Source organism: Salvelinus namaycush, chromosome 25, assembly GCF_016432855.1.
Source record: "Salvelinus namaycush isolate Seneca chromosome 25, SaNama_1.0, whole genome shotgun sequence".
Lineage (NCBI taxonomy): Eukaryota > Metazoa > Chordata > Actinopteri > Salmoniformes > Salmonidae > Salvelinus > Salvelinus namaycush.
This window is the reverse complement of record NC_052331.1, coordinates 35322145-35394233: the sequence shown is the minus strand read 5'-3', so window position 1 is coordinate 35394233 and position 72089 is coordinate 35322145. Positions and strand designations below refer to the sequence as shown.

Sequence of the window (72089 nt, the reverse complement as noted above, 5' to 3'; positions counted from 1 at the left end):
CTCTCTCTAATTCTCTCCTTCTCTCTTTCTTTCTCTCTCTCGGAGGAAACTGAGCCCTAGGACCATACGTCGGGACTACGGGCATGATGACTCCTTGCTGTCCCCAGTCACATGGCGTTGCTGCTATCCAGTTTCAACTGTTCTGCCTGCGGTTAGGAACCCCTACCTGTCCCAGACCTGCGTTTTCAACTCTTAATGATCGGGCTATGAAAAGCCAACTGACATTTATTCCTGATTATTATTTGACCATGCTTGTCATTTATGAACATTTTGAACATCTTGGCCATGTTCTGTTATAATCTCCACCCGGCACAGCCAGAAGAGGACTGGCCACCCCTCATAGCCTGGTCCTCTCTAGGTTTCTTCCTAGATTTTGGCCTTTCTAGGGAGTTTTTCCGAGCCACCGTGCTCCTACACCTGCATTGCTTGCTGTTTGGGGTTTTAGGCTGGGTTTCTGTACAGCACTTCGAGATATTAGCTGATGTACGAAGGGCTATATAAAATACACTTGATTGATTGATATTGAACAGTGGAGGGTGCTAGAGTATTGAAACCAGTGGAGGGTGCTAGATTATCGAAAACAGGGGAGGGTGCTAGAGTATTGAAAACTGGGGAGGGTGCAGGAGAATTGAAACCAGTGGAGGGTGCTAGATTATTGAAAACAGGGGAGGGTGCTAGAGTATTGAAAACTGGGGAGGGTGCTAGAGTATTGAACAGTGGAGGGTGCTGGAGTATTGAACAGGGGAGGGTGCTGGAGTATTGAAAACAGGGGAGGGTGCTAGATTATTGAAAACAGGGGAGGGTGCTAGAGTATTGAAAACTGGGGAGGGTGCTAGAGTATTGAACAGTGGAGGGTGCTGGAGTATTGAAAACAGGGGAGGGTGCTAGAGTATTGAACAGTGGAGGGTGCTGGAGTATTGAAAACAGGGGAGGGTGCTAGAGTATTGAACAGTGGAGGGTGCTGGAGTATTGAACAGTGGAGGGTGCTGGAGTATTGAACAGTGGAGGGTGCTGGAGTATTGAAAACAGGGGAGGGTGCTAGAGTTTTGAAAACTGGGGAGGGTGCAGGAGAATTGAAACCAGTGGAGGGTGCAGGAGTATTGAAACCAGTGGAGGGTGCTGGAGTATTGAAAACAGGGGAGGGTGCTAGAGTATTGAAAACAGTGGAGGGTGCTGGAGTATTGAAAACAGGGGAGGGTGCTAGAGTATTGAACAGTGGAGGGTGCTGGAGTATTGAAAACTGGGGAGGGTGCTAGAGTATTGAAAACAGTGGAGGGTGCTGGAGTATTGAAAACAGTGGAGGGTGCTGGAGTATTGAAAACAGGGGAGGGTGCTAGAGTATTGAAACAGTGGAGGGTGCTGGAGTATTGAAAACTGGAGAGGCGGTGCTAGAGTATTGAAACAGGGTGAGGGTGCTGGAGTATTGAAAACAGGGGAGGGTGCTAGAGTATTGAACAGTGGAGGGTGCTGGAGTCTGAAAAATGGGCGAGGGTGCTGAGTATTGCAAACATGTGGAGGTGCTGGGAGTATTTGAAACAGTGGAGGGTGCTGAGTATTGAAAACAGGGGAGGGTGCTAGAGTATTGAACAGTGGAGGGTGCGAGTATTGAAAACTGGGAGGGTGCTAGAGTATTGAAACATGGAGGTGCTGGCGTATGAAAACAGTGAGGGTGCTAGAGTATTGAAACAGGAGGGTGCTAGAGTATTGAAAACTGAGTAGGGGGTGTCTATTGAGTATTTGAAACTGTAGGGTGCTATATTAACACAGTGGGTTGCGGATTATTGTAAAACAGGGGAGGGGTGCTAGAGTATTGAAACAGTGGGAGGGTGCTGAGAGTAGTGAAAACTGGGGGGGTGCTAGATATGAAACAGTGGAGGGTGCTGGAGTATTGAACAGTGGAGGTGCGAGTAGTGAAACAGGGAGGGTGCTGAGTATTGAACAGTGGAGGGTGCTGAGTATTGAAAACGGGGAGGGTGCTATAGTATTTGAAAACAGGGAGGGTGCTGGAGTATTGAAAACAGGGGAGGGTGCTGAGCTAGAGTATTGAACAGGGAGGGTGCTAGGTATTGAAAACTGGGAGGGTGCGGTATGCAGTGGAGTATTGAACAGTGGAGGGTGCTGGAGTATTGAACAGTGGAGGGTGCTGGAGTATTGAAAACAGGGGAGGGTGCTAGAGTATTGAACAGTGGAGGGTGCTGGAGTATTGAACAGTGGAGGGTGCTGGAGTATTGAAAACAGGGGAGGGTGCTAGAGTATTGAACAGTGGAGGGTGCTGGAGCATTGAAAACAGTGGAGGGTGCTAGAGTATTGAACAGTGGAGGGTGCTGGAGTATTGAAACAGGGGAGGGTGCTAGAGTATTGAACAGTGGAAGGTGCTGGAGTATTGAAAACAGTGGAGGGTGCTGGAGTATTGAAATCGGGAGGGTGCTGGGGTATTGAACAGTGGAGGGTGCTAGAGTATTGAACAGTGGAGGGTGCTGGAGTATTGAACAGTGGAAGGTGCTGGAGTATTGAAAACAGGAGAGCGCTAGAGTATTGAACAGTGGAGGGTGCTGGAGTATTGAAAACATTAGAGGGTGCTAGAGTTTTGAACAGTGGAGGGTGCTGGAGTATTAAATACAGTGGAGGGTGCTAGAGTTTTGAACAGTGGAGGGTGCTGGAGTATTAAATACAGGGGAGAGTGCTGGAGTATTGAAAACAGGGGAGAGTGCTGGAGTATTGAAAACAGGGGAGAGTGCTGGAGTATTGAAAACAGGGGAGGGTGCTGGAGTATTGAAAACAGGGGAGGGTGCTGGAGTATTGAAAACAGGGTGGCCATCATTTTAACCCCATCTTAATGAGATATTTTTTATGTTTATATAATTTGTTTTGAGAATACAATATAGCTATTTGAATGATTTATTTTATACAGGGGTTTTTGCTTATCTTTATCAGGGTTAGGGTCAGGGTTCGGGTTTATCAGGGGTGCCAATAATTATGGATCTGACTGTACCTGTGACATCACCAGGTTGTTGACAGCGTGTATGATGGCGCTGCCCAGAGAGGAGGCGGAGTCCATGTAGCTCATCCCTGCCAGCGAATCAGCGATCACCGTCAGATTGTGCGTGAGCGAAAACTCCACCCTCTGTTCTGACTGGCCGCCGTACTGCAGCAGGGCGATGCGGGCGTTCCTGTTGTCTGATTCGCCGTTGGCCAGGGTGAGGCGGCGCGCCACGTTCTCAATGAACTCCTTGGCACGGCGGTGGTTCTCCACTCCCATCCTCTCTGACCCGTCCAGCATGAACACAAGGTCCACAGGGCGCTGGATACAGCTGGCCACCGCTGGCTCTGAAACACACACACACACACACACGTTGAAGGGACACACACACGTTGAATTTAAGAACACACCCGAAGTCGTAAAATGTCTAGCTAGTAATTTGTTATACTAAAAAGCTAGCAAGAGGTTGCATAGCAACAGCATCAAGTTTCGGTAGATAGGTGAAGAGCTATTACGCTCAACTGAAAGGATACCGCTCATTTACAGTAAAATGAACTAATAGTATATAGTATGTAGTGTACAGGGATTCAGGAAGTGTTTTAAGAGTTTCAATTGACAGAAACGGTTCAACATCACAGCCATTATGCAAAATGTTGCATTGATGTGTCTAAAACTGCAGTTCCCAGCCAACTTAACAGGATTTAAAAAAAAACAAGATCCAGAATAGTAGCTATTCACTAACCTTAGGGACAAGCTTAGCGATATGATTAGTGGCTTAATTTACAACTTACAGGAAAGCTTATCTACTCTAGCAGTTGTAATACTTAACAATGTTAGCTTCCTCCCAGAGCTATGTATGCTAATGCAAAGTCCATAAAGCTAATATATTTGAAATATTCCGAGCGATAGGCCACTGTCAGGTACGCCCCCCCCCCACCCCCCAATGTACGAATCCACATACCCACGGGCACTTAACCTGACTAACCGGTGTCTGTATGTAGCCTCGCTACTTTTATACCCTCGCTACTGTATATAGCCTGTCTTTTTAGTGTTGTTTTATTTCTTTACTTACCTTTTGTTCACCTAACACCTTTTTTGCACTATTGGTTACAGCCTGTATGTTAGCATTTCACTGTAAGGTCTGCTCCTGTTGTATCCGGCGCACGTGACAAATAAACTGCGATTTGATTTGATTTGAGAGTCGTCTAGAATGTAATTGTATTGCTGTAGTGTTAAGATTTCCCTTCACTGGAACTAAGGGGCCTTTGTCTATGGAGATTGCATGTCCGTGTGCTACATTTTATACACCTGTCAGCAATGGGTGTGACTGAACTAGCCGAATCCACTAATTTGAAGGGGTGTCCTCATACTTTCGTATATTTAGTGTATACTGAAGTAACCCTTGCAATTCTGTGTCGGTGCTAGTACTTAGAAAAAGGTTCCAAAAGGGTTCTTTGTAAAGCAAATGGTTCAACCTGAAACTTTCTCATCCTAAGAACCGTTTTTGGAATAATCTGAAGAAGCTGTTTTAGAGATGTTTTATTTTATTTATTTTAAATATTGCCTGAGCATTAGTGTTTACCTCAGTGTTTTAACTTTGATCCTATAGAGTTTAAAATGATAGGTGTGAGAATGATTTAAACTGTACCTATATAGGAATATTTGTACACATCAAATTAGCCAGTGTTACCTAGTCGCCTAGATCTTTCAGTGTAACGTTTCTAGAGTTGATTCAGGAATGAAATTAACTCTGTAAAGAGGTCAATAAACACTTAGTGGTGTAAAATAACCCAAGTGTTGCTGTTAATATCCAAAGGTGAGTGTGATTGTGTAATTTTTACTCTGCCCACACCAAACATTGTAAAATATTTAAAAAATGCCACATAACATATTTCCATATTTATTCCAAATACATTTACAAATGTATGTCACACATTAAAATACATTTAAAAATGCATAGAAAATACATTATTTGGCCAATGTATCCGGAAAATATAAATATATAAATATATTTTTCCAAATGGGTCGGTAGAGTAAAACACTCAATCACACCCATCATTATCATATTTCCCAGCACGCTCTATAGCAGGTTGGTTTTTAGAATTGTTTGTTTCAATATCTGTGTTTTTGCATATACATTGATTGATTGATCTTATCCTACACAAAGATAAAAAACACACAATCAAATCTGTTTGTAGTTCCAGTTAAGATGGTAGTCTCAATTGTCTTCCCTACCTTGGCAGTCATTCTGAATGTTTAAAAGTTCCAATTGTTGGATAGCCTCACTCTGGCTGGATTCATATAGGAATTACACGTCACTTCACAAATCCACATTTGTTATATTTATTTATTTATTTAGGCAAGTCAGTTAAAACAAATTCAGATTTACAATGACGGCCAACGCTGGGCCAACTGTCCTATAGGACTCTCAATCACTACCGGATGTGATACAGCCTGGATTTGAACCAGGGACTGTAGCAACACCTCTTAGTACAGATGCAGTGTCTTAGACCGCTGCGCCAATCGGGAGCCCAACATAATTTGACTTGCAGGCCTGAAAACAAGCAGTTCACTAACTCTGTATAATTCTTTCTTTTACCAGGAAAGTCAGATAAGAACAAATTCTTCTTTACAATGACGGCCTAACGGGGAACAGTGGGTTAACTGCCTTGTTCAGGGGCAGAACGACAGATTTTTACCTTGTCAGCTCGGGGATTCAATCCAGTAACCTTTTGGTTACTGGCCCAACGCTCTAACCACTAGGCTACCTGCCACCCACGAAAGTGTGTTTAGTGCTAGAGTATAACTAGTCTCTCAAAGAAAGGCCTTGTATGTAATGTATTGTCATAAAGAGGCTAATAAGGCTGGTGGAACCATGTATAGAGGGTTCTAGGTAGAACCCTTTACAGTGGGTTATATGAAAAACCCTACAGAGAGGGTTATAGTGTTCTCCTATGGGGTCAAACTGAAGAACCCTATATGGTCCTACTTAGCACCTTTTAAAAAACGTTTATAGGCCTAAATATACAGATGCTATATACACATCTCTCATTTTCTCTCTCTTTGTCCCTCTTCCACGCATCAACATATACACACATGAGAGTACACACAAGCACGCTTGACGCACATGCACACGCATACACACACACAAACGCACACACTCCCACTCCACTCCCAACACACACAGAAGTAATGATCTGTTGCTCTCTCTATATGGTAGTAAATTAATAATAGCTTTGGTAATGTGAGCTGAAATGTTGTAATCAGGCCCAGGGGAGTAGCGAGTGACCCAGCTAAATAAGATACAGATAGATGATCCTCTCTGAGGGAAAATAATTTGATTTCCTTCCATCTTTATCCCTCTTTCCTTCTCCACCACCTTCTTCCTCTGTCTTCTCCCTCTCTCCCTCTATAACTTGATTACTGCTTGGCGATTGCAAACGACTCGCTCACAGACGAAAAACAATGCATGTCTCTGTTAGAGGCTCTGCATCGGTGAGTTCATATTACACGCTTTAAGATCTGTAACCGATTACTGGTGTACCACACCCCCCCGCAGCCCACGCAAGGCAGGTGGGCCCATGGCTCTGGGGCCTTCACCCCCCCCCCCAAAAAAAAACACACATATATATATATATACACTGCTCAAAAAAATAAAGGGAACACTTAACAACACAAGTAACTCCAAGTCAATCACACTTCTGTGAAATCAACTGTCCACTTAGGAAGCAACACTGATTGGACAATACATTTCACATGCTGTTGTGCAAATGGAATAGACAACAGGTGGAAATTATAGGCAATTAGCAAGACACACCCCAATAAAGGAGTGGTTCTGTAGGTGGTGACCACAGACACACTTCTACAGTTCCTATGCTTCCTGGCTGATGTTTTGGTCACTTTTGAATGCTGGCGGTGCTTTCACTCTAGTGGTAGCATGATACGGGAGGTCTACAACACCACACAAGTGGCTCAGGTAGTGCAGCTCATCCAGGATGGCACATCAATGCGAGCTGTGGCAAGAAGGTTTGCTGTGTCTGTCAGCGTAGTGTCCAGAGCATGGAGGCGCTACCAGGAGACAGGCCAGTACATCAGGAGACGTGGAGGAGGCCGTAGGAGGGCAACAACCCAGCAGCAGGACCGCTACCATCCGCCTTGTGCAAGGAGTGAGCACTGCCAGAGAGCCCTGCAAAATGACCTCCAGCAGCAGCATGTGAAATGTATTGTCAATCAGTGTTGCTTCCTAAGTGGACAGTTTGATTTCACAGAAGTGTGATTGGACTTGGAGTTTACATTGTGTTGTTTAAGTGTTCCCGTTATTTTTTGTTAGCAGTGTAATACTTAACTGAGTATACAAAACATTAAGAAACACCTGCCTCTTTCCCATGACATAGACATGACCAGGTGAATCCAGGTGAAAGCTATGATCTGTTATTTATGTCACTGGGTAATATCCACTTCAATCAGTGGATGATGAGGGGAGGAGTCAGGTTTAAAGAATGAGAAGCTCACTATTAAAGGCACTTAAAGAAAGTCCTTGAGGACAATTGAGACATGGAGTGTGTATGTGTGCCATTCAGAGTGTGAATGGGCAAGAAAAAAGATTTAAGTGCCTTTGAACGGGGTATGGTAGTAGGTGCCAGGCCCACTGGTTTGAGTCAAGAACTGCAAAGCTGCTGAGTTTTTCCACACTCAGTTTCCTGTTTGGTCCATCCCCCCAAAGGACATTCAGCCAACTTGACACAACTGTGGGAAGCATTGGAGTCAACATGGGCCAGCATCCATGTGGAACACTTTCAACACCTTGTAGAGTCCATGCCCGAATGAAATTGAGGCTGTTCTGCGGGCAAAATATTCCTAACTCAATATTAGGAAGGTGTTCCTAATGTTTGGTAAACTCAGTGTATATATATTATATTGGTTTCGCACAATTTAACAATGGTGATAGGAATGAGTCTTGTGCTGCACCGAGGAGGGCACAGCACAGCAGCAGGGGAACCGTGATGGGAACGTGGGGCTGCAAGCAGAGACAGGGTGCTAAAGTATAACTTTACCCAGTGGTCTCAAACAGGTTACAGGGTGGGGGGTCAGACACAATGAAACACACACACACACACACACACAAGACATGGGTGCTTAGAGCATTCCCTCTATTGTGCCCTTTCCTCTCTGAGATGGGTCCCTGGATCTCACTCAGCCCCAAACCCAAAAACAAACTCAGAGGTAAAGAAAAATAGCCTTTCCAGTTTCATGCTATTATTTTAAGTGTATTCACACTTTGGGGGAGGGTGGGTAATTTGACTCTCAAAGTGGTAAGTTGAGCCACCCTTGTTTCTAGAAAACCATACACAAAGTTAATAATTATTTAAGAAGAGGGTCATCGGTGGTAATCAAGCGGTAATCAGCTTAGCCCAAAAAATGCTTGTATCTAAATCAAAGCAGATTATTTTAAAATTGTTCTATACATCAGGTGGGATCTCTATAAACTTCAATATGAGGTCCTAATCCTAGCATAAAAGTGTATCCTTGTAGCTGTGTGGGGCTAATTTGGTCAAAAGGTTTGCCCTGTGGTTGAGACTAATGGGCCATAGGGTAAATTGAGCCAATGTTTTCATGAGAGTTCATCTTTACATAGAGGGTCATATTAGTGTGTAGCCACACTGTTCGGATGCTACAGACAAAAGATTGGATGTACTGACCTCAGAACAGTCCCAATATGCTTGTGGGGGTTGTAGAGCAAAACAGAGACACAATCGTGTTTGTGAGTCATCTTTCCTGAGAGGGGTAATAGTTTGTAGGCCAAAACTGTTCTGATGCTACAGATGAATTTTGTCAGTAAGACCGATTTTCGGGATGGTCTGACAAACATTGCTCTAGCTCTGTACCTTTCACCGCAAATGCGGATGTGTTACATAGGCGGATGCGGTGATTTGAAAAACAGATATCTCTATTAGAACTGACAGATTTTATAGGGATTTTTTTATCATGCTAATTGTATTGAGCTGGTTGTCATAGCGAACATACCAAACTTTTTTTCAGTTGACTGGCTAAATCGATACTTTGTTGCGAAAACTAAAATGGATAGAGTGGAACATTTCTTTGATATTTTCGGCAGCAATTGACTATGGATGAATGGGAAAAGAGATGGGCAATAATACCTATGCACTGCAGATTTGGGGGATACTGCATTCAAAGACTAGAGAAAAAAACACAGTTAAGAATACCCAACTGGGCTGTGCGTTGCTTCGAGGGCTGGCTAGCAGAGAAGAAAAAAAGTTGTTGACTTCAAAACTCACTAAGGAAGAGTTTAACATCCTTCTCCAACAGTTTTATGGAAAATGTACGAAATGGGAGCAGTGCAGCATAAGTAGCTACTGGCACTCCATAGTGAGCTTCACACCGGTGGTTAAATGACCCACCATCGGTCACATCTGGTGCCTTATGAAGGACAATAAACTTACTCTCTCGAATCATGTATTTCTGGGCAATATCAAACAGCTAAGAAGGCAAGGAAAATATATCACAAACAGCCACCCTCCCATCACCGATAAGGACATGGCCCAGCTCCAAATCTCCCAGGCTCTGAAACCCGGTATACCATTTTCTGGTCCAGAAAGTGTGTTTCGACCTCCAGTTACATCTGGGTCGAAGAGGAAAAGAGGGGAAATGACAACTACAGCCCAGCTCATTCCTCGTAAAAACAGACGAGAACGGTCTAAGGTATGTTGTTCATAGCCTGTTTGTAGACCCAAGGGGGAGGGGCAGGGAGTCCAAGAGGGGATTCATGTTCGAGCAGCTAGGGAACCCACTGTGCCCGGTGACATCACTGGAGAAATATCTATCGAAATCTTGGGAGAACGCCCTTGCATTTTATCTCCTCCAAGAGAGGAGAGTGTATCGGGGACTCGATCTGGTACACATCAGAGCCGATGGGTGTGAACTATCTGGCAGCACTTCTACCCAAGATCTGCAGCGCAGCAGGAACAACTACATACACAAATCACAGCATCAGGACCACGACAGTCCAGAAACTGTCCAATGCTGGTTTAGAAGAGCGGGAGATTATGTCAGTGAGTGGGCATCAGTGCGAAGGTTCACTCCATAGCTACTGGCATCTGTCACAGACAGAAAACGGCTGGAGCAACATCTGGCTGAAACAAAGACTCTGGACTGATATTTCAACCAATGCACAATCCAGGGGAATGTACAGATAAAAGTGACAATACAATAAGTAGCTATAGCTATGTCAGCTGGTGGTGGATACACAAAAGATGTATGGTTTAATTTACTAAAATCAGCTCAAATGAATGTCATGGATGGTCTTTCTTTTGTCTGAACAGTGACCTTACAAGAGAGCACATTTTTTCTGCCGGCAAAGTCACGCATCATAAGCTCATTGTTATGGGTGTATCCAAATAAATCTTAACTAGAAACAGCTTAACTTCTTGAGCCTATGGGGGCGCCATTTCGACTTTGTAAAAATGAGTTCCCAAATTAAACTGCCTCGTACTCAATTCTTGCTCGTACAATATGCATATTATTATTACTATTGGATAGAAAACACTCTCTAGTTTCTAACAACCGTTTGAATTATTTCTCTGAGTGAACAGAACTCATTCTGCAGCACATTTCCTGTCAGGGAGTGAGATTTCAGAAATCGAGGTCCCTGTTCTGAGGTCAGTTTATAAGTCCCATGTAAGCCCATCGGGCTACATGCACTGCATACGTCTTCCTCTAGATGTCAGTAAGCGGGGAGAATTTGAATGGAGTGGATTGCGCAATCTGGGACCTTATATAAGACCGTGGAACGGAAGTACCGTCCTTTTCAACGGTGCGCCTGGCGCAAGAAGACATCACAATGGCGTCCTGCAAACGCTTTCGTTTTAGTAGTTCTATATCTCCGGTCATGTTTTTATTCGTTATAGGTGTTAAAGACATCATAAAGTAGTTAATTTAAACCGACTTATAGCAGTTTATTGCGATTTTCTGGGATTTCTTTGTCATGCGCTTTCACGAGTTGGACACGTCTCCAGTGGGTGGCTATCGTTAGCTGCTATTTCGACAGGAGAAGAGGACATCTTTCAACCCAAAGACGATTGTTCTGGAGAAAGGACACCTTGCCCAAGATTCTGATGGAAGCTCAGCTAATAGTAAGCAGTCTTTATGCTGTTAATTCGTACTTATGTTGACAAATGTCAAATAATAATTCCGCCATGAATTTCGGTGCGTCTCGCTTTAGCGCACGCTGTATGCTTGAAGTAACGTTCATTTTAAAAATGTAACCCAGCGATTGCATTAAGAACTAATTTGTCTTTCAATTGCTGTCCAACCTGTATTTTTTTAGTCAAGTTTTGGAATAGTTACTGATTAGAATAGGTGCCTCTTCAAAGATTTCTCCTGACATTTTCTGGGCAGCTTTGCTACTTTTCTCATTGTATAACCACGATTTGTGCCGCTAAATATGCACATTTTCGAACAAACTCTATATGCATTGTGTAATATGATGTTATAGGACTGTCATCTGAAGAATTCTGAGAAGGTTAGTGAAAAAATTAATATATTTTGGTGGTTTATACGTTATCGCTATTTTTGCCTTGAATCAATGCTGTTGTGATGTTTGCTATTGTGGTAAGCTAATATAACGCTATATTGTGTTTTCGCTGTAAAACACTTAGAAAATCTGAAATATTGGCTGGATTCACAAGATCTGTGTCTTTCATCTGCTGTACGCTGTGTATTTTAAAGAAATGTTTTATGATGAGTAATTAGCTAATTCACGTTGCTCTCTGTAGTTATTCTAGTCGCTTTGGTGAGAGTTGTGATGGTGGCTGCAATGGTAAACTATGATTTATACCTGAAATATGCACATTTTTCTAACAAAACATATGCTATACAATAAATATGTTATCAGACTGTCATCTGATGAAGTTGTTTCTTGGTTAGTGGCTATTTATATCTTTATTTGGTCGAATTTGTGATAGCTACTGATGGAGTAAAAAAATGGTGGAGTAAAAAAGTGGTGTCTTTTGCTAACGTGGTTAGCTAATAGATTTACATATTGTGTCTTCCCTGTAAAACATTTTAAAAATCAGAAATGATGGCTGGATTCACAAGATGTGTATCTTTCATTTGGTGTCTTGGACTTGTGATTTCATGAACATTTTATTATATGATATCCCTGTGGCTTTAGGCTAGGCTATGCTAGTCAGCTTTTTTGATGGGGGGGATCCCGGATCCGGGTTTGGGAGGTGTTAGAGGTTAAACAAACGCAAATGCAGCTAGTTTGCTGTTATTCTGGCTGCACTTTTTGACGTGACTGTAAATTAGCCGTAGTTGTCTAGCTAGAAAACAAGGGATAAGAACGTTACCAGCCAGTATGGCAATGGAACGACTTGGTCGCGTATATACAGTAGATACAGAACAAAAAGAACGAACGACTGGGTCGCGTCCATAGATACAGAACTAAAAGAACAAACGACTGGGTAGCATCTCTAGCAAACCTAGATTTGTGTCGGGACTATATGTTGTGGAAGGATGAAATAGAACGAATAAATTCATAAAAATAAAGTTTTATTTGAATATGTTGGTAACCCGTTGTATAAAAGTGATTATGCCCTCGAAGCCAGTGTTTGTTGAATATATTAGCACGGTTTGCAGGCCTTCGACTTCCGATATATCCAACAAACATCATCTTCTTGGACATTACCACTTAAATATCTGTTCAGTATTAAACTCACCTTTTGTAGCTGTTTCCTGACTCCCGGTGTATACGTTACAGAATAACACCTCAACAATATGGAAGCAGCAGCAGATTCAACCCTCTTCCAGACGGTTAACGAACAAGGTCATCTACTCCATCAACACCACGACCAGCTGACGAAACTGCGTACGGCCATGGAGGAGGTCCTCTGCGTTCTCCACCGCCTCGACACAACCAGCGAGGTTCTTCATACTCCTATCAGAGGGCCTCCTACCACAGGTTGTCAAGAGCAAAACAGGCTTGTGGGCATCCTAGAGCAAAACAACTGGTCGGATGTTAAGCAGTTGTCATACCAAGCGGTGATGCAGCCAGTCAAGATGCTCTCAATGGTGCTGCTGTAGAACTTTTTGAGGATCTGAGGACCCGTGACAAATCTTATTAGCCTGTTGATGGGGATGAGGCGTTGTCATGCCCCCTTCATGGGTGTGTTGGTGTGTGTGAGCCATTATAGATCCAAGTGGTGTAAAGTACTTAAGTAGTACTTGTTGGGGTATATATACTTTACTATTTAGATTTTTACTTTTACTTCACTACATTCCTAAAGAAAAATAATCTAACATTAACCTGACACCCAAAAGTACTCGTTACATTTTGAATGCTTAGCAGGACAGGAACATTGTCCAATTCACACACATATCAAGAGAACATTCCTGGTCATCCCTAGAGCCTCTGACGTGGCGGACTCATTAAATAAAAATGCTTCTTTTGTAAATTATGTCAAAGTTTTGGAGCGTGCCCCTGGCTATCCATAAATAAATAAAAACCTTCTGCCGTCTGGTTTGCTTAATATAAGGAATTTGAAATGATTTATACTTTTACTTTTGAAACTTAAGTATATTTTAACTATTACATTTACTTTTGATAACTAAAGCTGTAATATCTAACTTTTTGGGTGACCCGAACACATTCACGTTTTTATAGATCTGTTATTATCATTAAAAGCAAGTCTAATAAGTGCTAGATCTGTTCTATGTGTGCTATTTCTATGCTTCCCATTCTTATGTTTTGCTTTTGCTTCTTTTACTTTCGGTTTTGTACACCAGCTTCAAACATCTGAAAATACAATATTTTGGGTATTGTAAAATATTTTTCATAGTGGTTTAGATGGTATAATGATCCTCTACACTATACTTGTTTGTTTTGTCACATTAACGGAAATTAAGTGAACTATTAGAATTTTAGCAACCAGGAAATGGTGATAGTTCATCTTTAAGTATATTTAAAACCAAATACTTTTGGACTTTTACTCAAATAGTATTATACTGGGTGACTTTCACTTTTACTTGAGTCATCTTTTAAGGTATTATTTTTTACTCAAATATGTCAATTGCATACATTTTCCAGCACTGATAGCTCTTTCGTGTTGTGGACACCGAGGAACTTGAAGCTCTCGACCCGCTCCACTACATCCCCATCGATGTGAATGGGGGCATGCTCAGCCCTCTGTTTCCTGTAACCCACTATCAGCTCCTTTGTCTTGCTGATGTTGAGGGAGAGGTTGTTGTCCTGGCACCACACTGTCAAGTCTCCAACCTCCTCCCTATAGCATAGCTGCGGTAAGTAGGGGTGCTGAAGTTGCTTTTGGTTTAATGAATTTATTGCCACAGAGGCCCACCGGTGTTACTGCGAAACAGCACTCCCTGATAAATTGAAATCATGTTTCCAAAATTATATAATTACTTGTTTCTTAACACTGACGGAATTTGGGCAGCACACACACCAAATATTGAACAGCTTATTGCGTTGCGGCCATACATATAATCCAGTGGAGGCTCCTCAGAGGAGGACCAACCTCCTCACTGAATTTCATAAAAATACAATTTGTGAAACATTTAAAAAGTTATCCTTTTTAGATAAAACTATTCTAAATACATTCACGTCACCAAATAATTGATTAAAACACACTGTTTTGCAATTAAGGTCTAAAGTAGCCTCAACAGCACTCTGTAGGGTAGCACCAGAGGACAGCTAGTTTCCGTCCTCCTCTGGGTACATTGACTTCAATACAAAACCTAGGAGGCTCGTGGTTCTCACCCCCTTTCATAGACTTACACAGTAAGTATTACAATTTCCAGAGGACGTCCTCCAACCTATCAAAGCTCTTGCAGCATGAACTGACATGTTGTCCACACAATCAAAGGATCAGAAAATGTATCTAGTACTGGAAGCATAAGCTACAGCTAGCTAGCACTGCATTGCATAAAATGTGGGGAGTAATTGACTCAAAGAGAGAGAAAGACAATAGTTGAACAGTTTTAAACAAATTAATTACTTCAAAAATGAAGAAGGAGCAAGAGAGCCATATATATTTTTTATTCACTTTCACTTACTTAGTTAAGGCTAGTTTAGCCTACTCAAACACCTGGCTCAAACAGAGAGGGATGCTATGTTAGCTAGCTGGCTATGGCTATGGCTACTATCCAACACTGGAACTCTTCCAAGTCAAGGTAAGCTTTTGGTTTAATTAATTTATTGCCACAGAGGCCCACCGGTGTAACTGCTAAACTGTTTGCTGACTGTACACTGTACTGCATGATTGTAGCGGGTTTACTAAGGCATTAGTTCTATTAGCTATGTTGATTGACATTAGCTAATATGGTGACAACAATATAGGCTTTGTGTAGCAGTTAGCGGTTATGATATGAAGGTTTGGCTTGGAAAGGTTTTTTCACCTGGTCACAGACAGCTGATGTGTTGTGCACTGAAGTCCACAAGCAAAGGGAAAAGTATCAAGGCACAATGCGAGACCCAAATGCAGACACAGGAGGCAGATGGTTGGAGTCTTACAATATTTATTAATCCAAAGGGGTAGGTAAGAGAATGGTCATGGACAGGCAAAAAGGTCAAAACCAGATCAGAGTCCAGGAGGTACAAAGTGACAGACAGGCTCGTGGTCAAGGCAGGTTAGAGTAGTCAGGCAGGCGGGTACAAAGTCCAAAAACAGACAAGGGTCAAAACCGGGAGGACTAGAAAAAGGAGAATGGAAAAAGCAGGAGAACGGGAAAAACGCTGGTTGACTTGGAAACATACAAGACAAACTGGCACAGAGAGACAGGAAACACAGGGATAAATACACTGGGGAAAATGAGCGACACCTGGAGGGGGTGGAGACAATAACAGGAACAGGTGAAACAGATCAGGGTGTGACAGAAAAGGTGAGAGGAGGAGAGCGTGTAGAAGCGAGAAGGAATGACACAACGATCAAATGGATCATGCTGTTTGTATGTGGCTGCTATGCAAGTGAGCTGTGTATTCATTCCGCCGATTCTGTTGGAAAACGTTTCTTAAACAGAAGCAAAAGGAACAAAACGTGTTTCTTGTTTGTGTATGACCTTGTACAGCTCATTAGGTGTGGTCTTAGTGCCAACATCGATTTGTGGTGGTAAATAGACAGATATGAAAAATATAGATGAAAACTATCTTGGCAAATAGTATGGTCTACGGCTTTTTATGAGGTATTATAACTTGGGCGAGCAGAACCTCAAGACTTCCCTAATATTAGAGATCACTCAACAGCTGTTGTTAACAAAGAGACACACACCTCCCTCCTTTAGCATACCCGAAGCTGCCATTCTGTCCTACCGATGCATAGAAAACCCAGCTAAATGTATATTATCCATGTCCTTGTAAAGCCACGACTCAGAGAATCATGAGATATTACAGTTCTTCAGGTCCCGTTGATAGGATAGTCTTGAACGGAGCTCATCCAGCTTGTTCTCGTAGATTTGTCAGGGTGCCTGCACGTCGGCCTCTCTTGCTCCTGTCTCTTTCTCTTCCGAGTCTCGGGGATAAAAAAAATGCCCATCCCGGCTTGGTCCGATGTGAGCAGTATGTCCTGCGCTGCCGAATCGTTGAAGTAGACATCTTCATCCAAAGGTCAGTGATTGCTGTTCTGATGTCCAAAAGCTCTTTTCGGCCATTGCGGAAACATTATTTACCAAAAGAAGTTAAGATCAGAGCAAAAAAACACACAAAATATCAGAATCCTGTAAAACGGCAGCTATACATTCCAGTGCCATTCTGTGTGTGTGTGTACATCCATCTGTGCATGTGTGTGTCTTACATACATACATGTGTGTGTGTGCATCCGACCGTGCACCAATGTGTGTGTGTTCTGGAGTGATGGTAACTCCTAGGCCAGCCCCAGCCCTCCCCTGCTCCCAGTGACAGGGCCAGGGGCCACGGTGGTAATAAGACCCCTGGGAGAGGCTCTTAGGCAGCACTTTCTGCTATCGATACTTGGGCATTCTCCACATACAAGGGCACAGAAAGGTTCAGCACAGTCTGATGGTCTTCCTCTCACCTCTCCTCGCCTCGCCATCGACTAAAATGGATGAAATACAATGTTTTCCTCATCCATCTACACACAATACCCCATAATGACAATGTGAAAAGAGGTTTTTAGAAATGTTTGCAAATGTATTCAAAATTCAAAACAGAAATACCTTATTTACATAAGTATTCAGACCCTTTACTATGAGACTCAAAATTGAGCTCAGGTGCATCCTGAAAAACCAAGCCATGAGGTCGAAGGAATTGTCCGTAGAGCTCCGAGACAGGATTGTGTCGAGGCACAGATCTGGGGAAATGTACCAAAAAATCTCTGCATCATTGAAGAACCCCAAGAACACAGTGGCCTTCACTGTTCTTTATTTGTTATTTATGTTTTATTGGACATAAAGAAATACAAATAAAAAATTTAACAGATACATCATTTTATCCCCCTTGTTGAAACACCTCCCTCCCCTTTACAAAAGCAGCATAAATACAGAAAAAAATTAATTTAAACATACAATTGGAAATAATCATAAATAAATATACATATCGATATGCAGATATGTACACATACACTAAAATAAAAATATCACAACATATTATCCCTTCCCTCCCACACCCTCTCATATCCCCTATTGGCCAACATTCTTGCTCCTGATCAATAGAGGCAACTGTTTAAAAAAGGAAATTAAAGGCTGCCATCTCAAGAAAAAGTTATCAGTACAACCTCTCAAAGTGAATTTAATGTTTTCTAAGTGTAGAAAAGTCATTAGATCTTTCAACCAGGCTGATACAGTGAGAGATTTGGAGGATTTCCAATTAAGCAAGATCTGCCGGCGAGCTATGAGGAAAGCAAACTCTACAACGTCTGCTTTACTTTTAGTGAGACTAGGCAACAAAGATGGAACTCCATGGAATATAGCTATCAATGGAATATAGCTATTCTATGGAATATAGCTATCAATGGAATATAGCTATTCTATGGAATATAGCTATCAATGGAATATAGCTATTCTATGGAATATAGTTATCAAAGGACAAGGCTGCAGGTCAATGTCTAGACTTTTAGAGAGAGTATTAAAAAAGGATGACCAATACACAGACAGCTTATAACATGAATAAAACATATACATGTGGTTTGCCATAGTGATTGAACATCTATCACATGTGTAATTTGTGTCTGAGGAATTTACAAAGTTTTTCTTTGGTGTAGTGAGTTTTGTGCAAGACCTTGACCGAATTAAACTTAATCGAGCACATGAGGATGTGGAGTTAACCCTAAGAAGGGCTTGCTCCCACCAGTCATCTGCAAGGTCAAATTCAAGTTCACTACCCCAGTCTGTCTTGATTTTGTTTATTGAAGGGGGTTCAGGGGAAAGCAGGATGTCCTATAATCTAGAAATCAGACAAAATCTCTTCTAGCAACGTCTTGGGCGGTAGTTGAGGAAAGGTGGGAAAATGAGAGCGAACAAAGTTACGGTCCTGAAAACAGCGGAAAATATTAGAATGAGACAGATTACATGTAGCTATGAGATCATTACTATGAGATCATTGGGTCGGTAAGCAAATTGGAGTGGGTCTAGGGTGTCAGGTAGGGGTGGAGGTGATATGGTCCTTGACTAGTCTCATTAAATGCTTTGAGATACTAGTCAAGGACCATATCACCTCCACCCTACCTGACACCCTAGACCCACTCCAATTTGCTTACCGACCCATAGGTCCACAGACGACGCAATCGCAACCACACTGCTCACTGCCCTAACCCATTTGGACAAGAGGAATACCTATGTGAGAATGCTGTTCATCGACTACAGCTCAGCATTTAACACCATAGTACCCTCCAAACTCGTCATCAAGCTCGAGACCCTGGGTCTCGACCCCCGCCCTGTGCAACTGGGTACTGGACTTCCTGACGGGCCGCCCCCAGGTGGTGAGGGTAGGTAACAACATCTCCACCCCGCTGATCCTCAACACTGGGGCCCCACAAGGGTGCGTTCTGAGCCCTCTCCTGTACTGCCTGTTCACCCTCGACGGCGTGGCCATGCACGCCTCCAACTCAATCATCAAGTTTGCGGACGACACTACAGTGGTAGGGCTTGATTACCTTATTGATTACTTTATTCAAAGCCATGCTTTGTTGCTGTGTCATGCATTGTTTAGTGTAAAATAATGCATGTTTATTCTCTGTTTAAGGTTATCAACCTATTGCTATTCCTATTCCTATTCCCTATTCCTCTGTCATTCAACTACTCTATTCAACAAATCAACTGTTTCAACATATTCAACAAATGGCATCAAAACCGTAATAAAACACTGGAAAGGAATTGAGTTGTCCCTTTGCATCCTTCACGTGTTGAGCAAGCCGTTTTCAAGTTTGGGCAGAGCTGAAATAATTATAACACCTAGACAACTTGACAGTTGATAACCATCGTGGCAGTGAAGCCAAAAGGATTAACGGCCTGAAGTCAGGAAAGCTGTCGTCGCAGAGAGGAAATTGGCTTACATCTCAAAATGGCGGAGGAAACTCTTGGGAAAACAGTGAAGGAGCTGAAGCAAGAAATAACTTTGGCTAAAAGTGCTTTTACCAAGCAAGCAAACTTCCTTAGCAGAGGTGCAAAACACATGACTAAGAGCGAACTGCGAGAGGAGTTCAAGAAGCTCACGTCGGAGGCAAGGAAGGTCAGTGAGACAAATGATGAATACAGGGCTGGACTTCTGGCAGACATTGAAGCTGAAACCGATGAGGGTGAAGAAGCTGACCTGAGCAAGCAGCAGCAGACTGAACTTGAGAAGACATTCCAAGAATGCGAAGTACGATTGGATGAGGTCAGGGGGATGATCCAGTCCAACCTATGGCCTAGATACGGGGAGGACGAGGTGAAGTCTGCAATCAAAGAAGCTGAGACCGCCTGTGATGGAGTTGCTCAAATACCTGTTATTGCTGTAAATAGAGATGGCTTCGAGCTACGGTGGGATGGTGCGAAGGCACAAGTCCAAGATGCAATCACAAGCCTAGCAGAGTGGGAGATGTGGATTCCAGTACCAGAAAAAGAACGGCTGGAAGCCAGAGTAAAGGATCTGAAAGCATTCAGAAACAACCTTGAAGCAAGGAGGGCAGGATTTCTCACAGCGCAAAGAATTGCAGAAGAGGATAAAGACAGAGGGAGAGTGCCGCAGATGCCCGTGCCAGCTCCACAGCCGACACTGAGAATAAAACCAACCTGTTTACCCAGGTTCAGTGGGTATAAAAGGAATTTCCATCGATGGAGGAGAGACTGGGAGAGTCTACAGAAGCAGGGGGAACCAACAGGCTCAGTCGAAGTAAAGAAGATCCAACTCCTTGACAGTGTAGATGAGAGAATGTGCAGAGACCTCCGTTTGTCTACTTACAATACTGCTGAGGACATGTTCAGGGTGCTTGAGAACAGATATGGAAACAAGTCTACAATTGCCTTGGAGATAATTGAGGATCTGGAGAAAATTCCTGCTTTAAGAGCAAATCAGCCAAGGAAAGTTATCGACATGATCCAAACTATAGAGAAGGCACTGGATGATCTCACAGAGCTTGGAGGCACAGGAGCCATCAACAACCCTCTAGTGATCAAATCCATAGAAAGCAAGTTACCTGACAACATCAAGCGAGATTGGCTTGTCTTCATGGTTAACCCGAGGAATAATGTCACGCCGGACAATCACTTTGAAAACCTTCTTAAATTCCTGAAAACACAGGAGGAAATTCTTGAAAAATTAGAGCAGCTGGGAGTGAGTGAAAAGCCAGAAAAGAAATATGCTTGTGTGGAGAGAAAATATGCGTCCACACGTTCCACAAGGAAAGGCGGCTGTGTTGTCTGTAGAGAAAAGATCTTCTTTTGCAAGCGTTTCAAAGAACTGAAGCCGGTGGAAAAGTTGGATGCTGTAGAAAAGCTGGGGGCCTGCAAGAGGTGCTTGGTCTGTCATGGAGAAGATGATGAATGCAAAGACACTTACCTGTGCAGGAAAAGAGACTGTAAGATAGACCATCATTTCTTTCTTTGTCTGAAGGGAGATTTCAAGAGGAGTGACTCAGACAGAAGACAATCCAATGTGAGAAGGTATACGCTTACAGAGGAGCAGGAGGAATTTGTATCTAAGCTCTCCCCAGAGATGGCAGAGAAATTCAAGAAAGCATTCACCAACATCACTGCGAAAACAAACTGTGTCGAAAAGAATCAGCTGGGAGTGACTGAGTCAAGTGCAGTAGAAGAATTGCCAGTTATTCTAATGCTGCTCAAGGTAACTGCCAATGCAGGACAAAAAATTGGAACCCTGATCGACTTGGCATCGGACACAAACTACATCACTCACAGAGCTGCCAGAAGATTAAATCTTCGAAGTGAAAACATCACTTTAGTCGTTCATGGAGTCGGAGGAATGGCCATGAAGGTTAGAACCAGAAGATATCTCCTCAGAGTGAGGGTCAAAACGCCCATAGGCACGGAAAGAGCTCATGAGCTTATCTGCTATGGTTTGAATGAAATTGCCAACATCCACAGAGTCATCAAACCTGAGCAACTCAAGAAGTTCTTCCCAGAAGTCAATCTAGGAGATCTGAGTAGACCGGAGAGTATTGAGCTACTGATAAGCCACCGCGAAGGAAGACTTGCTCCGCAAAGAGTGAAGGTGATTGGAGACCTTGTCTTGTGGGAAGGCCCGCTAGGAAAGACTGTTGGTGGAGCACATCCAGATCTGTTTGAAGAAGTGGATATAGCCGCACACAGGTCTGAAACACACTTTGCTCGATCCATGAGAGCAACCGCTGTCAAGTATCAAGAGATAGCTAAGCTGTTCACAGCTGAAACCAAAGGCACAGTTGCTCACAGAGAGTTCTTGGATTGGTGGAAATGGGACAGCATTGGAGCAGCTTGCGACCCAAAGTGTGGAGGATGCCGGTGCGGCAACTGTCAACCAGGAGGCAAAGAAATGACTGAGTGAGGAAAGAGAGCTGGAGATCATAAGGAAAGGCCTCACCTACATCAAAGCAGATGCTCACAGTGATGAACCCCACTGGGACACAAAATACCCCTGGATTCAAGATCCAAGTTCCCTTCCTGACAACAGGAGTGGGGTGGAAGCCACCTTCTTGAGAACAGAAAAGCAACTCAAAAAAGAGCCAGAGTGGAGAATAGCATACACAGCTCAAGTCCATGAAATGGTGGAGAGAAGAGCAGCGAAGAAACTCACCAAAGAGCTCATTGCCAGCTGGAAGGGGCCAGTATGGTATGTCAGCCACTTGGTGGCAGCAAACCCGCACTCTCTCACAACACCTGTGCGACTGGTATGGAACAGCAGCCAGAAGTTTAGAGGGATCAGCATGAATGACCTTCTGCTGAAAGGGCCTGATGTCCTCAATCCCATCCGAACAGTACTACTCAGGTTCAGGAGAGGTGTCCATGCTGTCCTCGGCGACATTAAGAAAATGTACAATTCTGTGTGGTTGGAAGACCTGGAGATGCACCTCCACAGATTTCTCTGGAGAGACACTGAGGAGGAAGAGATTGAAGAGTATGCGATCACCAGAGTCAACATTGGCGATCGATTAGCAGGGTGCATTGCGCAATTGGCTATGAGAGAGACAAGCAAACTGCCCATGTTTGCTCACCTGGAGGAGGAACGTAGGATCCTTGAAGAGGATACCTATGTCGATGACATCCTGACTTCCCATAATGACTTGCAAAAGCTGAACCAGAACACCAAAAGTGTTGAAGAGATCCTGAAGGCAGGCGGCTTCGTCCTCAAGCCCTGGGTCCGGTCAGATCAAAGTGGGAGGCAGGAGATCGTACCAGGAGAACAAGGAGCGCAGTCAAGCACAGCACTCATTCTCCCAAACCAAATGAGGGAAGGAGACAATAAAGCCCTTGGAGTTGGATACCTTGTTGAGGAGGATAAACTGTACCTCATGACTTCAATCATTTTCTCAAAGAGGAAAGGGAAAATGAGAGTCGGCCAAAATCTCCTTGATGAAGAGGTGAGAGGGAAAACTCCAAACCCACTGACGAGAAGAGAACTGCTGAGCCAGGTAGCTAGCCTGTATGACCCAATAGGCCTCATCACACCTGCCAAACAAAAGGGTGCCATTCTTGTCAGAAAGGCGTTTCAGGAAGCTGGAGGCAAAACTCTGACCCGAGACACTTGGGACAAACCTTTGTCTGAAAATTTGAGGGAAGAAGCCATCCAATTCTTTGAGGAATACACACGTCTTGGCCAAATCACCTTTCACAGAAGCCTCACACCAGTCAACTGGATTGGAAAACCTTGGGGAATAACATTCTCTGATGGAAGTGACAAGAGATATGGAGCCGTAGTGTACTTAAGATGGGAGACCCAGCAAGGCATCAAAGTCAGACTGGTTGAATCCAAAGCAAAGCTCACACCATTGGACCAAAAGGGAGAACCAGTAAAAGCTGAAATCTGCAGTGCTGTCTATGCAGCACGACTTCGAAAGTACGTTGAAAAGCACAGTCGAATAGAAATTGAACGATGGCTCCATCTACTGGACAGTCAAACTGTGTTGGGAGCAATCCAGAGAGACAGCTATGGATATCAAACTTTCTTTGCGAATAGAGTTGGAGAGATCCAGAAATCCACATCCGTAGAAGACTGGTGGTGGATTCCAGGAGGCCTGAACAGTGCTGACATCATAACAAGAGGGGCAGCCCCAGAAGACCTCCAGGAAGATTCCATGTGGCAGGATGGACCAGCATTCCTGAGGCAACCTGTGAAAGAGTGGCCACATAAGTCAGCCAAAGAAATTGCTGCGCATGCCAAGGAAGGCATAAACAAACTTCGAAGGAAAGCTTTCTCGGCAGCACTGACCAGAGCGCAGGTCAAGAGAAACCAGAGTGATGCACAGCAAAATAACCCAGATGAACCCAAGACTCGGATCCGAAGATCACCAGCCGGCTCTGCGGTAACAAAACTGATTGACATCAGGAAATTCAGCAATCTGACCAGGTTGATCCGAGTCATTGCCTGGGTTTGGAGAGCCGCAATGAGGTGGAAAGAAATGTTGACCAAGAATTCAGCCTCAGATAAACTAAAGTGGGAGGACGCTCTTTCAACAAACTGGAGGTACAGAGCCAAACAAGCTGTACTCACTGTCGGGGAGTGTGAAGATGCACTAAGAGACTTGTTCCTTGCAGCTCAAGAAGGTATAACCTTTCAAGACACCACTCTCAACAGACTCGCTGTTTACAGAGATAAAGAGACTGGGCTCTTAGTTTGTGGAGGAAGGTTCCAGATCTTTGATGAGGACAAAACTGCCGTACCAATTCTACCATATGAGGCATGGATATCCACTCTCCTAGCTCAAGAGGCCCATGGTGCAAATCATGAAGAAATAGCAGGCACACTCCTCCGGATGAGGAAGAAAGCCTGGGTGATAAAAGGCCGGAAGCTGGCTAAAAAGAGAGTTGACAACTGTGTGGTGTGCAGAAAGGCCAGGGCCAGAAAGTGCCAACAGGTCATGAGTGACCTTCCATCTGAGCGGATAACACCAGCCAGACCATTTGAGTACACAACAGTGGACTTATTTGGACCGTTTGAAGTCAAGGACGAGGTGAAAAAGAAAACCAAGCTCAAGGTGTGGGGTATTGTCTTCTGTTGCATGGTATCCAGGGCTATACACACAGATGTTGTCAGTGACCAGTCGACTGAAGGCTTCCTACTGGCTTACCAAAGATTCACGGCACTGAGAGGGCACCCAACACATAGGAATGTGGCTGTTGGAGATGTTGTCTGGCTGGCTGACCAAAATGCCTGGAGGGGTCACTACAAACTAGCCAGAGTCATCAGTGTCAACATTGACAAGAAGGGCATCGTCAGAGATGTGCATGTCAGAACTTTTCCCAGGTTCCCAGTCCCAACTGTGAAGCCTGCTCAAGAGAAGTCAAAATAAACTCTCAACTAAAATACCTGCTACAGTTCTTCATAGGGATGTCAGACGCATCATTGTTTTACTTCCTGTTGAAGAAGGAAGAGCCTGATAGCTGAAATCGAACCTGCCCCAACACCGAGGTTCGTGTGACCTCCTTGGGTTCAAGAACCAGGAGGTCAAGTGGGAGGTGTTGCGTCAAAAAACAGAACACTCAAAACATGAGCACAATGGCAGCTCTTCCTTTAAAGAACTCCAGGCCTCAAGAGGGCAGATAACCCAAAAACACGGGTGGAACTAAAAAATTGAGCCAGGATTTCTGGAGGGACTACTTTTACATGCGCACCTGGCAGATAAGCATGGGTATAAAATGTTTGGTCCTCAACATACACACAGCTCATTGTTCAACCCTAAAGACGCAACTGGTATGTAATGTTTGGAATTATTTATTATGTTGCATCCAGTGCTTAGCACAATTTACATGTTTAACTCTGGTAGGAGTGGTGACTTTTGTTGTGGATATTTTCTGACTGCAGAAGTAATTGCTAGAAGTGCTAGATTAAATTGTTTAAACGTTTACTTTATTCAAAGCCATGCTTTGTTGCTGTGTCATGCATTGTTTAGTGTAAAATAATGCATGTTTATTCTCTGTTTAAGGTTATCAACCTATTGCTATTCCTATTCCCTATTCCTCTGTCATTCAACTACTCTATTCAACAAATCAACTGTTTCAACATATTCAACAAATGGCATCAAAACCGTAATAAAACACTGGAAAGGAATTGAGTTGTCCCTTTGCATCCTTCACGTGTTGAGCAAGCCGTTTTCAAGTTTGGGCAGAGCTGAAATAATTATAACACCTAGACAACTTGACACTCATTAATAGGGTCCAGGTTAGTTATGAGGACATGTCTTTACTCATTAATACGGTCCAGGTTAGTTATGAGGACATGTCTAATCGTTAATACGGTCCAGGTTAGTTATGAGGACATGTCTTTCATTGTTAATACGGTCCAGGTTAGTTATGAGGACATGTCTTTCATTGTTAATACGGTCCAGGTTAGTTATGAGGACATGTCTTTACTCATTAATACGGTCCAGGTTAGTTATGAGGGCGTCTTACTCATTAATACGGTCCAGGTTAGTTATGAGGACATGTCTTTACTCATTAATACGGTCCAGGTTAGTTATGAGGACATGTCTTTACTCATTAATACGGTCCAGGTTAGTTATGAGGACATGTCTTTACTCATTAATACGGTCCAGGTTAGTTATGAGGACATATCTAATCGTTAATACGGTCCAGGTTAGTTATGAGGACATGTCTAATCGTTAATACAGTCCAGGTTAGTTATGAGGACATGTCTTTACTCATTAATACGGTCCAGGTTAGTTATGAGGACATGTCTTTACTCATTAATACGGTCCAGGTTAGTTATGAGGACATGTCTTTACTCATTAATACGGTCCAGGTTAGTTATCAGGACATATCTTTACTCATTAATGATATAAAAGTAGGATTAGTTATGTCTTACTCGTCGATGCGGTCTGGGAATCCCCAGCAGCGGTGTGGGTCGGAGTCTCCATGGCCAGTGTGGATGAAGCTGTGTTGAAGGGGTCTGCTGATGTCGTGGGCCGACAGGCCCGCAACGGAGGTCACCACGTTCCTGGGGAACTGGCCCACCTTCAGCGTGCGTTTGTTCTGGCCCTGCCACCAGTAGTTCTCCGCTCTGACAAAGAGGGTTGTAAAATAGACGTACAGGTGAATGTGAGAAAACACACAGACACAGTGCAGACAGACAGACAGAGCAGATACACAAGCACACATATGCAACACATACAGGTATATAAAGACCTAACACATACAGGTATATACAGACCTAACACATACAGGTATATACAGACCTAACACATACAGGTATATACAGACCTAACACATACAGGTATATATAAAGACCTAACACATACAGGTATATATAAAGACCTAACACATACAGGTATATATACAGACCTAACACATACAGGTATATACAGACCTAACACATACAGGTATATAAAGACCTAACACATACAGGTATATACAGACCTAACACATACAGGTATATATAAAGACCTAACACATACAGGTATATATAAAGACCTAACACATACAGGTATATATAAAGACCTAACACATACAGGTATATATAAAGACCTAACACATACAGGTATATATAAAGACCTAACACATACAGGTATATATAAAGACCTAACACATACAGGTATATATAAAGACCTAACACATACAGGTATATATAAAGACCTAACACATACAGGTATATATAAAGACCTAACACATACAGGTATATATAAAGACCTAACACATACAGGTATATATAAAGACCTAACACATACAGGTATATATAAAGACCTAACACATACAGGTATATATAAAGACCTAACACATACAGGTATATATAAAGACCTAACACATACAGGTATATATAAAGACCTAACACATACAGGTATATATAAAGACCTAACACATACAGGTATATACAGACCTAACACATACAGGTATATATACAGACCTAACACATACAGGTATATATACAGACCTAACACATACAGGTATATATACAGACCTAACACATACAGGTATATATACAGACCTAACACATACAGGTATATATACAGACCTAACACATACAGGTATATATACAGACCTAACACATACAGGTATATATACAGACCTAACACATACAGGTATATATACAGACCTAACACATACAGGTATATATACAGACCTAACACATACAGGTATATATACAGACCTAACACATACAGGTATATATACAGACCTAACACATACAGGTATATATACAGACCTAACACATACAGGTATATATACAGACCTAACACATACAGGTATATATACAGACCTAACACATACAGGTATATATACAGACCTAACACATACAGGTATATATACAGACCTAACACATACAGGTATATATACAGACCTAACACATACAGGTATATAAAGACCTAACACATACAGGTATATAAAGACCTAACACATACAGGTATATAAAGACCTAACACATCTGAAGGTACCACGTTCATCTGTACAAACAATAGTACTCAAGTATAAACACCATGGGACCACGCAGCTGTCATACCGCTCAGGAAGGAGACTCGTTCTGTCTCCTAGAGATGAACGTACTTTGGTGAGAAAAGTGCAAATCAATCCCAGAACAGAAAAGGACCTTGTGAAGATGCTGGAGGAAACAGGTACAAAATTATCTATATCCACAGTAAAAACGAGTACTATATCGACATAATCTGAAAGGCCGCTCAACAAGGAAGAAGCCACTGCTACAAAACCGCCATAAAAAAGATAGTACTTTTTGGAGAAATGTCCTCTGGTCTGATGAAACAAAAATAGAACTGTTTGGCCTTAATGACCATCGTTATTGTTTGCAGGAAAAAGGGTGAGGCTTGCAATCCGAAGAACACCGTCCCAACCGTGAAGCATGGGGGGGGCAGCATCATGTTGTGGGGGTGCTTTGCTGCAGGAGGGACTGGTGCACTTCACGAAATAGATGGTATCATGTCGAAGGAAAATTATGTGGATCTATTGAAGCAATGTCTCAAGACATCAGTCAGGAAGTTAAAGCTTGGTCGCAAATGGGTCTTCCAAATGGACAATGACCCCAAGCATACTTCCAAAGTTGTGGCAAAATGGCTTAAGAACAACAAAGTCAAGGTATTGGAGTGGCCATCACAAAGCCCTGACCTCAATCCTATAGAAAATTTGTGGGCAGAACTGAAAAAGCGTGTGCGAGCAAGGAGGCCTACAAACCTGACTCAGTTACACCAGCTCTGTCAGGAGGAATGGGCCAAAATTCACCCAACTTATTGTGGGAAGCTTGTGGAAGGCTACCCGAAACGTTTGACCCAAGTTAAACAATTTCAAGGCAATTCTACCAAACACTAATTGAGTGTATGTAAACTTCTGACCCACTGGGAATGTGCTGAAAGATATAAAAGCTGAAATCAATCATTCTCTCTACTATTATTCTGACATTTCACATTCTTAAAATAAAGTGGTGATCCTAACTGACCTAAGACAGGGAATTTTTACTAGGATTAAATGTCAGGAATTGTGAAAAACTGAGTTTAAATGTATTTGGCTAAGGTGTATGTAAACTGCATATAAAGACAACACATACAGGTATATAAAGGCATAACACACACAGACAGGTACACACACATACACAGGTGGGTGCAGATGCACATGCACATGCATTGCATACACACACACACACACTCTGACAGACACAAAACATACATAGAAAACCCAATGACGACAGAATATTGATTTACAGTTCATTAGTTGATCACACACACCTGCCCTCGATGATGGTGATGACGTCGTCGACCTGAATCTGAAGCTTGTCAGCCTCTTCAAAGTCCTGCAGCGCGCACATGTCTGTTGGCATGGTCTGGAACGGAGACACACACACACATAAAAACCAAGTGTGATTACCTTAAAACACACACTGCATCCCAACGTAGTCATTTGGGCCCAAAACCTAAAAATTAAATCAGAGGGTGAGTTCTTCCTCCACAAATCTCAGTTAAGTCAAGTTAGGATTCCTCAGTTGGTGAGGCCATAATGTGCCCCTGACCCATACACTGCGCCCCTGACCCATACAGTGTGCCCCTGACCCACACAGTGTGCCCCTGACAGTGTGCCCCTGACCCATACACTGTGCCCCTGACCCATACACTGTGCCCCTGACCCATACACTGTGCCCCTGACCCATACAGTGTGCCCCTGACACTGTGCCCCTGACCCATACACTGTGCCCCTGACCCATACACTGCGCCCCTGACCCATACACTGTGCCCCTGACCCTTAGTGTGCCCCTGACCCACACAGTGTGCCCCTGACAGTGTGCCCCTGACCCATACACTGTGCCCCTGACCCATACAGTGTGCCCCTGACCCATACACTGTGCCCCTGACCCATACACTGTGCCCCTGACCCATACACTGTGCCCCTGACCCATACACTGTGCCCCTGACACTGCGCCCCTGACCCATACACTGTGCCCCTGACCCATACAGTGTGCCCCTGACCCATACAGTGTGCCCCTGACCCATACAGTGTGCCCCTGACCCATACAGTGTGCCCCTGACCCATACACTGTGCCCCTGACCCATACAGTGTGCCCCTGACCCATACACTGTGCCCCTGACACTGTGCCCCTGACCCATACACTGTGCCCCTGACCCATACACTGTGCCCCTGACCCATACACTGTGCCCCTGACCCATACAGTGTGCCCCTGACCCATACAGTGTGCCCCTGACCCATACACTGTGCCCCTGACCCTTACAGTGTGCCCCTGACCCTTACAGTGTGCCCCTGACCCATACAGTGTGCCCCTGACACTGCGCCCCTGACACTGCGCCCCTGACCCATACAGTGTGCCCCTGACCCATACAGTGTGCCCCTGACCCATACAGTGTGCCCCTGACCCATACAGTGTGCCCCTGACCCATACAGTGTGCCCCTGACACTGTGCCCCTGACCCATACACTGTGCCCCTGACCCATACAGTGTGCCCCTGACACTGTGCCCCTGACCCATGCAGTACCGTAGTAGATTCACTAGGTGGAGCTATAGGTCCAGTTAACATATTAAGAGCTCCCAACGTCAAGACTTCATCTTGTCATTCAATAATGCAAGTAAATAATTAAAATGAAATGACATTTTACACAAATTGTGTATACAAGTTAAGTATTTAGTACTGACATCTCAGGTTGTAAGCAAATTGATCCACTAAACTTGACGTCAGAATATACAATTGTCGCTCATGAAGGTCATGTATACAACCTTGAAGGTACACATTCAGAATATACTCAGCCATTCAGAATATACTCAACCATTCAGAATATACTCAACCATTCAGAATATACTCAGACATTCAGAATATACTCAGACATTCAGAATATACTCTGACATTCAGAATATACTCAGCCATTCAGAATATACTCACCCATTCAGAATATACTCAACCATTCAGAATATACTCAACCATTCAGAATATACTCAACCATTCAGAATATACTCAGCCATTCAGAATATACTCAGCCATTCAGAATATACTCAGCCATTCAGAATATACTCAGACATGCAAATAGAAACACACACACACACGTAATGCAAATACTGATGTAAACACACATCCAACCCCCCACCCCACCCCCCTACACACACATTCAACCCCCTCCCATAAGCACATCCAACCCCCACTCCACCCCCCACACACACATCCAATCCCCCCACAAAATCTCCCTAGTTGGTCAAATTTTTGTTCGTTTACTATACTTGTGTGTGTGTACCTCGAGCAGGAACTCCCTGAGGGCGAGGAATGTGGGCCTGTCGTCAGGTTTCTGGGCCCAGCACTGCAACATGACGTTGTAGAGGTCCTGAGGACAGTCCTCTGGCTTGGGCAGACGCTCACCCTCCTTGTCTATCTTGTGTAAGATCTGAAACACAGATTGAAATACTGAAATTAAACCCACAATGAAATCTTGATGTACAAACGGGACAAATACTTTTTCACACGTCTGCTCATGTTTGGTGTGTGTGTGTGTGTGTATGCGTGTATGTATGTATATATACCTGGCTGCCGTTGAGGCCCAGCCAGGGCTCCTGTCCGTGGGTACACATCTCCCAAAGCGTCACCCCAAACATCCAGGTGTCTGTAGCGTGGGAGAACGTCCGTGTCTTCAGGCTCTCAGGGGCACACCTGGAGGGAGAGAACACACACACAGAGCAAATTCACATACAGCAAATGTACGGACACACACACACAGAAAATGTACGGGGACACGCACATACACAGCAAATTCACATACAGCAAATGTACGGACACACACACACACAGAAAATGTACGGGGACACGCACATACACAGCAAATTCCCATACAGCAAATGTACGGACACACACACACAGAAAATGTACGGGGACACGCACATACACAGCAAATTCACATACAGCAAATGTACGGACACACACACGTTAGACAACTGGATTAAAAAGGTGATGAGAACAGGGAAAAAACAAACACTACGGCATGCACAGCCACATCAGGAGCACAATGTTGTGGAATATCCATATACAATTATGTCATGTTCAACAAACATGCCTTTAGACCCGTAGAATAAACAGATCTGATGAGGAATTACTCATGATCATGTCTGATCTATTCATGACATTTCTATCTGCAACGTCAGACGTCTGCTTACTGAATGTGGCCCCTGATCACAACAAGACACACAGAAACACAACCCCCTGTCCCCCCCTCACCAGGCGAACGGCACCTTGCGGTGCTCCTGCATCACGTAGTGCTCGTGGTTGTTGGGCAACGCTCGCATCAGGCCGAAGTCGCCGATCTTCACCGTCTCGGCCGACGCCAGCAGGATGTTGCGGGCGGCCAGGTCGCGGTGGATGAAGCGCCGCTGCTCCAGGTAGGCCATGCCGCACGACACCTGCACGGCGTACTGGCACAGCGTGTGGATGAGGACGGGGCCCTGCGTCGGAACGCAGCGCAGATGGTCCAGCAGGGAGCCCAGTGGGGCTAGTTCAGTCACCTGGGGGGGGGGGGGATATGACGCAGATGAATAGAACACGGAGGAAAGGTCAGCCTTCATTTTAGTCCTCTGTCTCAATCAATCACTTCTCTCCTCCTGCCTTGAGGTTTCTGACACTGACATGATTTAAATGGGGACAGGAAGCAGTCTGACAGGAAGCAGTCTCAGCAGTGTGTTTATGTGTGTTTGGTATGTGTGTCCGGTGTGTGTGTTTATGTGTGTGTGTGTTTATGATAGTCTGGTATGTGTGTCCACTGTGTGTGTGTTTGTGTGTCCGGTATGTGTGTGTTTATGTGTGTCCGGTGTGTGTGTTTATGTGTGTGTGTGTTTATGATAGTCTGGTATGTGTGTCCAGTGTGTGTGTGTGTGTTTATGTGTGTCCGGTGTGTGTGTGGGTTTATGTGTGTCCGGTGTGTGTGTGGGTTTATGTGTGTCCGGTGTGTGTGTGGGTTTATGTGTGTCCGGTGTGTGTGTGGGTTTATGTGTGTCCGGTGTGTGTGTGGGTTTATGTGTGTCCGGTGTGTGTGTGGGTTTATGTGTGTCCGGTGTGTGTGTGGGTTTATGTGTGTCCGGTGTGTGTGTGGGTTTATGTGTGTCCAGTGTGTGTGTGTGTTTATGTGTGTCCGGTGTGTGTGTGTGTTTATGTGTGTCCGGTGTGTGTGTGGGTTTATGTGTGTCCGGTGTGTGTGTGGGTTTATGTGTGTCCGGTGTGTGTGTGTGTTTATGTGTGTCCAGTGTGTGTGTGGGTTTATGTGTGTCCAGTGTGTGTGTGTGTTTATGTGTGTCCGGTGTGTGTGTGTGTTTATGTGTGTCCAGTGTGTGTGTGTGTTTATGTGTGTCCGGTGTGTGTGTGGGTTTATGTGTGTCCGGTGTGTGTGTGGGTTTATGTGTGTCCGGTGTGTGTGTGTGTTTATGTGTGTCCGGTGTGTGTGTGGGTTTATGTGTGTCCAGTGTGTGTGTGTGTTTATGTGTGTCCGGTGTGTGTGTGGGTTTATGTGTGTCCGGTGTGTGTGTGTGTTTATGTGTGTCCAGTGTATGTGTGCATGCATGTACCACAGGATGTTGGTGGCACCTTAACTGGGGAGGATGGGCTCATTGTAATGGCTGGAGCTGAATAGGTAGAATGGTATCAAATACATCAAACAAATGGTTTCCATGTTCTTGATGTCATTCCATTCGCGCCGTTCCAGCCATTATTATGAGCCGTCCTCCCCTCAGCAGCCTCCTGTGCCATGATGTGTGTGTCCGTACCATCTTCATGGGACGTGTGAGCACCACCCCGTACAGCCTGATGAGGTTCTGGTGATCCAGGGAGTGCATGGCGTTCACCTCGCAGATGAAGTCGTCCAGTGCGTCCGGCTGACTCAGAACGTCTGTCTTTAAACACTTCACTGCTACCTCCAACTGGAGAAGAGAAGGGGGTAGGGAGAGATGGGGGGTTAGCCTAATGCTAAATCCATAGTGAAAATGATTGATGATTAGCTAGCAGATGTTTACTTTGAGTGACTACAGTTGTGCTTACTAACAGTGTGGTGGACTTGGAACAATCTAAAACTAGGAGACAATAGAGCACCAGGGGTGTATTCATGCAACCGTTAGCTTCCGTTTGGTTCTGTTAGCTTCCGTTTGGTTCTGTTAGCTTCCGTTTGGTTCCATTTGGTTCTGTTAGCTTCTGTTAGCTTCCGTTTGGTTCTGTTAGCTTCCGTTTGGTTCTGTTTGGTTCCATTTGTTTCGTAGGGTAATACTTGAACAGCCCTGTTTTATGGGCTCTGTAAACCTTGTGTCACATGTTCTGTAAACTATTCCTTTGTTCTGTTGGGACTCTGCACCTGGCTTTACTGGTCCCATCTGGCCATGTTGGGGTCACTGTGTGTGTGTACTGTGTCTTTGTGTGTGTGTGTGTGTGGTCACTCGGTCACTTCTGGAGAGTGTTTGGACAAGATTCTCTCTTTCTCCATTACTCCCTCGCTCCCTCGAGGTCAAGTCTATAGGGGCTAGTGGTCAAGGCTTTGACCAAAACAGATGTTGGAGAGAGAGTGTTTTTGGTCATTTTTCCATGTTGTCATGGTTTCAACTTTGAAGCCACTGATACTGTTCCCCAGGGTGATCACGAGGAACTCCCTCCTCCTCCTCCCTCTGTTCCTCTTTCTATTCTGACACCTTATTGTGAAACTTTACCACAAACGTTCCATAAGCATGTGTGAAACAACTGAAGCGTAAAAACAGGTGCTGCCTGTGCGAGCGGAGTAACACTTCTCATTGATTAGGCCTACAGTGGCTCTGTTTCACCCACGGTCCAAAAACACAAGACGTAAAAAACAAAATGGGGGAGGGGCGAGGGTATTCTCTCTTCCCTGATAACGATTATTGATCATCTGAATTAGATGTGTTGTCTAGATGGGACCCTGTTTTCTAAACGGGAACCTATAGGGGGTAAGATTTAGACCAAAACCCATCCCATCACCCGCCACACACACAGACAGAGACAGTATCCCCCCCCCACACACACACAGACAGACAGAGACAGTATCCCCCCCACACACACACACACACACACAGAGACAGTATCCCCCCCCCCCCCACACACACACACACAGACAGAGACAGTATCCCCCCCCCCCACACACACACACACACACAGACAGAGACAGTATCCCCCCCACACACCCAGACAGACAGTACCCCCCCCCCCACACACACACACACAGACAGAGACAGTATCCCCCCCACACACACACAGACAGACACAGTACCCCCCCCCACACACACCCAGACAGACACAGTACCCCCCCCCCCCCACACACACACAGAGACAGTATCCCCCCCACACACATAGACAGACACAGTACCCCCCCCCCCCCCCCACACACACACACAAACAGACAGTATCCCCCCCACACACCCAGACACCCAGACAGACACAGTACCCCCCCCCCCCCCCCCCCACACAGACAGAGACAGTATCCCCCCCACACACCCAGACAGACAGACACAGTACCCCCCCCCCCCCACACACACACACACAGACAGACAGAGATACAGACACAATACCCCCCCACACACCCAGACAGACAGACACAGTACCCCGCCAGCACACATAGAGACAGAGATACACAGTACCCCCCCCCCCCACACACACACAGAGAGACAGACAGACACAGTACCCCCCCATACACAGACAGAACCCACCCCGTCTCACCACTTTCCCAGCGGGCGTGAACCACTCGCCCCTTTTGACCACGCCGAAGGAGCCTTCGCCCAGCTTCTGGAAGAGGACCAGGTCCTTCTCACTGATCAGACAGCTGAGTGCCTGCTGCTGGGGGGGCGGCGTAGGGGACAGCTTGCGGAAGGAGGAGGTGGGGGCCGCCTGCTGGAAGTCCCCGCCGTCCGGCCGCTTCCCGCTGAACACCTGGAGAAAGACGAGAGAAGAGATACGTCATTAATAGAAGATGAATGAAAAGACCCAACTCTCACTACATTATGTAAATGAGTCTCTGGGTGCTGTAGTGCAGGAGGTATCTGACCTGTATGAAACAGACAACAGTACTTAGCTGTGAGAATATAATGTTCACCATTAAGATATATATATATACACTCAGCGGCCAGTTTATGAAGTACATCACCCCGTTCACGCAAATGGTTTGCTCCTACAGACAGTGAGTCACGTGGCCGTGGCTTGCTGTATAAATCAGGCAGACAGGCAACCAGTTACTGTTTCGACTGAACGTTACAATGGGCGGAAAGAGTGACCTAAGTGACTTTGAGCGTGGTAGGATCGTCAGGGACCAGGGGCGCCGGTTACAGTAGCTCAGAAACGGACGTCCTCCTGGGCTTTTCACGTACAACAGTGTCTAGGGTTTACAGAGAATGGTGCAACAAACTAAAACCATGCAGTCAGCGGCAGTCCTATGGTGAAAACAGCTCGTTGATGAGAGAGGTCGAGGGAGAATGGCAAGAATCGTGCAAGCTAACAGGTGGGCCACAAACAGGCAAATAATGTCCCAGTACAACAGTGGTGTGCAGAATGGCATCTTGGAACGCACAACTCGTCGGTCCTTGTCACAAATTGGTTATTGCAGCAGACGACCACACCAGGTTCCACTCCTATCAGCTAAAAACAAGAAGCAGCTCCAGTGGGCACGCCATCACCAACACTGGACACGCCATCACCAACACTGGACACGCCATCACCAACACTGGACACGCCATCACCAACACTGGGCACGCCATCACCAACACTGGACAACTGAGGAGTGGAAAAACATTGGCTGGTCCAAAAAAATCCCGGTTCCTGTTGCCTCATGCTGACGGCAGAGTCAGGATTTGGTGTAAGCAGCATTAGTCCATGGCTCCATCCTGCCTGGCGCCGACGGTACAGGATATTGGCGATGGTGTAATGGTGTGGGGAATGATTTCCTGGCACACGTTAGGTCCCTTGATACCAACTGAGCAACGTTTGAATGCCACACCTTATAGAATCCATGCCCTGAAGAATTCAGACTGTTCTGGAGGCAAAGGGGGTTCCGACCCGGTACTAGATAGGTGGACCGAATAAACCTATTGTATGACTTTGACCTTAGTTGTACATTCAAAATAGCGTGAGAGACATACAAAAGGCAGGGTGTATGTTTCTGCAGTGTGGTGTGTATCAATGTCCCTGTTCTTCAGTCTGTGGTGTGTATCAATGAGTCTGTTCTTCAGTCTGTGGTGTGGTGTGTATCAATGAGTCTGTTCTTCAGTCTGTGTAGGTCTCTGTATTGAGTCTGAGTTGTAAATAAAGGTATGGGAGGTTCACACAACCCTGAACTGTACACCTAACTGTCTGGGGAATTTTGGAATAATTTTGAATAATTTTGTCCATTCCATTTTGAAGTTAAAAATCAAAATTTCTGCCACATTTTTTGGGTCCTGTGCAGTTGTAATTCAAACAAATACACGGGTTAACACCAAATATTTTATTTTAAAGGTTTTTAAAGTTATTTTAGAAGAGATAGTGAATCATGCAACGGTTCCAATACATCAGTATGCATGGTACGGATATGTATGAGTTTGTGTAATGTACCTTGCTCATCCAGGACTTGCGCTTGCACATGGCTTTCCTCCTCTTGACTGCCTCCCACAGCCGTCTCTGCCCTGCAGCGACACCATCGAGAGACCGAGAGAGAGAGAGACAGAGAGAGAGAGACAGAGAGAGAGAGACAGAGAGAGAGACAGAGAGAGAGAGAGAGAGACAGAAAGAGAGAAAGAGAGAGAAAGACAGAGAGAGAGAGAAAGACAGAGAGAGAGAGACACAAAGAGAGCACACGAGAGGGAGAGAATGTCACTGACTATGCAGACCAAGAATGAGAAACCTTAAGGCATGTGATAAGTCATCCGATTCAACTACCAAGGTCCTGGCAACTCCTCCGATTCAGCTACCAAGGTCCTGGCAACTCCTCCGATTCAGCTACCAAGGTCCTGGCAACTCCTCCAATTCAGCTACCACGGTACTGGCAACCCCTCCGATTCAACTACCAATGTCCTGGCAACCAATCCGATTCAACTACCAATGTCCTGGCAACCCCTCCGATTCAGCTACCAAGGTCCTGGCAACTCCTCCGATTCAGCTACCAAGGTACTGGCAACCCCTCCGATTCAACTACCAAGGTCCTGGCAACCCCTCCGATTCAACTACCAATGTCCTGGCAACCCCTCCGATTCAACTACCAAGGTACTGGCAACCCCTCCGATTCAACTACCAATGTCCTGGCAACTCCTCCGATTCAACTACCAAGGTCCTGGCAACCCCTCCGATTCAGCTACCAAGGTCCTGGCAACCCCTCCGATTCAACTACCAAGGTCCTGGCAACTCCTCCGATTCAGCTGCCAAGGTACTGGCAACTCCTCCGATTCAGCGAATCAAGGTCCTGGCAACTCCTCCGATTCAACTACCAAGGTCCTGGCAACCCCTCCGATTCAGCTACCAAGGTCCTGGCAACTCCTCCGATTCAGCTACCAAGGTCCTGGCAACCCCTCCGATTCAACTACCAATGTCCTGGCAACCCCTCCGATTCAACTACCAAGGTACTGGCAACCCCTCCGATTCAACTACCAATGTCCTGGCAACTCCTCCGATTCAACTACCAAGGTCCTGGCAACCCCTCCGATTCAGCTACCAAGGTCCTGGCAACTCCTCCGATTCAGCTACCAAGGACCTGGCAACCCCTCCGATTCAGCGAATCAAGAGCCTGGCAACTCCTCCGATTCAGCGAATCAAGAGCCTGGCAACTCCTCCGATTCAGCGAATCAAGGTCCTGGCAACTCCTCCGATTCAGCGAATCAAGGCCCTGGCAACGCCTCCGATTCAGCGAATCAAGGACCTGGCAACCCCTCCGATTCAGCGAATCAAGAGCCTGGCAACTCCTCCGATTCAGCGAATCAAGAGCCTGGCAACTCCTCCGATTCAGCGAATCAAGGTCCTGGCAACTCCTCCGATTCAGCGAATCAAGGCCCTGGCAACGCATCCGATTCAGCTAACCAAGGGTAGCCCTGTGGGAGGAGAGTTGGGCACCGCTGCCCACCAGGAGGGTAGCCCTGTGGGAGGAGAGTTGGGCACCGCTGCCCACCAGGAGGGTAGCCCTGTGGGAGGAGAGTTGGGCACCGCTGCCCACCAGGGGGGTAGCCCTGTGGGAGGAGAGTTGGGCACCGCTGCCCACCAGGAGGGTAGCCCTGTGGGAGGAGAGTTGGGCACCGCTGCCCACCAGGGGGGTAGCCCTGTGGGAGGAGAGTTGGGCACCGCTGCCCACCAGGGGGGTAACCCTGTGGGAGGAGAGTTGGGCACCGCTGCCCACCAGGGGGGTAGCCCTGTGGGAGGAGAGTTGGGCACCGCTGCCCACCAGGAGGGTAGCCCTGTGGGAGGAGAGTTGGGCACCGCTGCCCACCAGGGGGGTAGCCCTGTGGGAGGAGAGTTGGGCACCGCTGCCCACCAGGGGGGTAGCCCTGTGGGAGGAGAGTTGGGCACCGCTGCCCACCAGGAGGGTAGCCCTGTGGGAGGAGAGTTGGGCACCGCTGCCCACCAGGAGGGTAGCCCTGTGGGAGGAGAGTTGGGCACCGCTGCCCACCAGGGGGGTAGCCCTGTGGGAGGAGAGTTGGGCACCGCTGCCCACCAGGAGGGTAGCCCTGTGGGAGGAGAGTTGGGCACCGCTGCCCACCAGGGGGGTAGCCCTGTGGGAGGAGAGTTGGGCACCGCTGCCCACCAGGGGGGTAACCCTGTGGGAGGAGAGTTGGGCACCGCTGCCCACCAGGGGGGTAGCCCTGTGGGAGGAGAGTTGGGCACCGCTGCCCACCAGGAGGGTAGCCCTGTGGGAGGAGAGTTGGGCACCGCTGCCCACCAGGGGGGTAGCCCTGTGGGAGGAGAGTTGGGCACCGCTGCCCACCAGGGGGGTAGCCCTGTGGGAGGAGAGTTGGGCACCGCTGCCCACCAGGGGGGTAGCCCTCTGGGAGGAGAGTTGGGCACCGCTGCCCACCAGGAGGGTAGCCCTGTGGGAGGAGAGTTGGGCACCGCTGCCCACCAGGGGGGTAGCCCTCTGGGAGGAGAGTTGGGCACCGCTGCCCACCAGGAGGGTAGCCCTCTGGGAGGAGAGTTGGGCACCGCTGCCCACCAGGAGGGTAGCCCTCTGGGAGGAGAGTTGGGCACCGCTGCCCACCAGGAGGGTAGCCCTGTGGGAGGAGAGTTGGGCACCGCTGCCCACCAGGAGGGTAGCCCTCTGGGAGGAGAGTTGGTGGACTTGAAACATCAGAAAAGCGTTTACATTTACACATTTGATTAATTTAGCTTAATTAATTTACACATATCCAGAGTGACTTACAGTTAGTGCATTCTTCTTAAAGGAATACTTTGGGATTTTAGCAATGATGCCATTTATCTACTTCCCCAGAGTCAGATGAACTTGTGGATAAAATGTTTATGTCTCGGTGTCCAGTATGAAGGAAGTTAGAGGTAGTTTTGCGAGCCAATGCTAACTAACATTAGCAAAATGACTAGAAGTGCTAGCAGATACCCATAGACTTCCATTCATTGCGCTAACGCTAGTTAGCTATTGCGCTAACGCTAGTTAGCAACTTCCTTCAGACGGCACACAGAGACATAAAAATGGTATCCACGAGTTTATCTGACTCTGGAGAAGTAGACAAAATCCCGAAGTATCCCTTTTAAGATATCTAGGTGGGACAACCACATCTCTCAGTCATAGTAAGGTGAGACAACCACATCTCTCAGTCATAGTGAGGTGGGACAACCACATATCTCAGTCATAGTGAGGTGGGACAACCACATATCTCAGTCATAGTGAGGTGGGACAACCACATATCTCAGTCATAGTGAGGTGGGACAACCACATATCTCAGTCATAGTGAGGTGGGACAACCACATCTCTCAGTCATAGTGAGGTGGGACAACCACATCTCTCAGTCATAGCCAGGTGGGACAACCACATATCTCAGTCATAGTGAGGTGGGACAACCACATCTCTCAGTCATAGTGAGGTGGGACAACCACATCTCTCAGTCATAGCCAGGTGGGACAACCACATATCTCAGTCATAGTGAGGTGGGACAACCACATCTCTCAGTCATAGTGAGGTGGGACAACCACATCTCTCAGTCATAGTGAGGTGGGACAACCACATCTCTCAGTCATAGTGAGGTGGGACAACCACATATCTCAGTCATAGCCAGGTGGGACAACCACATATCTCAGTCATAGCCAGGTGAGACAACCACATCTCAGTCATAGCCAGGTGGGACAACCACATATCTCAGTCATAGCCAGGTGAGACAACCACATCTCAGTCATAGCCAGGTGGGACAACCACATCTCTCAGTCATAGCCAGGTGGGACAACCACATATCTCAGTCATAGCCAGGTGAGACAACCACATCTCAGTCATAGCCAGGTGGGACAACCACATATCTCAGTCATAGCCAGGTGAGACATCCACATCTCAGTCATAGCCAGGTGGGACAACCACATATCTCAGTCATAGCCAGGTGAGACAACCACATCTCAGTCATAGCCAGGTGGGACAACCACATCTCTCAGTCATAGTGAGGTGGGACAACCACATCTCTCAGTCATAGCCAGGTGGGACAACCACATATCTCAGTCATAGTGAGGTGGGACAACCACATCTCTCAGTCATGGTGAGGTGGGACAACCACATATCTCAGTCACAGTGAGGTGGGACAACCACATCTCTCAGTCATAGCCAGGTGGGACAACCACATCTCTCAGTCATAGCCAGGTGGGACAACCACATCTCTCAGTCATGGTGAGGTGGGACAACCACATATCTCAGTCACAGTGAGGTGGGACAACCACATCTCTCAGTCATGGTGAGGTGGGACAACCACATCTCTGTCATAGCCAGGTGGGACAACCACATCTCTCAGTCATGGTGAGGTGGGACAACCACATCTCTCAGTCATGGTGAGGTGGGACAACCACATCTCTCAGTCATAGTGAGGTGAGACAACCACATCTCTCAGTCATAGTGAGGTGAGACAACCACATCTCAGTCACGGTGAGGTGGGACAACCACATCTCTCAGTCATGGTGAGGTGGGACAACCACATATCTCAGTCATAGTGAGGTGAGACAACCACATCTCTCAGTCATAGCCAGGTGGGACAACCACATCTCTCAGTCATGGTGAGGTGGGACAACCACATATCTCAGTCATAGTGAGGTGAGACAACCACATCTCAGTCACAGTGAGGTGAGACAACCACATATCTCAGTCATAGTGAGGTGAGACAACCACATCTCAGTCAGTGAGGTGGGACAACCACATCTCTCAGTCATGGTGAGGTGGGACAACCACATCCCTCAGTCATAGTGAGGTGGGACAACCACATCTCAGTCATAGTGAGGTGGGACAACCACATATCTCAGTCATAGTGAGGTGGGACAACCACATCTCTCAGTCATAGTGAGGTGGGACAACCACATATCTCAGTCATAGTGAGGTGGGACAACCACATCTCTCAGTCATAGCCAGGTGGGACAATCACATCTCTCAGTCATAGTGAGGTGGGACAACCACATCTCTCAGTCACATTGAGGTGGGACAACCACATCTCTCAGTCATAGCCAGGTGGGACAACCACATCTCTCAGTCATAGCCAGGTGGGACAACCACATCTCTCAGTCACATTGAGGTGGGACAACCACATCTCTCAGTCATAGTGAGGTGGGACAACCACATCTCTCAGTCACATTGAGGTGGGACAACCACATCTCTCAGTCATAGTGAGGTGGGACAACCACATCTCTCAGTCATAGCCAGGTGGGACAACCACATATCTCAGTCATAGCCAGGTGAGACAACCACATCTCAGTCATAGCCAGGTGGGACAACCACATCTCTCAGTCATAGCCAGGTGGGACAACCACATATCTCAGTCATAGCCAGGTGAGACAACCACATCTCAGTCATAGCCAGGTGAGACAACCACATCTCAGTCATAGCCAGGTGAGACAACCACATCTCAGTCATAGCCAGGTGGGACAACCACATATCTCAGTCATAGCCAGGTGGGACAACCACATCTCAGTCATAGCCAGGTGGGACAACCACATCTCAGTCATAGCCAGGTGGGACAACCACATCTCAGTCATAGCCAGGTGGGACAACCACATCTCTCAGTCATAGTGAGGTGGGACAACCACATATCTCAGTCATAGTGAGGTGGGACAACCACATCTCTCAGTCATAGTGAGGTGGGACAACCACATATCTCAGTCATAGTGAGGTGGGACAACCACATCTCTCAGTCATAGCCAGGTGGGACAACCACATCTCTCAGTCATAGTGAGGTGGGACAACCACATCTCTCAGTCATAGTGAGGTGGGACAACCACATCTCTCAGTCATAGCCAGGTGGGACAACCACATCTCTCAGTCATGGTGAGGTGGGACAACCACATCTCTCAGTCATAGCCAGGTGGGACAACCACATCTCTCAGTCATAGCCAGGTGGGACAACCACATCTCTCAGTCATAGCCAGGTGGGACAACCACATCTCTCAGTCATAGCCAGGTGGGACAACCACATCTCTCAGTCATAGCCAGGTGGGACAACCACATCTCTCAGTCATGGTGAGGTGGGACAACCACATATCTCAGTCACAGTGAGGTGGGACAACCACATCTCTCAGTCATAGCCAGGTGGGACAACCACATCTCTCAGTCATAGCCAGGTGGGACAACCGCATATCTCAGTCATAGTGAGGTGGGACAACCACATCTCTCAGTCATGGTGAGGTGGGACAACCACATCTCTCAGTCATGGTGAGGTGGGACAACCACATATCTCAGTCATAGTGAGGTGAGACAACCACATCTCAGTCACAGTGAGGTGGGACAACCACATATCTCAGTCATAGTGAGGTGAGACAACCACATCTCAGTCACAGTGAGGTGGGACAACCACATCTCTCAGTCACAGTGAGGTGGGACAACCACATCTCTCAGTCATAGTGAGGTGGGACAACCACATATCTCAGTCATAGTGAGGTGGGACAACCACATATCTCAGTCATAGTGAGGTGGGACAACCACATATCTCAGTCATAGTGAGGTGGGACAACCACATATCTCAGTCATAGTGAGGTGGGACAACCACATATCTCAGTCATAGTGAGGTGGGACAACCACATCTCTCAGTCATAGTGAGGTGGGACAACCACATATCTCAGTCATAGTGAGGTGGGACAACCACATCTCTCAGTCATAGCCAGGTGGGACAATCACATCTCTCAGTCATAGTGAGGTGGGACAACCACATCTCTCAGTCACATTGAGGTGGGACAACCACATCTCTCAGTCATAGTGAGGTGGGACAACCACATCTCTCAGTCATAGCCAGGTGGGACAACCACATCTCTCAGTCATGGTGAGGTGGGACAACCACATCTCTCAGTCATAGCCAGGTGGGACAACCACATCTCTCAGTCATAGCCAGGTGGGACAACCACATCTCTCAGTCATGGTGAGGTGGGACAACCACATCTCTCAGTCATAGTGAGGTGGGACAACCACATCTCTCAGTCATAGCCAGGTGGGACAACCACATCTCTCAGTCATGGTGAGGTGGGACAACCACATCTCTCAGGCATAGCCAGGTGGGACAACCACATCTCTCAGTCATAGCCAGGTGGGACAACCACATCTCTCAGTCATGGTGAGGTGGGACAACCACCTCTCAGTCATAGTGAGGTGGGACAACCACATCTCTCAGTCATGGTGAGGTGGGACAACCACATCTCTCAGTCATGGTGAGGTGGGACAACCACATCTCTCAGTCATAGCCAGGTGGGACAACCACATCTCTCAGTCATAGCCAGGTGGGACAACCACATCTCTCAGTCATAGCCAGGTGGGACAACCACATCTCTCAGTCATGGTGAGGTGGGACAACCACATATCTCAGTCACAGTGAGGTGGGACAACCACATATCTCAGTCACAGTGAGGTGGGACAACCACATCTCTCAGTCATAGCCAGGTGGGACAACCACATCTCTCAGTCATAGCCAGGTGGGACAACCACATCTCTCAGTCATAGCGAGGTGGGACAACCACATCTCTCAGTCATAGTGAGGTGGGACAACCACATCTCTCAGTCATAGTGAGGTGGGACAACCACATCTCTCAGTCATAGTGAGGTGGGACAACCACATCTCAGTCATGGTGAGTAAAATGTTCTTCAATAAAGTTAGCTGCTAGTAGTTTCAAGAGAAATAAAGAAAAAAGGAGTGTGCTCGAGGAAGAGGAGAAAGAGAGAAAGGAGAGGAGAGAGAGCGAGAAAGGGAGAGAGGAGAGGAGAGAGAGCGAGCGAGAAAGGGAGAGAGGAGAGGAGAGAGAGCGAGCGAGAAAGGGAGAGAGGAGAGGAGAGAGAGCGAGCGAGAAAGGGAGAGGAGAGGAGAGAGAGCAAGCGAGAAAGGGAGAGAGGAGAGGAGAGAGAGCGAGAAAGGGAGAGAGGAGAGGAGAGAGAGCGAGAAAGGGAGAGAGGAGTTGAGAGGGGGGCTTAGAGCGTGAAAAATGGGAGAGAAAATAAGAGCTAAAGACTAGGGTTTATTTTTTTTCTCTCCCACTAATGTGCATAAGGTCGCACGCCTGTCAGACTGGCTTAAGGCACCCGTATACTAGGTTCAGGTTTGCTCCTGAGCAGAACTCAGCAATTTTTCTGTTTGTCCCTCTTCAGATGCTGTAGCAACCACACAGCCAGTATACACTTCCTCAAAAAAGTAATGTCCCCCCCCCCCAAAAACAAATGTCACATCCACGTCTTCAGTGCCCGGGGAACAGTGGGTTAACTGCCTTGCTCAGGGGCAGAACGACAGATTTTTTACCTTGTCAGCTCTGGGGATTCAATCCAGCAACCTTTCAGTTACTGACCCAATGCTCTAACCACTAACATATAACACCTAGCCATGTACTAATCTAACAGAAAAAGTAATGTCTCCCCCCTCAATAATTTTTTGCAATGTGGCCAAGTGCACTCGCGGATGGCCGTTGTGCAATTTCGGGCGTTCCGTATTTCAAAGCCATATCAGATATCTTGAATGTAAAAAACAATGTGCTTTGAGCTCAATAACGATCGTTGAGAAATAAGAGGGGCACAGGAAGGAGAGAGAGCCTCATTACAGCAGCCGGCCCCAGAAAAACAGGCTGACACTTACAACAGGAATCATGAGGATAACGCACTTTACTGTAACAAATTCATGGTTTTATCCGGCCCAAAAAAACAGGACGCTTTGATTGAGGTGACCAGGTAGAATGTGCAGCTCACCAATGCGACCAATGAAAAATGTAACTCGCACAGCCAAAAGTCAAAACCATCCCCACTATAACAACTCACCGGGCCGCCCCATTCCGATCTTCTCCAGGTCCTCGTTCTTGACGTAGTCGAAGTGGGAGATGAGCGTCACGTTAAGGTCGTCACGGATACGCAAAAGGTACTGCTGCAGCTGCACCTCCATCAGCAGCTCCAGGAGCCATTCTGTGCCCTCCTCAGACTGCATGCTACGGCCCAGCTTCTGAATAACACATAGGAGAAACTGGGTTTAAATAATGACAAGCACACAGCATCTATACAAAACCAAAAAAGCACAACCGCTTCACAGACATAGCAAATTACCACACCCTTTCCTCCCCCGAGAATACACTGGCACTGTCATAAATCAGTAAGTAGACATCAGTAGCCAGACAGACATCCGTAGCCAGACAGACATCCGTAGCCAGACAGACATCCGCAGCCAGACAGACATCCGCAGCCAGACAGACATCCGTAGCCAGACAGACATCCGTAGCCAGACAGACATCCGCAGCCAGACAGACATCCGCAGCCAGACAGACATCCGCAGCCAGACAGACATCCGCAGCCAGACAGACATCCGTAGCCAGACAGACATCCGCAGCCAGACAGACATCCGCAGCCAGACAGACATCCGCAGCCAGACAGACATCCGCAGCCAGACAGACATCCGTAGCCAGACAGACATCCGTAGCCAGACAGACATCCGTAGCCAGACAGACATCCGTAGCCAGACAGACATCCGTAGCCAGACAGACATCCGTAACCAGACAGACATCCGTAGCCAGACAGACATCCGCAGCCAGACAGACATCCGCAGCCAGACAGACATCCGTAGCCAGACAGACATCCGTAGCCAGACAGACATCCGCAGCCAGACAGACATCCGCAGCCAGACAGACATCCGCAGCCAGACAGACATCCGTAGCCAGACAGACATCCGTAGCCAGACAGACATCCGTAGCCAGACAGTACAAAGCACATCTGGTATCCAGATGATACACAGACAATCTATCCAAGCAGACAATCTATCCAAACAGACAATCTATCCAAGCAGACAATGTATCCAAGCAGACAATGTATCCAAGCAGACAATGTATCCAAGCAGACAATGTATCCAAGCAGACAATGTATCCAAGCAGACAATGTATCCAAGCAGACAATGTATCCAAGCAGACAATCTATCCAAAACAGACAATGTATCCAAGCAGACAATTAATCCAAGCAGACAATCTATTCAAGCAGACAATGTATCCAAGCAGACAATGTATCCAAGCAGACAATCTATTCAAACAGACAATGTATCCAAACAGACAATGTATCCAAGCAGACAATGTATCCAAGCAGACAATCTATTCAAGCAGACAATGTATCCAATCAGACAATGTATCCAAACAGACAATGTATCCAGCAGACAATCTATTCAAACAGACAATGCAGCCAGACCTTTTTCCTCATTCTCAACCATACCCTGTGTAGAGGGCAGTATGAAGTGCTGTGTGGTCTTGTTTGATAGCCTAGCCTATATGTCAAACAACTGTCATCAGGACACAGAGTTCTTTTGACTTCTGTCAAACATGTCCGGCTGCCTTCTTCTCTATTGGATTTGAAGTGCTGCTTTCAATTATCCAACTATCTAGTTCTGAGAGAGAGAAAGAGACAGAGCCTCTGAAAGAGAGACAATATAGATAGAAAGAGAGAGAGAGAGGCAGGAAGTCGCTTGACTAGTACTTCAGATATGAGAGAGAGAGACGCTTGACTAGTACTTCAGATATGAGAGAGAGAGAGAGAGAGAGAGAGAGAGAGAGAGCGAGAGCGAGAGAGAGAGAGAGAGAGAGAGAGAGAGAGAGAGAGAGAGAGAGAGAGAGAGAGAGAGAGAGAGAGAGAGAGCGACAGAGACAGGAAGACGCTTGACTAGTACTTCAGATGTCTGTGTGTGTACCTGCACACATGTACACACACAGATCTTTATGACCAAGTTCAAAAACCTTTCACTGACTAGCAAGATAGACCCATAGCCTATAACTCAAATGATATGACATGAGAAGAGATTACTTCTATTTTGCTTAAAACATTACACAATTTCAGATTCAAATTGAGTTACTGTTATACTACTCCCAAATGGTTACGCCAGATGTTTGCATCCTGATTCGAATCCACCACAAGCACATAAATCTAGGTCACAATGCAGTAATATTCCTGTCTCAATATTCCCGAGTAGCACTTTGTAATCTGTCAGCTCTTAGTGGTCTGGCACCTGGGCTTGGTCCACTTCTAGAACCCCTGAGTAGAACTGGGCTTGGTCCACTTCTATTTTATTTTTTAAATTAATTTTACCCCCATCCAAAATAACAATTCAGCTTACTATAAATCATTTACCATCATTTACTACTGGCTACTTTCGCACCTAATTTAGACAATTTTCTGCTTATAATTTAAGACCTTTGGTAGACCATATTAAAATTTCAGACATTTGGTAGCCATATTATAATTTAAGACCTTTGGTAGCCATATTATAATTTCAGACATTTGGTAGGCCATATTATAATTTAAGACCTTTGGTAGCCATATTATAATTTCTGACATTTGGTAGGCCATATTAACATTTCTGACATTTGGTAGCCATATTGTAATTTCTGACATTTGGTAGCCATATTGTAATTTCTGACATTTGGTAGGCCATATTAAAATTTCTGACATTTGGTAGACCATATTAAAATTTCTGACATTTGGTAGACCATATTATAATTTCTGACATTTGGTAGACCATATTAAAATTTCTGACATTTGGTAGGCAATATTATAATTTCTGACATTTGGTAGACAATATTATAATTTCAGACATTTGGTAGCCATATTATAATTACTGACATTTGGTAGCAATATTATAATTTCTGACATTTGGTAGACCATATTAAAATTTCTGACATTTGGTAGGCAATATTATAATTTCTGACATTTGGTAGACAATATTATAATTTCAGACATTTGGTAGGCCATATTAACATTTCTGACATTTGATAGCCATATTGTAATTTCAGACATTTGGTAGCCATATTATAATTTCTGACATTTGGTAGGCCATATTGTAATTTCAGACATTTGGTAGCCATATTATAATTTCAGACATTTGGTAGGCCATATTAAAATTTCTGACATTTGGTAGACCATATTAAAATTTCTGACATTTGGTAGGCCATATTATAATTTCTGACATTTGGTAGACCATATTCAAATTTCTGACATTTGGTAGGCCATATTATAATTTCTGACATTTGGTAGGCCATATTATAATTTCTGACATTTGGTAGGCAATATTATAATTTCTGACATTTGGTAGACAATATTATAATTTCAGACATTTGGTAGACCATATTCAAATTTCTGACATTTGGTAGGCCATATTATAATTTCTGACATTTGGTAGGCCATATTATAATTTCTGACATTTGGTAGGCAATATTATAATTTCTGACATTTGGTAGACAATATTATAATTTCAGACATTTGGTAGGCCATATTAACATTTCTGACATTTGGTAGGCCATATTATAATTTCTGACATTTGGTAGGCAATATTATAATTTCTGACATTTGGTAGGCCATATTATAATTTCTGACATTTGGTAGGCCATATTATAATTTCTGACATTTGGTAGACAATATTATAATTTCAGACATTTGGTAGCCATATTATAATTTCAGACATTTGGTAGACCATATTCAAATTTCTGACATTTGGTAGGCCATATTATAATTTCTGACATTTGGTAGGCCATATTATAATTTCTGACATTTGGTAGGCAATATTATAATTTCTGACATTTGGTAGACAATATTATAATTTCAGACATTTGGTAGCCATATTATAATTTCAGACATTTGGTAGCCGTATTATAATTTCTGACATTTGGTAGTCCATTTGTTTGTCAACTATAGTTAGATACATGCAGCTTCTCTTCTGTCATAACTTGTTGCCCCAGAAGACTAAATAAAGTAGTTATCACCAGAATAATGTCTTACATCGATAGAATGAATGCATTAGTAACTAGTTAAACAGTGGTAACGTTGTCTGTTGCATTTAGGGACCGGGGAGAAAACACAATAACTGCCAAAACAGTGGTAACGTTGTCTGTTGCATTTAGGGACCGGGGAGAAAACACAATAACTGCCAAAACAGTGGAAAGATTGGTCCTGTTCAAAATGTCCAAAATGTGATCCGTTTGACCGGTTTTAAGGAAATTAAAAAGCTGAGAATACAATGAAACAGGTTTCTGAAAATACTTTAGTTTGTCTTGGGCACATATTTTATGTGGTTGGAATACTGTCTGTTTGCAGAACTGTGTCAAAGATAACACATCACATTCACATTTTCTCAAGAGATCTTGAAAGAAAGAAATCATATTTCTCCAGTCCTGTTCCCGAAACAATGTTGTATAATTTCACTGCAAGAAATGCATAATTCTGCAGGCATTAGTGTTATATTACTCTACATGTAAGAGGTTATAGACCAACAGTTAGTATTATATTACTCTACATGTGAGAGGTTATAGACCTACAGTATTATATTACTCTACATGTGAGAGGTTATAGACCTACAGTTAGTATTATATTACTCTACATGTGAGAGGTTATAGACCAACAGTATTATATTACTCTACATGTGAGAGGTTATAGACCTACAGTTAGTATTATATTACTCTACATGTGAGAGGTTATAGACCTACAGTATTATATTACTCTACATGTGAGAGGTTATAGACCTACAGTATTATATTACTCTACAGGTGAGAGGTTATAGACCAACAGTATTATATTACTCTACATGTGAGAGGTTATAGACCTACAGTTAGTATTATATTACTCTACATGTGAGAGGTTATAGACCTACAGTTAGTATTATATTACTCTACATGTGAGAGGTTATAGACCAACAGTTAGTATTATATTACTCTACATGTGAGAGGTTATAGACCTACAGTTAGTATTATATTACTCTACATGTGAGAGGTTATAGACCTACAGTTAGTATTATATTACTCTACATGTGAGAGGTTATAGACCTACAGTATTATATTACTCTACATGTGAGAGGTTATAGACCAACAGTATTATATTACTCTACATGTGAGAGGTTATAGACCTACAGTTAGTATTATATTACTCTACATGTGAGAGGTTAGAGACCTACAGTTAGTATTATATTACTCTACATGTGAGAGGTTATAGACCAACAGTTAGTATTATATTACTCTACATGTGAGAGGTTATAGACCTACAGTTAGTATTATATTACTCTACATGTGAGAGGTTATAGACCTACAGTTAGTATTATATTACTCTACATGTGAGAGGTTATAGACCAACAGTATTATATTACTCTACATGTGAGAGGTTATAGACCTACAGTTAGTATTATATTACTCTACATGTGAGAGGTTATAGACCTACAGTTAGTATTATATTACTCTACATGTGAGAGGTTATAGACCTACAGTTAGTATTATATTACTCTACATGTGAGAGGTTATATACCAACAGTTAGTATTATATTACTCTACATGTGAGAGGTTATATACCAACAGTTAGTATTATATTACTCTACATGTGAGAGGTTAGAGACCTACAGTTAGTATTATATTACTCTACATGTGAGAGGTTATAGACCAACAGTATTATATTACTCTACATGTGAGAGGTTATAGACCAACAGTATTATATTACTCTACATGTGAGAGGTTATAGACCTACAGTTAGTATTATATTACTCTACATGTGAGAGGTTATAGACCAACAGTATTATATTACTCTACATGTGAGAGGTTATAGACCTACAGTTAGTATTATATTACTCTACATGTGAGAGGTTATAGACCTACAGTATTATATTACTCTACATGTGAGAGGTTATAGACCTACAGTTAGTATTATATTACTCTACATGTGAGAGGTTATAGACCTACAGTATTATATTACTCTACATGTGAGAGGTTATAGACCTACAGTTAGTATTATATTACTCTACATGTGAGAGGTTATAGACCTACAGTATTATATTACTCTACAGGTGAGAGGTTATAGACCTACAGTATTATATTACTCTACATGTGAGAGGTTATAGACCTACAGTTAGTATTATATTACTCTACATGTGAGAGGTTATAGACCTACAGTTAGTATTATATTACTCTACATGTGAGAGGTTATAGACCAACAGTATTATATTACTCTACATGTGAGAGGTTATAGACCTACAGTTAGTATTATATTACTCTACATGTGAGAGGTTATAGACCTACAGTTAGTATTATATTACTCTACATGTGAGAGGTTAGAGACCTACAGTTAGTATTATATTACTCTACATGTGAGAGGTTATAGACCTACAGTTAGTATTATATTACTCTACATGTGAGAGGTTATAGACCTACAGTTAGTATTATATTACTCTACAGGTGAGAGGTTATAGACCTACAGTTAGTATTATATTACTCTACATGTGAGAGGTTAGAGACCTACAGTTAGTATTATATTACTCTACATGTGAGAGGTTATAGACCTACAGTTAGTATTATATTACTCTACATGTGAGAGGTTATAGACCTACAGTTAGTATTATATTACTCTACATGTGAGAGGTTAGAGACCTACAGTTAGTATTATATTACTCTACATGTGAGAGGTTATATACCAACAGTTAGTATTATATTACTCTACATGTGAGAGGTTATAGACCTACAGTATTATATTACTCTACATGTGAGAGGTTATAGACCTACAGTATTATATTACTCTACATGTGAGAGGTTATAGACCTACAGTTAGTATTATATTACTCTACAGGTGAGAGGTTATAGACCTACAGTTAGTATTATATTACTCTACATGTGAGAGGTTATAGACCAACAGTATTATATTACTCTACAGGTGAGAGGTTATAGACCTACAGTTAGTATTATATTACTCTACATGTGAGAGGTTATAGACCTACAGTTAGTATTATATTACTCTACATGTGAGAGGTTAGAGACCTACAGTTAGTATTATATTACTCTACAGGTGAGAGGTTATAGACCTACAGTATTATATTACTCTACATGTGAGAGGTTATAGACCTACAGTTAGTATTATATTACTCTACATGTGAGAGGTTATAGACCAACAGTATTATATTACTCTACATGTGAGAGGTTATAGACCTACAGTTAGTATTATATTACTCTACATGTGAGAGGTTATAGACCTACAGTTAGTATTATATTACTCTACATGTGAGAGGTTATAGACCTACAGTTAGTATTATATTACTCTACATGTGAGAGGTTATAGACCTACAGTTAGTATTATATTACTCTACATGTGAGAGGTTATAGACCTACAGTTAGTATTATATTACTCTACATGTGAGAGGTTATAGACCAACAGTATTATATTACTCTACATGTGAGAGGTTATAGACCTACAGTTAGTATTATATTACTCTACATGTGAGAGGTTATAGACCTACAGTTAGTATTATATTACTCTACATGTGAGAGGTTATAGACCTACAGTATTATATTACTCTACAGGTGAGAGGTTATAGACCAACAGTATTATATTACTCTACAGGTGAGAGGTTATAGACCAACAGTATTATATTACTCTACATGTGAGAGGTTATAGACCTACAGTTAGTATTATATTACTCTACATGTGAGAGGTTATAGACCAACAGTATTATATTACTCTACATGTGAGAGGTTATAGACCTACAGTTAGTATTATATTACTCTACATGTGAGAGGTTATAGACCAACAGTATTATATTACTCTACATGTGAGAGGTTATAGACCTACAGTTAGTATTATATTACTCTACATGTGAGAGGTTATAGACCAACAGTATTATATTACTCTACAGGTGAGAGGTTATAGACCAACAGTATTATATTACTCTACATGTGAGAGGTTATAGACCTACAGTTAGTATTATATTACTCTACAGGTGAGAGGTTATAGACCAACAGTATTATATTACTCTACAGGTGAGAGGTTATAGACCAACAGTATTATATTACTCTACATGTGAGAGGTTATAGACCTACAGTTAGTATTATATTACTCTACATGTGAGAGGTTATAGACCAACAGTATTATATTACTCTACATGTGAGAGGTTATAGACCTACAGTATTATATTACTCTACATGTGAGAGGTTATAGACCTACAGTTAGTATTATATTACTCTACATGTGAGAGGTTATAGACCTACAGTATTATATTACTCTACATGTGAGAGGTTATAGACCTACAGTATTATATTACTCTACATGTGAGAGGTTATAGACCTACAGTTAGTATTATATTACTCTACATGTGAGAGGTTATAGACCAACAGTATTATATTACTCTACATGTGAGAGGTTATAGACCTACAGTTAGTATTATATTACTCTACATGTGAGAGGTTATAGACCTACAGTATTATATTACTCTACAGGTGAGAGGTTATAGACCTACAGTTAGTATTATATTACTCTACAGGTGAGAGGTTATAGACCAACAGTTAGTGTCCATATTTAAGTTACTATTCCATTTAACCCATATACTTACATTCTAAATATTCTGTTTATTCATGGATACAGGGATACTCATGAGCGGGATATCAAAGCTGCATGTTAACACCGTATCCTGAATAAGACCTTTAGCGGGATATGAGCTACTATCCGTAATACTGTGAGCATGTAAATGTGGTCAGTGAGACTAACCTACGTTCAGAATATGAACTAATTCCAGGAGGAAACCAACCAACGGTTGTCTGGCTTCTAACTAAAACATGATTGCAACTGAAATCTGTCTTAGTAATGTTAAGTGATCTTACATATCAAAAAGGCAGTGGGTGTAGACAGGTTGAGCAGCGTGTGAGATGTGTACATTTTGGACATAGGATAGATCCATTCAAGCATAGGCGACCCACAAGTCTTTCATTTGAAGAACCTAATCTTCACCCCAAATTCCTCCACCTTGATAGAAATACTTTACTTATGGTACCAGACACAACCGTACCCATTCATTCAATGACATCACCGTAACAACTTGTCAACGAGACGAAACGAGTAGGCTTACTCTGTACACATGGAAGTGTGCCAGGAAAGGGAACGACATTTTGAGCTTGTCGAAACGCCGCATCCCGAATTCTGTGTGAGAGAGAGTATTTTTTTGAAATCTTCAGAGACACCTGCTTCTGTGGCCTGACAGTATCAGAGCAACAGGATTCCCCGGAGAGGGAACGCTGAGAGAGCGCTCCAACGATCCCGTTCCCAATCCCGGGAAAAGGAAAACTTCCTGAGCTCCTGTAGCCAGGCTACATTCCAGCACGGGGCATAACACAGGAACAATCTAAAGAAACCTAACAAATGGTCAAATGTGAAGGATAAATCCAGAGGAACTTTCACTTTGTGAGGAGGAGAAATCCAGAGGAACTGTCACTTTGTGAGAAGGATAAATCCAGAGGAACTGTCACTTTGTGAGAAGGATAAATCCAGAGGAACTGTCACTTTGTGAGAAGGATAAATCCAGAGGAAATGTTACTTTGTGAGAAGGATAAATCCAGAGGAACTGTCACTTTGTGAGAAGCATAAATCCAGAGGAACTGTCACTTTGTGAGAAGGATAAATCCAGAGGAAATGTTACTTTGTCAAAAGGATAAATCCAGAGGAACTGTCACTTTGTCAGAAGGATAAATGCAGAGGAACTGTCACTTTGTCAGAAGGATAAATCCAGAGGAACTGTCACTTTGTCAGTTTCTCTAGCAGCTTTGCGAAGTTGGCTGAGATATAGCCCAATGCTGCCCAGTTCCTGCCATCTTCTCTACCCTCCTCTGTGTGCCCAGCTCCTGTCCATTCGTTTATCCATCCCCACCATCGTGGGGCTAAAAATAGCAGCGACTTGGTTTTCGCCTAGATTCACTCAGAGCTGCCAGCTCCAGCCGATAGAGAAGTGGAGAACAGCAGCGTGATGACTCACAGAGTGTATCTGTATGTGTGGTATGGTATTTTAGTGAGTGAGTTTGTGTATTTGTTTGTGGCGCACATGAATGTGTGTGTAAGCACGTCAGTGTGTGCACTGGAAGGACGATCTGTTCCTTCTGTTTTGAGCAAAGCTGGCAAATAACTCTGGCTCTCTCTCCTCCCTCTCTCTCTCCTGCCTCTCTCTCCTCCCCTCTTGCTTGCTTGCTGGATGGCTTGGCTCAGTCAGCTTGGTGATTCCTGGTATTCCCTCTGCCTCTTTTTCCCTCGCTCTCTTTCCCCCTTTCAGTCTCTCTGCCCGTTTCACTTTTCTTCCATCCTCTTTTTCTCTCCTTTCCCTTACTCTCCATCTCCCTCTACCCCATGTTCTCTCCTTTCCTACCTCCCTCCCTCTCTAAGACAGACAGGGAAGTGCTCCGTGTCGAGTACAGAGGCTCCATGGTATTCGGCTGAAGGAACATTTGAGTTCAGATTTGAGGTCAGATTGAACTGCAGGATGGAGAACTCGTTTCCTGTGCACCCCCTACTTACAGTATGTTAGGATCTTAACCCTTTACACTTGTGGGAACTGCCCTATAACTATATGGATAGGGATACATTGAAATGTTTCTTACAGAAGAAATATGGAAAGTACATGCATAACCATGGTAACAATTGAAAGGGGAAAGTTTGGCAATTATGGGAAGATTATTAGACCACAGTTCACCTGACAAGATTGAATCCAAACATTACACTGTTGATTGTGTGTATTTTACATTTACTGCCACCTTAACGACATCTGAAAATCCTCTGGATACCTTCAGTAACATGATGAGACAATTCCTGGACAATGTGTTGTAGGTGCAACATAAGACAAGAGAATGACAAGGGTTTGAGACAGAGGACTAACTGGTGTCTCCAAGTGGATACACACACACACACACCTGTCCAAAGTGTGCATATTTCAATGCACTTTTATGACTCAAAGAAGAGTCTTCAACTAGAAGGTGCTTTTTTTTAGCGTTCCTAGCTGTGCAGTAGAGGAACTAGAGCAGCACACTTGTAGTTGTTTAGTTAAGAACACAACCCTGCATCCCCGCCGTCACACAATTACTGTTGTTTACGCAATCAAAAAACGGTCCATTATAAAATCACAATCTGAGTCAGCCAAGCATCATTTGAAAGCTTGTTCTATTGCCAACAAGACTAGTAGCTAAGTTATAAAAAATATGATCTTACAGGGTTAAAATTTTCACTATTCAATTCAGTGGAAACAGATTGTAATTTTGGTGCGGATAGAAAGGAGACCTGAGTGCATTCTGCTGTGTGTAGAATAACCCGGGGTATGACATCATGTCATCTAGTAACTGTACATCACACATAGTGATCGTGAACGTTGTAAATTACATGACTTTAATGATACGGAAATGTGAAGTGCACATTTGGACTCCCGGTTGTTGTTTGCTGTCTTGTATGAAATCAAAGCGGTATGTAATTATAATCCTCAATGTCTCATCTTTCAAAATACATAAAGTCCACTTCATTTTACAGCATTTACCTCATTTAGTCAGAAAAATATTTTATACATTTTCCCAATTAGCAGGAGGGACAGGGCAACTACCGAATGTCTGTCAGCCAAAACCAATAAGGTGCTGTGAAGGTCTGATGTCATGTATGTTACTATACAGCCACTGCATTCCTTTCCATTTAGATTTATATATTTTATAAACAATACAAAACATACACACATCAACTACATCACACCTGACCAGACCCACTAGAACACACCTCCATCTCCATTAACTACATCACACCTGCCCAGACCCACTAGAACACACCTTCATTAACTACATCACACCTGCCCAGACCCACTAGAACACACCTCCATCTCCATTAACTACATCACACCTGCCCAGACCCACTAGAACACACCTCCATCTCCATTAACTACATCACACCTGCCCAGACCCACTAGAACACACCTCCATCTCCATTAACTACATCACACCTGTCCAGACCCACTAGAACACACCTCCATCTCCATTAACTACATCACACCTGCCCAGACCCACTAGAACACACCTCCATCTCCATTAACTACATAACACCTGCCCAGACCCACTAGAACACACCTCCATTAACTACATCACACCTGTCCAGACCCACTAGAACACACCTCCATCTCCATTAACTACATCACACCTGCCCAGACCCACTAGAACACACCTCCATCTCCATTAACTACATCACACCTGTCCAGACCCACTAGAACACACCTCCATTAACTACATCACACCTGCCCAGACCCACTAGAACACACCTCCATCTCCATTAACTACATCACACCTGCCCAGACCCACTAGAATACACCTCCATCTCCATTAACTACATCACACCTGTCCAGACCCACTAGAACACACCTCCATTAACTACATCACACCTGCCCAGACCCACTAGAACACACCTCCATCTCCATTAACTACATCACACCTGCCCAGACCCACTAGAACACACCTCCATCTCCATTAACTACATCACACCTGCCCAGACCCACTAGAACACACCTCCATCTCCATTAACTACATCACACCTGCCCAGACCCACTAGAACACACCTCCATCTCCATTAACTACATCACACCTGTCCAGACCCACTAGAACACACCTCCATCTCCATTAACTACATCACACCTGCCCAGACCCACTAGAACACACCTCCATCTCCATTAACTACATCGCACCTGCCCAGACCCACTAGAACACACCTCCATCTCCATTAACTACATCACACCTGCCCAGACCCACTAGAACACACCTCCATCTCCATTAACTACATCACATCTGCCCAGACCCACTACATTACACCTGCCCAGACCCACTAGAACACACCTCCATTAACTACATCACACCTGCCCAGACCCACTAGAACACACCTCCATTAACTACATCACACCTGCCCAGACCCACTAGAACACACCTCCATTAACTACATCACACCTGCCCAGACCCACTAGAACACACCTCCATTAACTACATCACACCTGCCCAGACCCACTAGAACACACCTCCATCTCCATTAAATACATCACACCTGCCCAGACCCACTAGAACACATCTCCATTAACTTTTTATGGCTGCAGGGGCAGTATTGAGTAGCTCTGTTTAAGGTGCCCATTTCAAACGGCCTCGTACTCAATTCTTGCTCGTACAATATGCATATTATTGTTATTATTGGATAGAAAACACTCTCTAGTTTCTATAGCCGTTTGAATTATGTCTCTGAGTGGAACAGAACTCATTCTACAGCACTTTTCCTGATATGGTGTGAGATTTCAGACATCTTGGCCCCTGCTCCCAGGTCAGTTCATAAGTCCCTGTGAAGGCTATGATGCTACAAACACTGCCTACGCCTTCCTCTAGATGTCAGTAAGAGGTGACAATTTGAATGGAGTCGATTGCGCAATCAGTGCCTGTATAAAACGACAAAGACCGGATGTACCGTTCTTTTCCTGCTGCGCCTGACGCACGATGTACGTTGGACCTGCTCTCTTTCCAAGCTTGGGTTTAGCCAGTAATATTTCGCCGGTCATGTTTTTACTCGTTATAGGTGTTAAAGACATCATAAGGTAGTTAATTTAAACCGTTTTATAGCAATTTATATCCGTTTAGTGCGATTTTGAGGCAATTCTTGGTGATGCACTTTGAAGCTTTGGGCACGTTTCCAGTACCGGTCGAACGTTAGTGGGCATTTCGACGGACAAGCGGACATCTTTCGACCAAAAGAAGATTAGACCCAAGAAAGGATACATTGCCCAAGATTCTGATGGAAGATCACCTCATAGTAAGAAATATTTAAGATGATAAATCGTTGTTCTGTCAAATTTTAAACGCATATTCCGCCATTTTCTTTGGTATAGCTTCGCTTGGCGAACCCTGTATTGCACAGTAAGGATAATTTTAGAAATGTAATTCAGCGATTGCATTAAGAACTAATTTGTCTTTCGATAGCTGTCCAACTTATATTTTTTTAGTCAAGTTTATGAATAGTTAATCATGAGATAAGATCACTGTCAAATATGGCGCCCGACATTTTCAGGCTAGTTTTGCTAGTTTTGTCATTGTATAACCACGTTTTTTTGTGGCTAAATATGCACATTTTCGAACAAACTCTATATGTATGTTGTAATATGATGTTACAGGAGTGTCATCGGAAGAATTCTGAGAAGGTTAGTGAAAAAATTAATATATTTTGGCGATGATTACGTTATCGCTCTCTTTGGCTTGAATCGATGCTCTGGTAACGTTTGCACATGTGGTATGCTAATATAACGATTTATTGTGTTTTCGCTGTAAAACACTTAGAACATCTGAAATATTGTCTGAATTCACAAGATCTGTGTCCTTCCATTGCTGTGAGCTGTGTATTTTTAAGAAATGTTTTATGATTAGTAATTAGGTAATACACGTTGCTCTGTGTATTTATTCTAGTCGAGTTGTGATGGTGGGTGCAATTGTAAACTATGATTTATACCTGAAATATGCACATTTTTCTAACAAAACCTATCCTATACAATAAATATGTTATCAGACTGTCATCTGATGAGGTTTTTTCTTGGTTAGTGGCTATCAATATCTTTATTTGGCCGAATTGGTGATAGCTACAGGTGGAGAGAGAAAATGGTGGACAAAGAAAAATGGTGTCTTTTGCTAACGTGGTTAGCTAATAGATTTACATATTTTGTCTTCCCTGTAAAACATTTTAAAAATCTGAAATGGTGGCTTTATTCACAAGATCTGTATCTTTCATTTGGTGTCTTGGACTTGTGATTTAATGATATTTAGATGCTACTATTTAATTGTGACGCTATGCTAGCGATGCTAATCAGTGTGGGGGGGGTGGGGGATGTTGTCATAGGTGTACCGACCTCGGGCTTGCAGCCATAAGAGGTTAACAGATCAACATTCACAAGGAAACAGGGCCAGACGGATTACGAGGACGTGTACTCAGAGCATGAGCGGACCAACTGGCAAGTGTCTTTGCTGACATTTTCATCATCTCCCTGTCCGAGTCTGTAATACCAACATGTTTTAAGCAGACCACCATAGTGCCTGTGCCCAAGAACACTACGGTAACCTGCCTAAATGACAACCGATCCGTAGCACTCACGTCTGCAGCCATGAAGTGCTTTGAAAGGTTGGTCATGGCTCACATCAACACCATCATCCCAGAAACCCTAGACCCATTCCAATTTTGCATACTGCGCCAACAGATCCACAGATGATGCAATCATTATTGCACTCCACACTGCCCTTTCACATCTGGACAAAAGGAACACCTATGTGAGAATGCTATTCATTGACTACAGCTCAGTGTTCAACACCATAGTGCCCTCAAAGGTCATCAATAAGCTAAGGACCCTGGGACTAAACATCTCCATCTGCAACTGGATCCTGATCTGGCCGTGTGGTGCAAGGACAACAACCTCTCCCTCAACGTGATCAAGACAAAGGAAATGATTGTGGACTACAGGAAAAGGAGGACCGAGCATACCTACATTCTCATCAACGGGGCTACAGCGGAGCAGGTTGAGAGCTTCAAGTTCCTTGGTGTCCACATCACCAACAAACGTACATGGTCCAAGCACACCAAGACAGTCATGAAGAGGGCACGACAAAACCTATTCCCCCTCAGGAGAATGAAAAGATTTGACATGGGTCCTCAGATCCTCAAAAGGTTCTACAGCTGCACCATCAAGAGCATCCTGACTGGTTGTATCACTGCCTGGTATGGCAACTGCTCTGCCTCCGACCACAAGGCACTACAGAGGGTAGTGTGAATGGCCCAGTACATCACTGGGGCCGAGCCTCCTGCCATCCAGGAGCTCTATACCAGGTGGTGGCAGAGGAAGGCCCTAAAAATTGTCAAAGACTCCAGCCACCCAAGTCATAGACTGTTCTCTCTGCTACTGCACGGCAAGCGGTATCGGAGCGCCAAGTCTCAGTCCAAGAGGCTTCTAAACAGCTTCTACCCCCAAGCCATAAGACTCCTGAACATCTAACCAAATGGCTACGCAGACTATTTTTATTGCCACGCCCCCCCCCCCGTCTTTTACACTGCTGCTACTCTCTCTTGTTACCATCTACTTTAATAACTCACAGCTCTCTCTCTGACTGACTCTCTCCTCCCCTCTCTCCCTCTGACCCAGTCAGCCCTTCTCTTGCCGCTCTCCCCCCACTCGTTTGCTGTCTCCACCACATTTACACCCTATCTGGCTAACCCAGCACCCCTCTGCCTCTTTCTTTACCTCTCTCTCTGCCTCTCTCTCTCTCTGCCTCTCTCTCTCTCTGCCTCTCTCTCTCTCTCTGCCTCTCTCTCTCTCTCTGCCTCTCTCTCTCTCTCTGCCTCTCTCTCTCTCTGCCTCTCTCTCTCTCTGCCTCTCTGCCTCTCATTCATTCCTCCCTAGTCTCTCCATTCCCTCACGGCTTTCGGGCCGACAGCATGTTCTTTATTTGAAGCTGGCTTTATTTCCTGCCTGCTAACCCTCAAAAAATGTTATCTGTGCAGACTATAAACAAATCCAAACCAGCTGCTTTTCTCCCCTTCAAATGGGCAGGCCGGCACTAATTAAAGGAGGAATGTCAGAGGAGGATCCAGCCGGTGCTGTTTAGCGATACTGCTCGGCTAACGCGAATGGAATGTTTTTGTAAGGTTTCTGGAACATTGGGGTGATGACAGCCGTTGGAGAGTGGGTCAGACTCTGTCTACACTTTTCTCCATCTTCTCTGGGTGAAGAAACACACAGCAGGGGAGCCAGAACATTCCACGATGTTTCCTTGATAGTTCATGTTGGTTGGTTGGTTGGTTGGTCTCATATTTTCAATAGGTTTTCATTCCAAACTGGTACTCACACTAAAAGTGACATCATGTTCTTGTTGTGTTCATTAAAACAGATGGAATTCTTTGTGGACTCACAGCTGCTGGTAAGAGAGTGAGCTGATGTCATCCATCTGGCTCCTGATCACGACAGGACAAAGAGAGCTTTCCTTCCCCAATGGTGGGGTCATATTAGTTTTGTAGGCCAGACCGTTTCGGACTAGTGATGGGAAGTCTTTTTACTGACTCAGATATTTTTGACTCGTTCAGTTAAAAGAACGAATCTCTCGACTAATTCCGTCCATTTGATTCAGTAATACCAGAGCATGCAGGACCCCCTACCGATGAACTGAAAACTCAAGAGTCATGATTCTACAAGCCTCTCGTTCACCATAGGAGGCTAATTTGAGCTGTCATTTGTGACTCAGACTTGTAGACGTGTGCTTTAAAAATGTACATTTTCTTGATTGCTAAACATATAAATACGATTATTTCTTGATACATTCGAAACGAGGTCTAGTTGTGGCAGCAACCGGACTAGATCGTGAACGACCGTTGGTGGAGTGCTTGACTGCTGTGAGGGTGAAAGTGCGCAACCTCAAACGATTCTTTCTCCAGTTTGAGTTTGTTGACCAGAGACTGTGCATGTTTTGGTTCTACATAGCTTTTTTTAATCATAACATTCAATAATCAATTAATTGAATGTATTCTTCCACCATGTGATCAATCATCAGTTCTAAACATGGAGTTTTCTTCTCTATGACCCTGATCTATTTCCCTTATGACAGATATAACAGACAGTTGGTGGTCGAGGGAACATATAACAGACAGTCGGCGGTCGTGGGAACATATAACAGACAGTCGGCGGTCGTGGGAACATATAACAGACAGTCGGCGGTCGTGGGAACATATAACAGACAGTCGGCGGTCGTGGGAACAAATGACAGACAGTCGGCGGTCGTGGGAACAAATGACAGACAGTCGGCGGTCTTGGGAACATATGACAGACAGTCGGCGGTCGTGGGAACAAATGACAGACAGTCGGCGGTCGTGGGAACATATGACAGACGGTCGGCGGTCGTGGGAACATATGACAGACAGTTGGCGGTCGTGGGAACATATGACAGACAGTTGGCGGTCGTGGGAACATATGACAGACAGTTGGTGCATGGTGGGAACATATGACAGACAGTCGGTGGTCGTGGGAACATATGACAGACAGTCGGCGGTCGTGGGAACATATGACAGACGGTCGGCGGTCGTGGGAACATATGACAGACGGTCGGCGGTCGTGGGAACATATGACAGACGGTCGGCGGTCGTGGGAACATATGACAGACGGTCGGCGGTCGTGGGAACATATGACAGACGGTCGGCGGTCGTGGGAACAAATGACAGACAGCCGGCGGTCGTGGGAACATATGACAGACAGTTGGCGGTCGTGGGAACATATGACAGACAGTTGGCGGTCGTGGGAACATATGACAGACAGTTGGTGGTCGTGGGAACATATGACAGACAGTTGGTGGTCGTGGGAACATATGACAGACAGTTGGTGGTCGTGGGAACATATGACAGACAGTTGGTGGTCGTGGGAACGTATGACAGACAGTTGGTGGTCGTGGGAACGTATGACAGACAGTTGGTGCATCGTGGTCGATGGAACATATGACAGACAGTTGGTGGTCGTGGGAACATATGACAGACAGTTGGTGCATGGTGGTCGTGGGAACATATGACAGACAGTTGGTGGTCGTGGGAACATATCACAGACAGTTGGTGCATGGTGGTCGATGGAACATATGACAGACAGTTGGTGCATGGTGGTCGATGGAACATATGACAGACAGTTGGTGCATGGCGGTCGATGGAACATATGACAGACAGTTGGTGCATGGTGGTCGTGGGAACATATGACAGACAGTTGGTGCATGGTGGGAACATATGACAGACAGTTGGTGCATGGTGGTCGTGGGAACATATCACAGACAGTTGGTGCATGGTGGTCGTGGGAACATATCACAGACAGTTGGTGCATGGTGGGAACATATGACAGACAGTTGGTGCATGGTGGTCGTGGGAACATATGACAGACAGTTGGTGCATGGTGGTCGTGGGAACATATCACAGACAGTTGGTGCATGGTGGGAACATATGACAGACAGTTGGTGGTCAGAGCACTTCTCTGGAGCCGCTGAGCCGGAGGAGAGTGTATGAGTCCTGCTGCAGGACTCATTGCGGCCAGCACTAGCAGGTCAAACAAACAACTAAAATTAACAAGTCTCGCAGAAAAACTAATCAGAACTCTCGAGTTAGTAAAATGAGTCGTTCAAAAAGAAGGAATCGTTTGCGAACAGCACATCACTAGTTCAAACACTACAGACAGAAGTTGACACATCGGCGGTACCAAATTCAGACGAGTCCCATAAAGCTTGTGGTGGTCGTAGAGCAACATTTCTGGATTGGTTTCCCCGGTGATTTTACCCATGCACTGTGTGTTCATTGTCCGTAGCTTATGCCTGCCCATTTCATAACCCTGTTCATAATGCTGACATCGCCCACACAACGCCATTCAAGTGGTTTGTGGTTGTGAGGCCGGTTGGACGTACTGCCAAATTCTCTAAAACAACGTTGGAGGCGGCTTATGGTAGTGAAATCAACATTCAATTATCTGGCCAAGGCTCTGGTGGACATTCCTGCAGTCAGCATGCCAATTGCATGCTCCCTCAAAACTTGTTGTATTATGACAAAACTGTGGCCTTTTATTGTCCCCAAAACAAGGTGCACCTGTGTAATGATCATGCTGTCATGCTTAAATCAGGCTGCAAAAAAATAATTGCAATGTTTCCTAATCACCGCCTTCGCATGAACAAAGTCAGAGAAAAATTGCGCTGCAGAGTATTGAGAGTTTGAGGAAAATGTATGGAGCACATAGCGCAGTATGCTGGATGAAGGGATCACCGGTGTAAACAAGACATAGTTGTTGGGGCTTGGAGGACAAAACAGTATGCTGCAAATAATACCCAGCCGTAACAGCCAGTCAACCAGCCAGCCAGTCAGGCAGTCAGCCAGCCAGCCAAGTGATCTCCACACAACCCTCCCGGGGAGAAAAGCTGAGGGCAAGCTTCAGTGATTCATTATTTATAGCTAGATTCATTCATATACAGTACCTGTTCAAAAGAAAACACAACCCTCTCTCCATCTCTCCATCCTTCCCTTACCCTACATCCCTCGCTCTCTCCCTCCTTCCCTCTTCCCACCCTCCCCTCTCTCCCTCCCTCCCTCTCCCTCTTCCCACCCTCCCCTCTCTCCCTCTCCCTCTTCCCACCCTCCTCTCTCTCTCTCTCTCCCCCTCCCTCTTCCCATCCACCCACCCTCCCCTCTCTCCCTCCCTCCCTCTCCCTCTTCCCACCCTCCTCTCTCTCTCTCTCTCTCCCCCTCCCATCCACCCACCCTCCCCTCTCTCTCTCCCCAACCTCCTCTCACTCTCCCTCCCTCCCTCTTCCCACTCCACCCTCCCCTCTCCCTATATCCCTCTCTCCCACTCCATCCTTCTCCCCTCCCTCCCTTTCTACATCTCTCTCTCCAGTTGATGAGGTAACAGCAGCCTGAAGCCTGCTGTGTAAGGGGAGAGAAATGCTGCAGAAAGCTGCAACTGTGTGAGCGGCTCTGCATCCCCCGATTCACCTTTGCTGCTCAGAAAACTGCAACGTCAACCCAAGGCCACACACATTCATACACACCAGAGGACCAACATACTGGCCAGAGAACACACACACACACACACACACCTGGCTTCTTTGCAAAGTATGTCGTGGACTGGACTGGACTGTAGTGTAGTGTAGTGTACTGGACTGTAGTGGACTGGACTGTAGTGTAGTGACTGTAGTGTAGTGTACTGGACAGTAGTGTACTGGACAGTAGTGGACTGTAGTGGACTGGACTGTAGTATACTGGACTGTAGTGTAGTGACTGTAGTGTAGTGTAGTGTACTGGACAGTAGTGTACTGGACTGTAGTGGACTGGACTGTAGTGGACTGGACTGTAGTGTAGTGGACTGTAGTGTAGTGGACTGTAGTGTAGTGGACTGTAGTGTAGTGTAGTGACTGTAGTGTAGTGACTGTAGTGTAGTGACTGTAGTGTAGTGGACTGTAGTGTAGTATAGTGGACTGTAGTGTAGTATAGTGGACTGTAGTGTAGTATAGTGGACTGTAGTGTAGTATAGTGGACTGTAGTGTAGTATAGTGGACTGTAGTGTAGTATAGTGGACTGTAGTGTAGTATAGTGGACTGTAGTGTAGTATAGTGGACTGTAGTGTAGTATAGTGGACTGTAGTGTAGTGACTGTAGTGTAGTGACTGTAGTGTAGTGACTGTAGTGTAGTGGACTGGACTGTAGTATCATGGACTGTAGTGTAGTGGACTGTAGTGTAGTGGACTGGACTGTAGTATAATGGACTGTAGTGTAGTGGACTGTAGTGTACTGGACTGTAGTGTAGTGGACTGGACTGTAGTGTACTGAACTGTAATGGACTGGACTGTAGTGTAGTGGACTGTAGTGTACTGGACTGTAGTGGACTGGACTGTAGTGTAGTGTAGTGTCTGTAGTGTAGTGAGTGTAGTGACTGTAGTGTAGTGGACTGTAGTGTAGTATAGTGGACTGTAGTGTAGTATAGTGGACTGTAGTGTAGTGACTGTAGTGTAGTGGACTGGACTGTAGTATAATGGACTGTAGTGTAGTGGACTGTAGTGTACTGGACTGTAGTGTAGTGGACTGGACTGTAGTGTACTGAACTGTAATGGACTGGACTGTAGTGTACTGGACAGTAGTGTACTGGACTGTAATGGACTGGACTGTAGTGTAGTGTAGTGTAGTGGACTGTAGTGTAGTGTAGTGACTGTAGTGTAGTGAGTGTAGTGACTGTAGTGTAGTGGACTGTAGTGTAGTATAGTGGACTGTAGTGTAGTATAGTGGACTGTAGTGTAGTGACTGTAGTGTAGTGGACTGGACTGTAGTATAATGGACTGTAGTGTAGTGGACTGTAGTGTACTGGACTGTAGTGTAGTGGACTGGATTGTAGTGTACTGGACTGTAGTGTACTGGACTGTAGTGTACTGGACTGTAGTGGACTGGACTGTAGTGTAGTGGACTGTAGTGTAGTGTACTGGACAGTAGTGTACTGGACAGTAGTGTACTGGACTGTAGTGTAGTGGACTGGACAGTAGTGTAGTGGACTGTAGTGTACTGGACTGTAGTGGACTGGACTGTAGTGGACTGGACTGTAGTGGACTGTAGTGTAGTGTACTGGACTGTAGTGTAGTGTACTGGACTGTAGTGTAGTGTACTGGACTGTAGTGTAGTGTACTGGACTGTAGTGTACTGGACTGTAGTGTAGTGGACTGGACTGTAGTGTACTGGACTGGACTGTAGTGTACTGGACTGGACTGTAGTGTACTGGACTGTAGTGTACTGGACTGGACTGTAGTGTACTGGACTGTAGTGTACTGGACTGTAGTGGACTGGACTGGACTGTAGTGGACTGGACTGTAGTGTACTGGACTGTAGTGTACTGGACTGTAGTGGACTGGACTGTAGTGGACTGGACTGGACTGTAGTGTACTGGACTGTAGTGTACTGGACTGTAGTGTACTGGACTGGACTGTAGTGGACTGGACAGAAAGTGAAGAATAAAGACAAAAACACATGAAAAACCAAAGGTAATAAATTCTCAGAACATTCAGAACACACGCCTGGCATGGCTACCTCCTCCCCTGACCTAACAGAACAGGCTACTCTGTCAGCACAGAGACATGGCTGCCTCCTCCCCTGACCTAACAGAACAGGCTACTCTGTCAGCACAGAGACATGGCTACCTCCTCCCTTGACCTAACAGAACAGGCTACTCTGTCAGCACAGAGACATGGCTACCTCCTCCCTTGACCTAACAGAACAGGCTACTCTGTCAGCACAGAGACATGGCTACCTCCTCAGAGAGACAGACAGCACACGAATGACTGCATATCACACTAGTGAGAAAGAAGGGAAAGAAAAGGAGAGAGGGAGGACAGAGGAGGTTGTGGGTGCGTCTCATCACTAAAGTCATTCAACAGCACTTCATCAATGACCTCATGGTTCCGCATTCAATAACGTGGGCTGTGTGTGTGTGTGTGTGTGTGTGTGTGTGTGTGTGTGTGTGTGTGTGTGTGTGTGTGTGTGTGTGTGTGTGTGTGTGTGTGAGAGAGAGACAGAGAAAAAGTGACAGTCATGATCTGAAGGGTTGAGCAGACACACAGACCATAACAGATAGATGCACAAAATATAGCTATGCATAGCCTAGCCTAGCCATAACCACTGCATCTGTTGAATGAATGGTAGACTATAACAACTATACTGCCAGATGGGTACCTGCAACACACACAATACAATAGCCTAATGGTGTTCTTTATATTCAGGGTTAAATACAAAGCACTAGACTTCAACAAGATACTATCACATGAACAGAGATATGAAGGCATTTCTTTAAAAATCAGTCGACTTGAAATTCTTCACCTACAATCCAAATAATGACTCATAAATAATAGAATACAGGACTTGAAAAACACACACACACTTCCTGCCATGTCATAATGAAGGCCTCATATCTCTCTACTGATGAGTAGTTAGGCAGCAGTGCTGTCATAAAACACAGTGACCATCGCTCCATGATCGGTGTGGGTGTGACGTGAACTACCTCCTCGTCAACGCTGGGCAGCCGCTGGTAGTCCGATGTCTCATCCAGCCGCTGGTAGTCAGCCGTCTCTCCCATGGCAAAGTCCAACACCGTCAGTCAGTCTGTCAGTCTGTCTGTCATCCAATAGCCTCAGTCCAGTGGTTTCCTGGTCCACCGTGGGCTGAGAATCACCAATCCAGTGTGTTCTGGCGAGCAACAGACAGGCTATTCCTCGTCGTAGCAGTCAAAGATATTCCCTTCTTTTCTGTAGACAGTTCTTGGGTTTCATTCAAAAAGGGGATGTTGTGGTCAGCCAGCCATAACAAGTGACCAAGTTTTTTGGTTAGGTACACTAAGAAGGACAGGAGCATAAGGTAGGATTGTCCTCTTCACAATGGACATAGGCTTTTCCTCTGGGAATGTATTGGCAGGTTGAGTCGGGTTCTGTGGAGGGTTTCCCCTATATGTGGATGCAGCTGGAGTCCAGCTATTTTGTTGATTGGTGTTGAGGATAACCTTGTAGACAGGAAGTGTCAAAGGGATCCTTAATTTATTTCCGTCTCGTCTAATGACCTTCCAGTCCTGCTCTTCGCTCTCTCGCTTTCCTCCTCGCATCACAGGCTGTCACCATCCGTCTCCCTCTCTCTTTCTGTCGCGCGCTGCTTGTTCATTGGTCAATGCCTCAGAGCTGACGCATGCTGCACTAGTTCTCCCTCTCTCGCTCGCTCAGTCGTTCTATATCCACAGCATCCCTATGTCTGGCTTACCTTATTGCCTCATCTTCAAAATAAATACAGGAAGGAGGCATTGAAAAACAAGAGGATGTAGAACGCGTCTTTCACCCGAGTCCCAAGGGCGGTTTTTCATTTTGTATGCATCTCCATCCTCATAGTTTTTGAACAGCTGTCCACCCTGACCAGCAGCTTAGCACTGAGGAGAGGGAGAGAGAAACTGGGTGTGTTTTTTTGGTGCAGTTTTAAACAGACTTCCTGATTGCTCAGTTGGAGCCGACGGTTAATCCCTTGTTGTTGTTGTCGCTTTCCTTCACAACGCTTATTTTTCTCCCCGTACATTTTTTTGGCTCCAGCTGGTCGACGATTTGATGAGTTGCCACGGCGAGTGGACCCCCCCCCTCCCCGGTCGTCGCCACGGGGATCTACAGTCAGCGGTGGTCCTGAGAGGAGCGGCCAATGAGGTGGCAGGAGGCCGACAGGGAGGCAGGAATTAATGAGGAGCAATAATCCTGCCATATAGGAGGGAGAAAAACACGGCCACGCTGGGCGGTGTGCATGTGCGTGTGTGTGTAGAAAGCACTACTCTGCTATGGGAGGGGAGGGGGAGATGCCCCCCCGCATCTGGAGGCTAGCTGAGCTGACATCTGGATGAAAGGGGGGAGTAGAGAGAGAGAACGAACGAATAAAACGACAGAACAAGAGAGGCAGAAACGGTTTAATCTGCCGGCCTCCTGATTCTCTCTCCACAATCTAACCCTGACAATAGAGTCATGGTCTCGATGGAACTGACCAAGGCATTAGCACTTGATCTCAATAACGCTAGCACTGCGGTTGTTAACTCACTCTCTCTCTTAATGGTTTTGGCTGGTCTAGTGCAGTCCCATTCCTGGGGCCTGTTATTCGCAGCCCGCTGATCAGGCTTAATGCTCTCATCCCTTCTCCACCTCCGCTGCTAAATCTGTTCCCTCCTGGCCCTGCACAGCGGGCACAGACCAATACGGACGTACACACAGTCACCTACATGGAAGTGTCCTCTGCTCCTTTGACCTTTGACTTATTATTGCTGTCGCGTTTTCTTGTGATACAAATAAAATAAAATTCTTGGGCAAATGACGATGATTCATTGATTTCCCTACCATTTAATGGTGCTTGGGGCTTTGTCTGTTTAAGAACAAATCTAGGAGAAACGATTCACACAACACAGTGTTACAGACTTGGGACTAGAGGAATGCCCCAATATAAAATCAACCCCTTCATGTAGGATCTAGGGGTCGATATATAATCAATTACAACTTTTAAAAAACAAACAAGAATTTATTCCACAAGTTGTTTGTCAAGGTAAAGACAGCAGGT

General features: G+C 44.9%; 2 protein-coding genes across 2 annotated transcripts in view; both read right to left on the bottom strand.

Moving 5' to 3' along the window:
* LOC120020653 (collagen alpha-2(VI) chain-like) overlaps nucleotides 1-3350 on the bottom strand; it is a 12106-nt gene extending 8756 nt beyond the window's left edge. The window contains exon 1 of the mRNA XM_038964358.1: nucleotides 2993-3350. Within this exon, the coding sequence (XP_038820286.1) occupies nucleotides 2993-3280 (288 nt within the window). The 5' untranslated portion in view covers nucleotides 3281-3350. The remainder of the gene's footprint in view (nucleotides 1-2992) is intronic.
* A 23105-nt stretch (nucleotides 3351-26455) lies between these two features.
* On the bottom strand, nucleotides 26456-56535 carry LOC120020032 (activated CDC42 kinase 1-like). Its single transcript, XM_038963465.1, has 10 exons — nucleotides 55541-56535; nucleotides 46477-46654; nucleotides 37638-37708; nucleotides 35775-35984; nucleotides 33827-33979; nucleotides 32292-32575; nucleotides 31604-31730; nucleotides 31321-31467; nucleotides 29317-29411; nucleotides 26456-26654 (listed from the first exon to the last, which is right to left on the bottom strand). Exons 1-10 carry the CDS (start codon nucleotides 55601-55603, stop codon nucleotides 26456-26458), a joined length of 1527 nt encoding a protein of 508 aa, XP_038819393.1. The 5' UTR covers nucleotides 55604-56535.
* Between the last annotated feature and the right edge of the window lie 15554 nt (nucleotides 56536-72089).

What these genes read in the sequence shown, in the direction of transcription:
- LOC120020032 (XM_038963465.1), bottom strand. Translation starts at nt 55,603, where the DNA reads ATGCGGCGTTTCGACAAGCTCAAAATGTCGTTCCCTTTCCTGGCACAC. An exon ending in TCACGCCCGCTGGGAAAGTG is followed by an intron (nt 33,980 to 35,774) that starts GTGAGACGGGGT and finishes TCTCTTCTCCAG; the next exon opens with TTGGAGGTAGCAGTGAAGTG. An exon ending in TCACACGTCCCATGAAGATG is followed by an intron (nt 32,576 to 33,826) that starts GTACGGACACAC and finishes CCCCCCCCCCAG; the next exon opens with GTGACTGAACTAGCCCCACT.